This window comes from Poecile atricapillus, chromosome 17 (assembly GCF_030490865.1).
Source record: "Poecile atricapillus isolate bPoeAtr1 chromosome 17, bPoeAtr1.hap1, whole genome shotgun sequence".
Taxonomy (NCBI): Eukaryota; Metazoa; Chordata; class Aves; order Passeriformes; family Paridae; genus Poecile; species Poecile atricapillus.
This window is the reverse complement of record NC_081265.1, coordinates 9,160,184-9,227,500: the sequence shown is the minus strand read 5'-3', so window position 1 is coordinate 9,227,500 and position 67,317 is coordinate 9,160,184. Positions and strand designations below refer to the sequence as shown.

The window sequence follows — 67,317 nt, the reverse complement described above, 5'->3', positions numbered from 1 at the left end:
CCCAGCTAACACAAATATTATAAAAGCACTCGGGAAAGAAATCCAACCTGCCTGACCTCAGTTTTGGACTAATAAAAAGTACAGCATGACCAGATTTCACCCACTTATAATAAGCAGATATCTTTAAAGGAAACCAAAGCAGGGTGCTGGTTGGTGTAAAGGACTAAGGCAAGAGATAAGAGTGGACAAAGTGATCACTGAGCACACAGGGCTCTGCTCCACCCCAGCTCCCTGCCACGAGATCTGTCTCAGAAGTGCACAGCTATCACTGTAAAAGGATGTTCACCAGCCTCACACAGCCAGGCTAGGGTGGGTAATTGCCCAAATCATGTCAGAGTCCCTGATGTTCATTTCTTCCCTCCCCACAGGGAGAGTGTGAGTAATCTTGTCTCTGAAAGTTGGGCAGTAAGTGAATCCAGAAGAATCATTGCCTTTCCTTTCAGCACTCTCAGCACTACATTTCAAAAGTCTGAGGATCTGATTTTTATTTCTTTCTGCTATGAGATTCCTCTGGTCTCTCTGGAGGAGAAGAACAATCCTCAGATGTGTAGAATGCTCTTCTCCATCCATCCATCCATCCATCCATCCATCCATCCATCCATCCATCATCCATCCATCCATCCATCCATCCATCCATCCATCCATCCATCCATCCATCCATCATCCATCCATCCATCATCCATCCATCATCCATCCATCCATCCATCCATCCACCATGAAGGTGAAGGAGGATTCCCAAGTTTCCCAAAATCATGGAGATGAGTCAGGCAGATGTGGGCTGGTGGCTCCAGCCAGGCAGGGATTTTCAAACCAGACATGCTGAAATGGATCGTCCATTTCTCCAGGGAGAACTGGCTTCCATGAGCTCTTTGGGATTAGTCAGAATCCCATCTCATGGGCAGAAGGAGCTTGTCACCTTCCTGCTCCTGGAACTGGGCACCCCAAAATCTTTCTGAGCAGAGCTGGGGACCCCAGTGCTGGCTGTTCTCAGCCTCTCAGAGACCTTCTGAATAAACCACAGGCTCCAATTTCCAGCCCATCCTGCACCCGTGCACCAGCCAGTGCCACCTCAATATAACTCATCCCAGGGACTGCCCCAGCACCAAAACCAGCTCCCAGTAAAAACACATGTACCCAGCTGTCCTGTGGAGTTCACCAGGAATCTGGTTTGCTGTTAGACAGCAGCAACAGTCTAGTGAGACAGGCAGGCAACAGAAGTTACTGGAAATACATCTATGGCTCCATAAACACTCCCTTTATTGATTGGAGAGCTGTTCTTGGAGCTCGCTGCTCTTGTGGGGCACAGGCAAGATGGGGACGGAGAGGAGCAGAAGGTACCACTGGGGTTGCCCAGCTCTGGAGCTGTGTTCCAGGCAAAACAACCATCATCATCCTCATCCTCATCATCATCATCATCATCATCATCATCAAAATCAAAATCACACTCTTATACAAGCAGTTACAATAACCAGCAGTGATGGTCACCATCCAAGCACAGCTTTTGATATTAAAGATGGACTTCTTTAAGTATCATTTGTTCAGCCAAAGAGAAAATGTTATTGTGAAATTCTGTGCAGTGTTTTTTGATCACAGGGTTTTATCAAACACTTCAGTGGAAAGTGGATGATCATTTTCTCACAAAAATCACTTTTTTTTTTTTTTTAACCATTACAGATCTCCTCTTTCTATTAAAATAATCAGTGAGAGATCCTGCAGATTTTTTCAAACAATTTTTAGTTACTGAAAAAATATGCAAAGTGAAAAAATTCAAAAAGTGGACTGAATTAAAATCTTTTTTTTTTTTACATATATGGCTCCCTGTTTGGCTCACAGGTTTATGAGGGTCAACATCAGCTGATGGAAATGTCATGGCTCCAGGCACATTGCTCCAGGTTTGGAGCAACACAGGGCAGCAGCTCAGTGAGGAACATCAGCCCTGGGGGCAGGAGGACAAACAGTTACCAGGCAGGACTTCACCTTTCCTGCTCCAGTTCTTCCAGATCTCCAGTTCACCAGCCAGGTTCAGCTCCAAAACCCACAAATCCACACAAGTGCCAAGAAAACTGAAGTTTGTTCTTTGCAGTCACCATCATGAAAAGCCAGAAAAATCATGAAAAGCCAGAAAAATTATTTAGACACCTAATTTCAACTGAAATAAAGGGGATGTCCTGCTGCCCATGGAAAGGTTCCTGCCTAATCCCTCCCTGGATCACATCCCATGCTTCTCCACTGCAAAACACATTGGAAAATGCTAATGGGACTTCCCAGAGTCCTGTTGCTCCCAGGTCAGGCTGTGTGAGGGCTCAGCTACTCTAATTAACACAAAGCCCTTACTGGGAAATGAGCTCTTCCCAACCAACACAGGAGAGCAGCTGTGGGTTAAAGTGTCCCATATCCTTCTGCTGCCAGCCTCTGGATAATTTCCTGACCCAAACTCCAACCTAAAGGCAGCAGGAGCCCCTGCCTGGATTCCCTATGGATGGTACTGAGCTGTGGGATCACATCCATCAAGGCAGGAGATGGCACTCCATAGTGTAGGGTCATGTCTGGGCTTTGATGCCCCAAACCCCTCCCTTCTGTCCCTGCCAAGCCGTCCTTTCCACCCCCCAGCATCCAGGTGAGTCCTCAGGTGCAGCAGGCCTGTTCACCAGGGAGGTGACAGCCAGCACAAGAAGGGGACACAGACACCAGGCAAGAGCAGGCAGCTGTGACCAGCACTGCTCCCACCTGCAGCCCTCCAAAGGCATCTGGCTGCCAGCAGCTTCATTTTGCAACCTTAGGGTCCCTTTAATGCATCCCCCCTCTCATTTTTATGGAATAGGCAAAAAAGTCATAGTAACTGATCATAAAATTTCAAACTCATTTACCTTTCAGGAGGCAACTCAGCACAGGCTGTTACAGGGCAATTTGGTACATCATAAAGTTTCCTATTAGGACAGAAAATAGGGCTGCTTGCATGAGCTGCCAATTGGAAATAAAATAGTAGTGGGGTCATGATCATTAGCACTGCTTTTTCTATTAGGTTTGCTTTCCACCAGGGTGGGAAGAGGAGGGAGATTTGGATGCAGGTGAAAACAGATGAGGCAGGTCTGGAAGACAGGAGAGAGGAGAGGAAAGGTTATTTTTTCGGTGAATGACGAGTCTGTTCCTGCACCTATTGAATTTGTTGTGAAGAGCCCCACAGGGTGATGGTGGGTCCAGAATGAGTCCCTGGACCACACTGGGGTGTCCAATCTCCTGCAACAGCAGCTGCACGAGCAGCTCAGCAGAGTGGCAGCTCCTTTGTGGTATTTGGGAACACAGCATATGTTTTCAAAAACAAAACCAAAACTTACCTAAGCTGAGGTAAAGACAGGCCAGAGTGAGAGCAAACCTGTTGGTACTGCAGCCAGACACTGCTGTAAATAAAATATCTCATCCAAATCTACCCTCAGCCTGAAGCCTTTCCCTCTTGTCCAGTCATTGTGGTCCGTGCTCTTGAGACTGAAGTCTCAAGGACATCCTGAGTTTCCTGATGCTATCATCCCATCCACAGGACAGTGGTACAGGAGGAAGGCATTTTGCTTCAGGAAAGCAGTAACAGAGCTGAAAGCAGCATAAATAATTATTTTATTTATGTGGAGGAGAAAAAGCTTCTTCCCCCTATCAGGAGTTTCCTCCTGCTGATGCTCATGCTATGAGCATGCTGACCCAGGTGAGAGGCTCAGCTCACCTCCACACACTGACTCAGCAACAGATCCCCACCATAGAAATCAGATCCACACCACAGAAATCAGACACCATGAAAGAAACTGGTCCATAGAAATCAGAAGGCATCAGCTCAGAGTTTGGGGCACTCAGGTCACACATGGCTGTGAAGCCCAGGTCATGAAGCAATAACAACATGATCTGTTTGTTAATATTCATCCCATGGTTCCCATAAAAGCCCTCATGCCCTCTCGAGGGCTCTGTCCTCTTGCATTATTTCTCACCATTTATTAAGACAAATTGTTCCTACACCACAGTTGGAAAACAACCAAAACCAGCAGCGCTGTCTCCATCTCGTGGGGAACAGAATCCCAGCCAAGCCATCTCACTGCTCACTGAGCACATCATGGGTTTGTTACCTCCCCATCCTCCCCTTGGCTTTTGGATGGTTTCCTCCCAGTTGCAATCTCCAGCTCCTCCTGTCCTGGCATTGCAATCATCCCTGGAGCATTCCACCCCTGCCTGCCCCACTGCAGGTGCTCCTCCTTTGTGGGGATTCCAACCAAGGGCACAGGAAAGCTTCCCAAAACTGTGTGTGGGAAATAACTTTTGCCAGCAGAGCACCATCTGGACAAAGAGCCCTGCCACAGCCATACCCATGGGCCTTCTCCAGCCTTGGAAAGCACCAGCAGACACAACCACCTTGTGCCTCTTCAGCAAAGAGCCCATCACTCATGGTCTTACAGCAGAGATGGGGAGGACACAGCTCCTGGAACTCGTGGAGCTGCTGCCTGGCTTGGCTTCCATCTGCTTTCACCTCCCAAAGGAGAAGAGCCAAAAGCTGGGCTCCCTGCAAGGCAGGAGGTGTCTCCCAGGGGCACTGTCTGCTCCATCCCCTCCCAGGGACATCACCCCTTGTGACTGCTCAGCCTGGGAAACACAGCCAAGCTCTCACCCAGGCACGCACCAGGTGTTCCCAGCGAGGCACCATGGAAATAAGGGAGTTCCATGGTGGGATTTTTGGTGACTTCCCGGCAGGCTAATGTGGGGATCCACTGAAAGGATTCCTGCAGCCCTGCTCTGGGTAAAAATGCACCCATGGCACAAACCCAGCTGGCCCAAGGGCTGGAAAGGCGCAGGTTCCCACTGTGCCTGGTCTCCCTGGACTCTGCACACCCCAGCAGGTGATCACAGCAGCAACATGAGCACTCACAGCACCAGGAGCACTGAGGGGAATCGCTCATCCTGTGGCCAGGGAGCTGGGCTGGCTTCTCCTCCTGCACACACACAGCCCTGCCAGCCAAAAGCACCAGCTAGGAATGACACTCAGATGGGCTGAGCTGCTGCTTCTAAAGCCAGAGAAGTCAGCAGCGAGGCTGAGGTCAGTGTTTGGTTCCAGCAGGTGTGTGAGGGTTTTCTGGGGGTCTCTTGGGGATGGAAGTGAAAGCTTTATGGAGTGCTGGTGGGTGCTCCTGACAGCTCTGAAGACAACACAGATTTAGCACAGACTGCAGCAGTGCTATCCCCTCACCATCTGATTTCTGAGTTCCAAAGGCTTGGGGTGACAGATAAAACTTTGCTACACCATATTTTTAGGTTTATGTTCCACTGAGTGGCTCTTCACATTTATTCTGAACATTCTCCTAAAAAAATTTTGCTCCCATTAATTCACTGTGATGGATTTGATAGCCTATAGAAGAGCTATCAGCCAACAGCAGGTAGTCCATGATGCAACTTTAAGTCACAGTCATCTTTTATGACCAGGATTCATTCCTTAAACCTTTTCTTTTCCTTCTAGCTTGCTTTGATTTGGGCTTTTCTTATTAATTAAATGGCAAGTTTCAGTAGCCTAAGATTGAATTATAAGTCTTGTTTAGAGGAAGGAGAATGATCAGAGCAAAGGGTGGAAGCTATATATGTAATATATACATATACTTAAGACATGGAACTTTGCTTCCAGACGTTTGGAACAAATTAAATAGAGGATCAAATTAACTAGTGATTGAATTAAGTGGAAAGCATCTCATTACCTAAAAGATGGAAACATGTGTCATTTTATAACAGCTAAAAATAAAGCAAGAATGGGTTGAAATGAAAAGCAGGAACCTGAAAATGTCAGCCAAATTTGGGGTCTGGTGAGCCCTCCAAATGGGAAGGCTGTAAATAATGTGGGTTTTGCCACATAGTGCTGGGAAATGATGGGCTTGGAAACCAGATGTTGTGAAAAGAGAGAGCTGCACACCACATTCCACACGTGTGCAGGTGAAGAAAGGTGTGCAGGGACAAAGGGGGCTCATCCAGCTAAGTGGGGTGCCCAGGACACCCTCTCCACCCCCAGGGTTGGTATCCAAACCACCCTTGGGTTTGGTATCTGCTGCTCCGCTGGAATCCAGAGTGACGCCGCTCGCTCGGCCAGGGGGATGAACACTGTCAGTGAACGAGCTCAAACCCTGCTGCTCCCAACCCAGCTGCTCAGTCACCCTGGAGTTCGAGTGTTCCACAATGAGAAACAAGACTAGGGGGTACAAATGTATCTCTTTAACCCAAGATTAAGACATCCTTTCACTGCCTTAATTCAGCACCTTTATCGGAGGGTTCGCTCTGCTGTTTTCCAGACATTCAATTTCCTTTGAAATACATGTGAAAAGCAGAGGGAGAATTCAGATCCAGGTTTTTGTTTCACCATTAGAACAGAGACCATTTCACACGTTCCCTCCCTCCTGTGACATTGATGTTCGTCTTCCTTCCTGCTCATCTGGACCTTACAAATTCCAGTCACTTCTCTTCCTGACACCACATTTCACTTAGGGATGCATTGCATGGAAATTGCACTGAGCTGCCACAGAGAGCAGGAAATCAGTTTTTCACTCCACCAAACTCCAGCCCCAAATTCAGGATGAGGAATATGGCCTTAGCCCTTTCCTATCTAATGTCGTATTTTTTCCTTTTGTTCCACTTATATATATATATCATGTCCTGACAAATGCAAGTGGAGCTTTTCCAAGATAAATAACGTTATCTTTGCAGAACCCTACAGCACCCCATGGCAACTCATTATTTTTCAATTAAATTTACTGCTCATTGGCAGTTGCTCTGCTTTAATTTTCTGCTATTTGTTTACTGAAGACCAAAATGCATAACACAAAGCCCTATAAAAGTCAGGCTAAGTTAATTAAATGTGAAACTGGGAAACCCTAACTTTGCCTCCTGAGCAATTTTATCATGATATCTCCTTAAAAATGTCACTTTTTGCAGAAATTTATTTAGACATATGTAACCACGATTAATTAAATGTGTGGTCCCTCCACAACTCACTCCAAAAAACACTTAGCTGTATTTTGTAACCACTGATTGGAGAAACAAGAGTTCACAGGATTCACAATGCCAGAGGAAGAAAAGAGATTTCAGTCAGACCAATATTTTTAGATCCCTTACAAGTTTCTGAGTGTTTTTGCCTGAATGCAGGATGTCTGAGAGGTTTGGAAGAGATGCACCACATTATTTTCCTTCTATTGTCAAGAAAACCTGGTTTCTTTCCTTGATGGAACCATGGATTTGATGGATTGCAAAGCAGTCAAGTATTTAGGTTTATATCAGCCATTTTATTTAAAATTTTACATTTACATTTTACAAAAATACTCTGGTCAATGTCCAATACAAGCTGTTCTTCATGTGGATCAAGAAATGACAATAAATGTAAAAGACAAATGAAGGCACAAACCTTGGCTGATGATGCTCCTACACTACATCAGAAATAATTTTTTCAGTAACTCTATTCAATATTTGCATTCTCCTCTCCAGCTGAGCTAGGCAGACCATGTAAATCCCACTTTCCTACCATGTAAATCCTGCTTTCCATGTACTTTTTTCTCCACATGACTGATGGAGACCTTGAAATCATCTCAGGCATGGATGTCTATGATGCAAATCATTGTCTCTGTTCAGGTGAAGTCTGTCCTCATGGTCTCAGGGTAGGGTGTCCATCACAAACCCTCCAATCAGACACCTTTGCCAGCCATGGAAACACACACCTGCATCCAGCCCTGAGAGAGGAAGGTAAAATAGAGACCAACCACTTGAAAATTCCCATTTTCCACCACTGTTTGTAGCAACAGCCCGTAGAATTTCCTAAGACAAGTCATCAGTTGTTAGGCTGAAATCTGGAGGCAACTTATTGAAATCCAAGAGCAGAATTTAACATGTCAGAAACACTTTCCAGTGCTAAAAGACTCCCAGCTTGGAGTGGGAAACTCCAGATTTATTTCTAAACCCACCAATCATTTGTAGGAGGAGAGGAAAAGGGCAATCATTTCTGAGAGTCACAAATTAGTAACAACACAAATAATGAACAAAGGACCTGAAGATGGATAAAAGTCTCCACTTAGGTACCCACAGTTTGAAGAAAACAGAATCCAAGGTTTCAATATTTTGCTAAGATAAATTACTTCAAAAGGGAGAGGTACAAATTGCACCTCCAAAGGTTTGGCCAAGGTTCTTGTTGCAGGAATGAGCAGCTCAGAGGGAAGAAGGTTTGTCCCAGTAGGATCAAGGTACAGAGACCTGGGCAGAGCCCATCACATGCAGCAGAGCATGTGTTTGATCCTTGTTAGTGATTCCAGGAGGCAGAGCTGTGCCTGAGACAGCAGCACCTCGAGTCAAGGGAACGGTGTTGAGGTGAGCTTTGCATCTTGGCCAGGGTGAGAGAAGCACAGTGTCAGCAGCTAATAAGTTTATAACGGGATTTCTTCCTCAAGCCAAAAGCAGCCCAGATTTATAACTCTCCCATACCACTCTGAACTTTGCGACACTCCTCCTGAAACATTTCATTATTGCTCAATTACTGTCATGTTCTCTTAAAGACCTGGAGGGGTAAGGTGGTCTCCATTTGGAGGCCAGATGCCATTTCCATTTCCTCGAAAAAACTGCTCTGTGCAATAAATAACCCAGTCACCCTTCAGAAACAGGCTTTGAGGCTACGATAAGTTTTAAAAAAAAGTGAAAACTGTGACATGTTCTATGTGTAATGGAAACTAAGCAGAAACTAAGATGTTAAATTAGTGGCGGGGCACCTTTGTCTTGCGGCAGGGCCAGACTGTCTGGCTGGCTTGGAGGCAAGAGCAGCAGAAACTCTGCCCAGCTGCTGTCTCACTGAGGTACCTGGCTGGGCTTGCCTAGAAAGGGTTTGGTAGTGTGGGGGCAGCAGAAGTGGCTTCTCTGAGAAGCTTCTGGAAGCTTCCTCAGTGTCTGACTGAGCCGATCCCAGCTGGCTGCAGGACTGACCTGCTGCTGGCCAAGGCCGAGCCCACTCACCACAGCAGAAGCACTTCTAGGATAAGGGATTTATGAAGGGACAAAAAATCCTGCAAAGCTGCAGCGGGAGGGGGATGAGGAAGGTGAGAACAGCTCTGCAGGCAGCCAGGGCAGTGCAGCAGAAGGGCAGGAGCTGCTCCAGGCACTGGAGATTCCCCTGCAGCTCGTGGTGAGGAGCTGTGCTCCCACAGCCCCTGCAGCCACGGGGGAGCAGAGATGAACCTGCACCAGAGCACATCCACCAGAACAGCTCAGCAGCTCCCAGGAGAGCCCTGACGTGCTTCTGGAGTACCTGCATGGTTTTATTGACCTTGGAACGTGACCCTGGGGCAGGGAAGCAGGGGAGCAGGAGCTCCAGGAGCTCCTCGCAGAGCAGGCCCAGGTACTTTGGGCCCAGGAGGAGCCCATGCCACAGCAGGTACGTGCCCACAGAAGGCTGTGTCCCTGTGGGAAGCCCATGCTGGAGCAGGACTGGTGATCCATGCTGGAGCAGGACTGGTGATCCATGCTGGAGCAGGACTGGTGATCCATGCTGGAGCAGGACTGGTGATCCATGCTGGAGCAGGACTGGTGATCCATGCTGGAGCAGAACTGGTGATCCATGCTGGAGTGGAACTGGTGATCCATGCTGGAGCAGGACTGGTGATCCATGCTGGAGCAGAACTGGTGATCCATGCTGGAGCAGAACTGGTGATCCATGCTGGAGCAGGACTGGTGATCCATGCTGGAGTGGAACTGGTGATCCCTGCTGGAGCAGGACTGGTGATCCATGCTGGAGCAGGACTCATGATCCATGCTGGAGCAGGACTCATGATCCATGCTGGAGTGGAACTGGTGATCCATGCTGGAGCAGAACTGGTGATCCATGCTGGAGCAGGGCTGGTGATCCATGCTGGAGCAGGACTGGTGATCCATGCTGGAGCAGGACTGGTGATCCATGCTGGAGCAGGACTGGTGATCCATGCTGGAGCAGGACTGGTGATCCATGCTGGAGCAGGACTGGTGATCCATGCTGGAGCAGGCTGTTCCTGAAGGGCTGACACAAAGGAAGGGACACACGTGGAGAAGCCTGGCCCAAAAGGACAGCACCCTATGGAATGGCCCCAGACACAGCAGCCTGTCCCTGAGGGGCTGCACACCATGGAAAGGACACACGCTGCAGCAGGTCAAGGGGAACTGCAACACGCTGAAGGACTCACTCTGGAGCACTTCATGGAGAAATGTCTCCCAGGGCTGGAGCAGGGGAGACTGAGGATTTGTCACCCTCAGGAGGGAGGAGTGGCAGACACAGCATGTGATGGACTGACCACAGCCCCCATTCCCCATCCCCCTGCGCTGCTGGAGCAGGAGGAACAAAAACGAGAGAATTTGGGACTCAAGTTGAGGCCAGAAAGAAGGGAGAGGTAGGGGAAAGTCTTTTAGATTTGGGTTTATTTCTCATTATCCTACTCTGATTTGATTGGCAACAAATTAAATTAATTTCCTCCAGTTGCTGAGTAACTTTATCCTGATTCAGAAGCCTTTTGTTATGTCTGCTCTCTCTGGCCCAGCTGAGGATGGAGCAGCTTTGGTGGACACCTGATGTTCAGCCAAGGTGACTCCACCACACCCCCAAACATCAGGGCTCTCATGAGACAAGCCCAGAGCAGCCCTACAGCACCAATCACAGCAGTCTGGGACAGGGGCTGGCCTGGTGGGCTGGCCCAGGATGGGGATGATGCACCCCAAGGGAGGGTCATGCTGAGAACAAGGATCTGAGCCCTCTGTCCTGGACAAAATCATCCCCTCTGCACAAGCAGGTGCTCAGCACCCACCCAAGATGAGCTTTGGAAAACGAAAAATCAAATATTTTCCATACTGAAAAGCAATTTTGATCTCTTGTTCCTAAGGTCTGGGTGGATTTGACTTCAGACATTACATCCTACTCCAGCATGGGAGGTCTTAAATTCTGCATCCTTGCCCAGAAAATGAGAGGCCCTATGTACTCATAACCCCACCCCTGAGCTCAGTGTCTGTCACAGGGTTTGTGAATCACCTGACAGCTCTCATGCATTCACCAGGCAGACACTTCCACAGCACATTATCATCCAAAATGTCTTTTCTGCTTTGATACTGGTAACAAGTATCTGTTTGTACATATGGAAACCACATCATATATTCCAGATGGAAATTCATACTCGATTTCAGAGAAGGAAACGAGCTACTCCATGCGAGATGCATAATTTGTTGTGTGAATATGAAATACGTGACCGCCTCATGTGTTATGTTGTGAGCTAATCAACAAAAAAGGAAAAAAAAAAAGAAAATGAATGGAAAAGGTCCCATCTATCTCTAAATCCTATGATCCAACTGTTCTCAGCTAACTACAGCTCTTCCAGTACCTGGTACACATACAGCAAGGAGAGCTTCCTGTGTCAGGGAGTTGGTGAAAAACAGAGGAGCAAATATGAAGCTGCAGCTGAAGTTACATCCAAGGCAGTGAGGAAACATCTTGGAGGGAATAGAGACCTTATGACACCTCTTCAGCTGACTGAAGTCATTCCCTGACTCTTCAAATTGTTCTTGACCTGTCTTTTTATCCAGGCTCCCCTGTAATTATCTTCTTAACATAATTTCCCTGGAGTTCCCTGAAGAGCCTTAATGGGATCACTGGGAAAGATCCAGATGCACATTAGAAAGTGTGGGGGCAAAAAGATGATGGGAATATTGCCACTCACATTGGTGAGGCTGCAAGTTCAGACTGGGGCTTGCTGGCCTCAGCAGCAGCTCTGCCACACAAATTGAGTGGATCTGAGTTAGGCCTGACATGCTTTGCTCCTTCTGTCATGGTCTCATTTATCTGCACCAGGTTCCTGAGCCTGACTTTTAAGTTCTGCTCCAGTATCACCAAAGGAGCTCCCCCCCAGCATCCAAGGAACAGAATTATTCCATAGGAAATAGGAATATTTGCCTGCTCTTTTCAGTGTGTTACTGCAACTGCTTCAGCTTGTTTGCCTCAAAAAATGCAGCAGGTTTTAAACAGCAGCATGAGGTGGAGCCCAGGCCTGATAGGACATTTTCATGCAAAAGAAAAAGAAGCCCCAACTCTCAGCAAGCAGCTACCAAAGCAGTGAGACCACAGAAACCCAGGTCAACCCTGGTCATTCCTCATTCTCTCCACTGCTGAGGGCAATGATGCTCTACCTTAGATGCCATAGCTGAGACCCCAAATTTAATGGGATGAATCTTTGCCATCCTACAGGTTTAACCCACTTAGAGGATTACATAAAACTGCCTGGATTAAGATAGTTTTGTGTCTTGAATCAGTTTAACTAAGCAATGCAGATCACTTTAGCTGAATCTCTTGTCCTTGGAGATTTATCCAACCTGGATTTTACCAGCACAGATTTTAGAGGGTTTCAAATTGACAGTTCCTTCAAGACTTGATTCAGAGTCTACTGCAGTCAATTAAAGACTTAGGTACAACAGGGTTTAGATCTGCTCCTTTAGCACCCCTATTAGTTACAAACCATGTCCATGTTTTAATCAAGAGACCAGCATTAATGATTTAAGAATTACTCTGTGTTGACCAAACAAGACCTCGTGGACATCTTTCTGACAGGATCTGTCATCCATCACACCAGTGACTGGCACCCATGAATTTTCCATCTCTGTTGAGAGAGAAGCAAATTAACAAAGGAGTGAATTTACACTTCTCACAGTTCCCAGAGATTTCTCCAAGATTTCTCTTTTTTTTTTTACCTCGTGCTTCCCAAGCCTCCTCTGGTGGAAATCTTCCTGCGCTGGGATGTATCTGCTGACAGCAAAAATGGTGTTGGAAGATACCCAAAACGTGTAACATGGAGAGTAAGGTGGGAAATGTGCAGGATTGGCTCAGTGTGTCACACAGCTTTGGGAAACTGGTCAGCTCTGGTTTTCAGCTTTAGCTGAGATCTTGAGATCCACCAAGGACAGCTGCTGCCTTTTCTGGGTCCTCCAAGTCCCACCCAATGGCCACAAGTGTCCAGTTAGAGCCATTCAATACAGAATCACAGAATCACACAATGAACCAGGTTGGAGCAGGACTCTGAGATCATCAAGTCCAAACTGTGACCCAACAACTCCTCATCAACTAAACCATGGCCCTGAGTGCCACTTCCAGGCTTTTTTACATGTCCAGGGGTGGTGATTCCAGAACCTCCCTTGGGCAGAAGATTCCAGTGCCCAAACACTCTTTCAGTGAAGATTTTTTTCCTGAAAGAAAAATACCAACAGAGTGAAAGCAGCATTTGCTCTGATGGGCTTTACCTCTGGCTCTGTCACCTTTTCTCTTGACTTGGTTGTAAATCCCTCCTGGATCCTCATAATACTGAGCAGGGAGAGGGAAGAATTGCCTGGTTTAAAACAAAGCAGCTCATTCAAAAGCTGTTGTTTGCCTTGGGCGGCAAACACTGACTTTTACAAACAGCAGACATGTCCTGGGGATTTGGGGTGACTGCTGCAACATTTTCAGGCTGGATAGTAAACAGCTAGGTAAGCACTGACACTGCCCTGATGCAGAGTTCGAGGCTCCTTTCCTCTTCCCTGGGGAACATAAGCCATGATCCTGCTAGAGAAACAAATGATTAATCATAGCAGGGGTACCTCGTTAAGATTTATTACAAACCCTTGTGATAGCACAGGAAAACTGCTTCCAGGAGTCATCCAATAAAGCAGAATTAACAAGACAGCCCCTCAGATGGAACTGTGCTATCCAAATGCCTTTATGCTGACCTGCAGCCCAGAACTGCCAGGACAGCCCCAGCAGCTGCCCAGCTTTAGCAGAGCTCTGCAACTTTTAGCAGGAATCAGGCACAGAGCCCCAGCCACAAAGCTGATGAACAAAGAGAAAGGGAAAAAACACAACATTATACCACAGCTATTTGATTGTTATTTATGCCCACTCCACCTCGCCTTTTAGGAGTAAAACACCACACAATGCACAGAAATGCCTTTGGTCTCGTGCAGGCATCACATCACTGCAACCTGGGCTGCAGACTGTCCTGCCACGTGAACCCAAAGCTTGCTCCCACCAGGAAAGAACAGATACAAATCCTGGATGCTTTGAGGCTGCTCACACACCTCATGTTTCTCCACAACACAGTTTGCAACACAAATCACAGCACCAGATCCCTTGAGAGCATTGCTGCCCCAGCTGCTCTGGGAGATTCAGCAGCAGACTCCAGCTCCAGCTGGAGGAAAGAGAAGGTGAGTGACACCCAGATCTGACAACCATCATTTTGCCAGTTCTCAGAACCAGGATTTTTTGCTGTCTCGTTTCAAAGTGAAATTTTTGTTTGCCAACCATGTTTTAAAGAAAAATGGTTGAACACAGAAGACAAATAATCCCAAGACCCAAGAACAATATTGGGGTAAAATTAAACATTTCAGTTGTCCCAATATTATTTTGTATTCCAGGGAAAAAAACCTTGCAACAGGTAACCTGGTCTCCCCATTGAAGGACTGTAAACCCAGCACCCTGCATTGCCATTAAAGTAACTTAAAAGGTGCAGAGCCCAGAGCAGCTCCTTTCAAAGAAAGAACTGTTTCTGTGGTGAGCTCAGTAACACAAGAGAAAGCTGCCCAGTGAGTGAAAAGATCCAGGACAACATTTTTCAGTTTGTTTTTCCCATTGGTGTGTAATGTTATCCAGCTCATACATAGCTGAACTAGATCATGCCTTCCAGGAAGATAACCAGGTCTGAGGTGAGGCATCTGAGCTAGAATTAATTTCCCTCTTGCCCTGGTCAGTTGTTCTGGGTAATTATTGTGTTACTCCTCAATTGTCTTTCCAATCTAACCTCAACATCCATCCACCAGATCTTCTTGTGGTGCAGGGAGTTACCTACCATCACCTACCACACTGCCTCCAAACATCCTTTTCAGCAAGCCAAACAGCCTGAGCTCCTTAAGCCTGACTCTCACTCCAGACCTGAGCTCATCCCAGTACAGCTGAGTTATCCTCCAACCTGTATCCCACAGAACAAAAGCCATCATGCTGTTTGGAGGGTCAAAAACTTTGTGCTACCCACTGAAATTGCCTCAGATGCAAACACCAACCTGATAAAATTGAGGGGTGTGAGAAGGGCAGCACTGGAATGGGCTGCCCACAGAATCACCATCCCTGAAAGGGTTCCAAAAATGTGTAGATGTGGTGCTTAGGGACACAATTTAATGGTGAATCTGGCAGTAGGTTAATGGTTTGACTGGATGATCTTGGAGGGCTTTTCCAGCCTTTAATGATTTGGGGATCCCATGAAGGAAATCCCAGTCTCTGTAGCTCCTCCAAGGCTTTCACGAGCAGGCAGTTGTGAACATTCACTGTCTTCAGTTATCCATCAGCTCGTGAATGTCTGGCAATCTCCACTCTGTCAGGGAATTCTGAAGGCTCTTCTTTGCCATGAGCTGTGCAAGGTCTGTGAGTTGTGTGTGCTTTTTGAGATGGTTTCACTCAAAGTGGCACCTGTCCATGGGGAAGAGGAGAATTCTCCAAACAAATGGCTTATTATTTCAGTACTTGCATGGGAGGGCTCCTAGGAACGGTTTTCATCAACAAAACTCTCTCTGGGTACCACTGACAGCTAGAGCTTCTAGTCAAGGCATGCTGAGGTGAAAATCCAAGGAATGCCATTCCTTCTTGGAGCCAATTCCTTCGGTGTCAAATCGCCAGCCAAAGAAAACACATTAAAATCAATGCCCTTAAAAATGACAAGCTCCAGAAAATCGCCCCCTGAAAACAGAGATGGTCAATCCAAAGCTGTTCATGAGGCTGCCTCCAGCTGCCAGGCTCCCTGTCACAATATTCCCCCCCAGTTTTTCCCCAGTGAAATATGGTTCTCCTGGCTGGAGCCAGTGAGCTGCTACCCCTTTGCTCAGGCAGCACTGCAGGAGTGTGGGGCAGGCTGTGCCCCACTGTGTTTGCTCAGTCCCAAGAAAGGCAAATTTCTTCCTTGATTCCCAGAGTCCCTCTGCTAAATGTCTTTATGTTTCCCCACAGGCTGTGCTGGTGGTCTCCCAAACCAGGCTGTGGTGTCTCAGCAGCAGTTCTAATTATGGAGCCCAAGGAAGCAGATAAACAAGAAGCTGGATGACTTTGTGAGTGAATTTAGGCCTGTGATAACAAAGACAAGCCCTGCAGCCAGGCACAGCCTGGGGGAGCACCACAGTTTCTCATCTCGTTGGATTAAGGCAAGCCATTAGGAACCTGCTGAATCAGCCAAGTGAGCTGCCATCCTCTGCAGAGCTCCAGTGATTCCCAGGATCTCATCCCGCTCTGCCAGCACCCCTGAAATCCCCTGGGACAGCAGCACTGAGCCCTCAGTGAGCCACCAATAAACCCAGCACCAAGAGCTACTGCTCAAAACACGCTCAGCATCCTGTAACCTCACACTTCAAGCCTCCTGTACCTAACCTGTGTCTAACCTGACCTGCTGCAACCTGCAGTGAGCCACAGATCACATCCAACAGGAGCAGCAGGGATAATTACTGCTTCCAGACACAGGCTGCACATTAAAAGAAGCTGTTAAGGGTAATGGTGGGTCGTCCACCTCGTGGTCTCTTCAGACTGAGAGTGGAAAAGATATTTCAGGCAGAAATGGGTTAGTGGGCTCCGTGTTGAGGTTAGTGGACAGAAGTTTATGGTCTGCTGTTCACAGCAGGTCAGGCTAGATAAGGCTTTAGATGTTTCCAGCACTTGTATGTCCCTGTCTCTGAACAAATAATAACCAGGGTCCCCCAGGCCAGTCCAGTAGTCAGTTCAATTATGGGGAAATTGAGGCAAGTTGATAAAACAGCTGGGCTTTCCCCAGTGTTTGGCAGCAAGGGGAACCAGCACTTATCTCTATATTCAACACCCTGGATGACATTCCAGCACTTTCTGAAATGCATCCACGTCGCTGCAAAGATCCAAACTGCCCACCAAGCACATCCTCACTCAGGAGCAGTGGCTTGAGCCCAGGCTGTCCTCAGATGCCCAGGCTGTCCTCAGAGGTCCCAGGAAACACAGAGGGAGGAGAGGGGTGATGTTGGTGTGAGCAAATATCTGCTCCTTGAGCCAACAAAGCCCATGGGATCATGCCCTGGGCAGGCAGCAGCAGCTCCATCTGCTCAGCCCGTGCTGCCTCAGTCACAGCTCCAGCTCCTGCAGCAGAGGAATCACCATCAGGGCACCGAGAGCTCCTGCTTCAGCAATATTTCTCTGATGCCTGGGAAGTAATTACCAATAGCTCTTCCCACTGTCCTCTAATGGAAGGTGGCCTCATTAATTACATTACACTGAGTCAGCTTAGCATGCTCAGAGATAATCAAAACACTGTTAGTCATTCTTCCAAAATAAGCAGCAAATTTGCTACGACACCTCGTGTTTAAATATTTTCCACCGTGCCTTAAGCTACCTGAGCCTCATTTCCTATGAGAACCAGTTCACCCACTCCTGAACTGCCAGCACCAGACCAAGCACAAGGTGGCATTTTGGGGTACCCAGCAGAAACAGCAAAAGAGGATGGAACACCCCAGTTAGACTTCAGAGGAGCTTTGGTACTGACAGAGACGTGCAGCACCTTGAAAGCATCGTGAGCCCTCAGCAGGGTGACCATATCTCACAGCCTGACCTCTCCTGGCCCCTGCCACAGCCACTGCACGATGCTGGCTCTGAGGAGGAACCTCCTGTGCTGGCTCATCAGCTTCACCTAAATGAGTGTGGCTGTTAATATCGACTAATCTGCATATTGCTCGTGATGTTAATGCCTTTCCCTTACCCACTCCACGGTTTCCCAATGGCTCTGCTCTATGGACACTGGACATTTACACCCTAAATGTGCAAATGAGCCCCTTTAAACACTGCACAATATAAGCTGAGCTTAACAGAGCACATCTACATGCCCAGGTTTGTCCTTTCCCTTAAATATATGAAATAATATCATTTAGGTTACACTATTTATTAAATAACGTTATTTAATCCCTATGGTTATTAGAGAAAGGCAAAAGGGCTGAATCACCTTCCAGAGGAACCCTTTTCTCTGATCTTATTTTAGGGAACCTACAGGAACTAGAAATAGGAACCACCTCGTAGTAACTACTACATGGTAAGGAAGAGACCCCAGCTTCTTTAAGGGAGGAAATGTAGTCATATTTGAGAAAAGAAAAAATGTTTCTGCTTAGAATCTTGAAGATATTTTGAAATGTTTAAGTTTTTCCTTCCCATACAATTGTTTCAGAAAAATCATCAGCATTTAATTTTTAAGGAGGGATTTAAATGGTTTCAGAGCATGCAGCTGAAGCAAAATGAATCAAACAAAACGTTCAGGGTCCCCTATTTGTTCTGCTGAATAATCTTCCTCTTAGTGCTATCAGAAAGAAATTAAGAAACATTTTTTAGTTTAACAACTAAAAGTAGAAATCAATTATTCAGACTTCTAGTTCTGAGCTGTTTTGAAAAATCTACCTTCTTGATATGCCTGAGATCATTTAAAGATATTAAGAAATATGGTTGTGCGCACCAAATTAAAGGAAGCATCAAAATATCTGATACAAAATAAAAGCTTTAAAACAAATCTCCATAACCATCAGTGAAAACATTTGACAATTATTTATATTTCAAATAAAACAGGTGATTTTTCAATTAAAATGGAGATGCAATCTTTCTTAAAAGTAATGAAAATGCAAATACACAGTACTAGATAAATTAGACTGGGAAAATGCATATGTACAGAAAATAGGTCATGTTGCACCGAGTGAAAGAGGGAGGGAAAAGTAGAATATTGAAGAGAAAAAGCAAATTGAACTCAAGTTCTTATTTCTCAACAGCATCCTTTAACAAAACCCACTCTTTATGTTTTCTCTCCAAACACTGAACCAACAAGGAAAAGGTCACAGGGATCTGACCTCCCTTTAATAATACACTGACAGTTTTTCCTTTGGAGGGAAAAACATTTTGTAAGAGCAAAGACAAATAATCCCAACTAGATTAATAAATTACTTTAAAAAGAGAGCTGAAAAAGAAAGCCCCACAAATTGACTCTACTTTACAACTTTAACGAGTTGTGGAGTCTTTTCCACGTATCAGTCATGACAGACCTTCTGTTTTTATTTTAGCACCTTTTTTTTTTAGTACCTTTTCTTTAAAAAAAAAAAAAAAGGTGCATAAAACAATATTTGGAAATAATATTTGGAATACCACGGGGTGTTAGGGAAAACAGAGCCTTCCCTGAACTGCCTGGAGGAGCTGAGTCCCACTGGGCAGCCAAACAACGAAGCACTGAAGAGGCAAAAAAACACTGCATGAAGAAAACCCACTTTCCTCCTCTCCTTCTTGCTTTCACCCCTGTCTCAGAGGTCACTGGTTTATTTTGGTTATTTAATTAACCAAGTGGCATCTCCCAGGGCTGTGGGGCTCATTCCCCTCTCAGTTATCCTGCAGGAGAAGAGGGGAACCACAGGACATCAGCTCTGGGTTTCTGGGGATGAGAAAGTTAAAATTAACCACCAAGGTTTCAGGTCGTATTTTTGGAGGAGCAAAAATAACAGGGGAGGAAAAGTAGAGGTGAAAAATGGGCATTGCTGCCAGATTTGTCAGACACCCCTTGAAGCCAGCAGCCAGATTCCTCCATGTGATCAGGGCACATTGTGGCTCTGCACGATCAAATCATCAACAGGAAGGAGACAACAGCCCAGACTTCCACTGCAACACCAAAAATGCCCAAGAGGAAGCTGGGTTGTCCTGCAGAGCATTTTCACTCCTCAGGGAGGAGTTCTGCCCCAGCAATGTCCATCCTGAAGTAGCCCAGAAGCAAGAGGAGAACCAAACATTGGAGCTCAAGGGGAAAAGATTTAACCACAGACACAAACCATGACATGAACCAGCCCTTCTCTCTGACCCAGGCACAGAACTCCAAGGGACAAGTTTCACCCTGGCCCCAGAGAGCTGATCTTGCCCTGAGGTGGAGGCTGGAGCACCTTTGACATCCCCTGCTCTCTAATCTTGTGCCCTTGATATGAGTGTTTTAAAAACAAAAAAAAAAATATCCCAACAAACCAAAATGCAGAAATAAATTCTTACTAAAATTATTTTCATGATTACTGTGTAAATAATATTCCAATAAAACAAGAGATGCAAATCTCCTTTAAGACCACATTCACCAGATTCCTGCTCTTGCCTTTCAAACCTCAGCATCAGCAGCGTAGTCTTTCGTCTTCTACCCATCAATTGATACTTAAATAATGCATAAAACTGTCTTATTAAATGCATGTTGAATATTTATTTGGAAGCTCATCACAAGTTGAAAGATAACCTTCATTTTCAATTCCCTTTGGGATAATCAGCTAATTGGGTATGAGCTGAAGCTCAGCCTCCTCAGTCTGCTGACAGCCAGCATGGGAGCCCCTCCTGACAATGCCTCAGCAGCCCTTGGGGGGCTGTGGAGCTTTGGCCAAGCCGAGCTGAGCCACAAGTTCCAAATAAAAGGAAAGATAATTCAATGGTCACTGTCATCCACACCTGCAGTGCTGCCTGTGCTTTTGGATTTGGGCCAGACACGGGCAGGACAGAGCTCACAGTTTGAGAAAACTGCTTAAACCACGTCCTTAAATCAACCCTACGGGACCTCCTGGCAGGAATGAAGCGAGATCTCAGGCTGGTTTGTTCCTGATACACTTTGCATTAAAGCATCCTGTGATAAATTCAGTTTTCAGAATTTGAGATGCTTTAATACAGCCTGGACTGTTTCTGATCTGACCAGTGGAGTTTCCTGTTCATCACCACCAGGTAAATGCTAAGGAGGTCAGGTCAGCAATCATGGAGCAAAGGCAGAAACAAACATTATTTTCTGTTGAAGAATCCTCTCTCCTCTCTAAAGAGCACACTGAAGTTTGCAGGGTTGCTGCAGACCCCCTGCCTCAGCCTCACCATTGAAAGGCTGCTGGTAAATTGCCATTTATTCTGTTTCGGCTTATTTTATTTTATTTATTTTATTATTTCATTTTACTTCATTTTGTTTTAATATTTTATTTTGGTATATTTATTTTATTTTAACATTTTGTTTTATTTTGTTTATTTTATTTTAATATTTTCTTTTAAGATTTTATTTTATTTATTTTATTTTAATATTTTGTTTTATTTTGTTTATTTTATTTTAAGATTTTATTATTTTATTTTAAGATTTTATTATTTTATTTTATTATTTCATTTTATTTTGTTTCAATATTTTATTTTGTTTTATTTTGTTTATTTTATTTTAAGATTTTGTTTTATTTTGTTTATTTTATTTTAAGATTTTATTATTTTATTTTAAGATTTTATTATTTTATTTTATTATTTTATTTTATTTTTGTTTCAATATTTTATTTTGTTTTATTTTGTTTGTTTTATTTTAAGATTTTGTTTTATTTTGTTTATTTTATTTTAAGATTTTCTTTTAAGATTTTATTTTGATTTATTTATTTTATTTTAATATTTTATTTTGTTTATTTATTTTAAGATTTTATTATTTTATTTTATTATTTTATTGTATTATTTTATTTTATTTTGTTTCAATATTTTATTTTGGTTTATTTATTTTATTTTATTTAATATTTTGTTTTAATTTTTATTTTGTTTATTTTATTTTAAGATTATTTTTTTAAATTTTATTTTATTTTATTTTATTTTATTTCATTTTATTTTATTTCATTTTATTTTATTTCATTTTATTTTATTTCATTTTATTTTATTTCATTTTATTTTATGAGAAACATGACTCTATCAATGAATTAGGACAAGGGTATTACATCAGCCTGGTAAAAAGCCACGGAGAACTGCTGAGCCCAGACACACCTCATCTCAGAGTCACATTAAAATCCCCCTGAGCACAGGAGCCACCAAAGGCTCTTGCAGAGGGGCAGTTCCCAGTGTCTGACACGTTCTGTGGTGCAGGACCTGACAAAGCAGCACATGGAAGGAATTTTCCCGTGCCCAGAGCTGCCTGGGTGTCTGGCAGCTGCACAGGAAGCAAACAGAAGCTCTTGTGTGTAATTCCATCTTCAGGCTTGTCAAATTCGCTTCGAGAGCAAATTCAGTCAAACAAGGCTTGTACAGCAAACACCCACTGATTTTCATACACCTGATTATTGCCAGCTAATGTCTGCCTCCTCCTCCTCCTCCTCCTCCTCCTCCTGCTGCTGCTCACACTGAGCTGTGCTCCATCAGCAAGACATCCCATGGGATACAGGAATCCTGCTCCCACCTTTGCACTTAGCAAATCTTCTCAGTCACACCCCTTTTCCCCCTGAACACCTGCATGGCTTTCAGCTGCGTGCTTCTTGCCTGGGATCAGCAAGGAAATGCAGAAGGAGCTCCAGAAATTCCTGATAGACTCTGATTTTCACCAGCTCCTGCATAGAAAGTGACAGCACGTGGTGAAAATCCCAGCGTGCATTCCCCAGGCTCACCGAGTTCTAAAGCTCAGCGTGGATTTTCTAAGAATCAGAAGCAAAGTGACAAATTGGTTTGTGATTTAAAACCATTTGATGACCAAGTCCTGTAAGAAAGATGTAATCCTTGGCGTTTTTGTCCAAATTAAGTCTGATAACAACAAATGAGAGGCTTTAGGCACCTCTGGAATGAGACACAAGCAGCACAGAGGGCAGTGAGGACCTGCTTCAAAATCAAACCTCGTGGAGTGAGGTGTGGAGGGGAAATCAACACACAGAGTGGCTTCACAGACACAGCTTGGAAAGAAAACATGGAACAGAGGGAAGCAGACACTTTCAGGGCTTTCTTTTTGCTTCAGACAGACACCTTGTGAGGAGAGGAAGCTGAGCTCTACCCACAGCCCTTCATTCACCTGCTGGTGTCTCCATGTGGGCAGCACAGCCTGGTCTTGATGAAGAAGATCCTTCCAGCCCTCAGCAGGTAACTCCAGCTTTACCCTCCACATTCCCAGCAGTATTCCCCACCCCAAATTAAAAGGAAATTTCTTTTCCCAGTCTGCACCCATCTCTGAGGGGTGTCCAATTCCTGGGCCAGGAATTATTATCCAGACATTATTCAGGTCTCTCACTGCATCCACTGTCAGGAAAGCACAGGTTCTCTGGAATTCTTGGGACTCAGGCTGGAAAAGCTGCACACAAAGCCTTCAGTTTCCAGATATTTTGAATTTTCTATGTATATTTGGAAAAAAATGACTCTCCAGTATTAAGACTGGTTGGTAATATTGGGTTTGGAGGTTGGGGGTGACCCCCAGCTGAAATGTGTGGTGGATCTTCCACTGGTGTTTTACACATACAAAGAGAAAATGTTTAAAATGTGGCAACCGTTACTATTTAATTCCTCGAACTAATTAAAAAAAAAAACAAAAAAACAAGCTTTAGTTTTCATTCTCCTCTTCCTTTCTGTTTTATTTTGGGGGATTTTGTGTCTTCCCAATCTTCCCTTCTTTCTTAGATAAAAAAGGGAAAATGAGAAAGGAAAAGTTCAGCCTTCCTCATACTTTAACTTTTTCTAAACTGCTCTGAAGAACCATTTCTTCCAGGCAGGCCCCAGGTAGCCTTTGCCATGTTTTAAAAACTCAGTGTCTGTAGATTCCTAATTCCATATTTCCAGCACCAAAGGTGTGAGCTGGTTTTAAATAAAGCTGAGCCTGCAGCGACTCCCAATAAATTTCACATCCCTTTAAAAGCCCTGTTGTTTGGAACTGTTTTCATCCTTTCATTTGCAAGTTGCCTTCATTACTCCCCTTACACCAGGGGAAGGCTGCTGGTGACATCTCCCATGTACCAGGTGCAGAACCATAAACTCAGAGTAACTCCACTAAATTTAATGTGCTTAACGTCGCTACTCTGGATTTGCTTTGCTGCAAATGAGATCAGAGCCCTCCCAGCCCCAGGAGCCAGAAGGAGGTCAAATGTTTTCCATGCATCACCTCCCTGGCAGCGTGCTAATGCTGTGCAGCTCTCAAATGCTTTTCCCCAGACACCACAGTTCCAGGAATGGCACTAAAAGCACTCTGAGGATCCAAGGCAGAGCTCACAGCAGAGCAGGTGTATGGCTGGAGGAGCTTCCAGCCTCAACCAGCCTCATCTGTGTGAGCTGAGGGAGGAAAAGATGCTGCAGCATCCAAAAGATGGCAACAAACCCACGCTTGGTGATGCCACCACCACAAAATCACGGAATATTTGGGTTGGAAGGGACCTTAAAGATAATCTAGTAAGGCAAAAGAGGCTCAGAGGTTTGGTCAGTGCATCTCAGTCTATTTATACTGGAAGTATATATATATATATAATTATACTGGAAGTGAAGGTTGTTTGCTCCAGCTGGTCTGAAAACTGGAGCCTACACTAAAAATCATACAAAAAAGTCACAATACTCCTCTGCTCTGACTTCTTATTAGCAAACAGAGCTACAAGACACGATTGTGGGTGCTCATCATTGCATTGTAATTATGAGGTATCATTTGTACCATGGTTTTAAATTTGCCTCTCAGTAATTCGCTGAAGAAAATCTGTTCACTTCATTATTTGTGTGCTTTGTGTCAGAGAACAACAGAACTGGTTTGTTTTGACCAGTTGAGCAGACCCATTTTTGTGGGACAAAAGGATTCCAACGACTGCAAAAAAGAGCAAGAAACAATTAAGGTTTTCAAAATTCATTATGTCCAATATTAATTACACAGTTTGGATTTCTTTTTTAAATGCACAGATGGTTTAGCAGATGAAAGGTGCCTCTCACCCCTGCTATCCTGAACTTCCAGGATTTTGCCAAAACGTGCAAGAAGTTTCTTCAGGTCAGTTTTGGGACAGCTTTGCTTTTGCAGTGAATCACAGAGCTCCAGATCTCAGAGGTCCGAAACAAATACATTCTGAATTTTAGCATATATCTGGCTTATTACATTCCTGAGAAAGAGTCCCAAGATAGCACTGACAGTGAGCTGTGGAGTGTTTCTCAGAGGCAGCATAAACATCCGATTGCACATCCTTTATCCTGGCTATTCCCCTCTCACCACTTAATGCTTGACAAGATCCTGATAGGGTATTGGAAAAATAAAAAAAGATATTAAAGGCAATCATATCAACATTTACTCGAGGCACTAACTTAAATTCTGGCCTGTTCTAATCATAAATTTTCTTAATATTAGTTAAAACTTTCTATTTTGGTGTGATGTAATTGCCTGTGAATATCTGCAGTACGGTATCAAGTTTTAAAGCTGCTAAATGTTTCTTAGCCTCAGTTGTTTACACAGCTTTGCCAAACTTTAATGATTTGAGATGAGATTTTACAGGTGAACAATCTGCCTTCAGCAATATTTTCTCTTTAATTTATATCTAAAATGACCTGCCTCTTTCTTGGATGAGGATAGAAACAAAAATAACTTTTAGCTAAGTTAAAGAGTTCAAGCAAATTTTTCCTTAAAAATTCTTCCCTGCCTTTTTCAATTTGGATCAGGCCTTTTATTGGGGATGTCCTTCAAACACTATGGGCAATCTACAAGATTTTGTAAAGTCAGGGTTTGCATGACCTCAGCAAAAACTGCACTTGCAGAAACCTCAACCCATTTGGGGCATGTTCTGATGCCCTCAGTTTCAGCTGTGACATTCTCCAGGTTCTGCACTGGTACCTAACTCTGAACTCCACACAAAGTGTCAGCAAGGTCTCCTCACAGCTCAGGCACACACAACAATCCTTCTCCAGCCCCACAACCAAGGACAGCGCTGCAGCTCCAGGCCCAAAAAGTGCAACCAGCAGGGAATTGAGGAGAGCAAGCTGGGAGGATGGGACTGCATCACCTGCAGCTGCAATTGCACAATTCACCCCAAGCTGGAAATGGAGCAGAACTGATCCAAGAGTGAAACTCCTGAGCCAGGGCCCATCCTGGGTGCAGCCACGGCCGGGCTCTTGCAGTGCCCAAGGTGCATCCTTGGAAGGGCTTTTAATAAATCCCTGCTTTATTCCTTTAACCCTGCCCAGCCTCTGCTCCAGGAGCCTCTCCAGGCATCAGCCCCGAGCACAGGGATGGAGCTGGGCTGTTCCCAACTCCAGTGGCCACTGGAGGCCACACCAATTTGGGGGATGAGGATGATGTGTGGGGTTTCCTGTTAGGAGTCGTTCTGTCTGAACTCACCATCCCTCAGCAGAGCATAAAAAACTCTCTGTGTGCTGCTAACACAGAAGTTTTTGTGAGCCAGTCCTGCTCCAAAGGACACCAAGATCAGGTAAAAGAGAAATCAGCGCTGCACATCACCAGACACATGGAGGAAAAGTCCTTATGAAACCTGCATCAAATGAACCCTCCCTGCTCATGGAAATGAGAAAGCCCAGGAGATGATTTCCACTGAATGAGGAAGTGTGGAGCTTCCAGGCTCGGCACCAGGAGCACCCAAGCACGGCCAGGACCAGGAGCTCTGATATCCCTGCTCTGGAGGACCCACCTGAATCCCTCAGAGGGGATCAACAGCCTCAGGGCCAGGCAAGGCCAGGCACTTCCCACAAGTCAGCCCCCCTGGCAGCATCAGGAGCTTGGCACTAACCGAGTCAGAGCAAAGCCAAAAAGAACAGACTGACCTATTAAACCTTCTGCAAACAGCACTGCAAGAGCCTTTATATTCCCTGAATGTTTGGCAAAGCCCGAGTCAGGCTGGATTCTAGAAGCTGGCAGAAATGAGGGGCTCCTTTCTGCTTTGAGCTGACTTGTTCCCTCCAGCTCTGCACACACTCACAAGGACTTCTGCTATCTGAGACTGGGGTCACTGAAATCAAGCAGACAACAGGAGCTGATGGACTGGACAGCAGCTGGCTCTAGGTTGCAAGGGAAAGCACTGAAGCATTTTTCCTTTCTTCTTCTGCCTTCCCTCTACTTTTTCATTCCCCAATTCCCTCTTTTCTCAGCCCAAGTCCCTTAATCTCAGTGCTGATAATTGTAATCATTCTAATACCTCGCTATCTGAGCAGCTCAGAAATGTCCATCTCAGGCCAGTCCGTTTTGTGGTGAGGAAGGATGAATATGAAAAGCACATGGGCTCCTCCAGAATTTTAATTTAAAACAAATATGGAGTCAGGTTCAGATTAATGACATTTCCACCAAAGGCTGCCTTTTGTTGGGGGTTTCCAAATCCACGCTGCTCTTTAATCAAAGAAGGAAAATGATGATGGGGGGTGACAGTTGGAAAAGCTGATGGAGAAAGGCTGGATTTTCTCCAGGCTCTACTGTTCTGACCCACACCCAGAGCTGTGGTTAACAAATCAGGGACATGATTCCCCCCTTCAGCTGCTGGACTTCAGCAAAATATTCAAGGACAGTGGGTGGTCAGCACAGGAATCACTGCCCAGCCTCTTCCAAGGAGAAATGGCACACAGAAAGGCAGTTCAAAAAGTGACAGTGAGAGCAGGGCCTGCAGGGTGGGAGCTTCTTTCCCAGGGCAAAAGGAACTCGTTTCACAAGCAGCAGAGGGATGGTGGCCCTGGGAGGAGCTGATGGCCTCATTAATGCTTGAAGTGGGTGAAAACTTTGAAGTCTTTGAGGGGCAAGTCAGGGTGGGAATTAAAAAGCAGCGATTGCAATCTGGATTTGTACTACTCTACACCTCAGGTACACAGGGCATTGGCATTCCAGTCATGTACCCAGTTAGAGATTGTAATTTTTAATTAATTTCCTTAGTAGTTCTTGAAGGACAACAAATTTGTCTAACACGACAACCCACTTACTCCACAGCCCAGCATGCTTCTGACACCACAGATATTCAGGGCTGGCTCCCTTTTTCTGTCTCCACAGCAGTGATTCCACCAAATGTACAACAGGTGAGAGAGCTTTGACTAGAAACACCAGAGCCACAAGTGGGTCTGGTTGATAGTTTTCCAACTTTCAGACATTAGCTGACTTCTAATTTACCTCACACAGAGTTTTCTTCACTGAATTCTTTGCTCACTCCTACAAGATTTGGGGTGAAAATGCTCTAATTGTTCTTTAACCATCAGTAAAGCATTAGTGAGATATGATTTATCAATAAGAAGACTTAAATGGGTATAAGGCAGCTACCAGTGATGCCCCCACACTGTCCAAGCCCAGGAGTGGCTGCCATAAACTTCACCTCCCCCAGCAGCTGGGGACACGGAGCCCACAGCCCATGTGAAAGCCAGAAGCAGCAAGAGTACAAACAAATGCTCTAAGCTGAAAATCCAAAGCCTAAGAAAATCTCCAGCCCAGGATGAGAATGAGGTGACCCACTCCAGGAGCAAGGTGACCTGTTTTCACCCCATTTCTGATGCTCCTGATCCTCTGAGTCCCCATGCAGCCTCACTGTGAAATCCATTTGAAACATCACAGAGAGTTTGTGCATCAAACTAAAATGAATTCTTCTACCAGCCCAGCCCCCTTCCAGGCCAGCAAAAGGCTCCTGCTTTCTCTGCTACACCATTTCACTGCCCTCTGCCTTGTCAGCTCACGTTCTTCACGGAAATCAGGCAAGCATTTGATTCCCTTGGAAATCCAAATTGAGATGCTTGGGCTTATTTTATTCCATTTTCTTAAGCCCAAATAGAAAAATAGGTTTATACACATAAATAAAAAAATAATAACCTGCCATTTAAATCCTGTTCAGTCAATTAGCTCAGTGCCTCGCTCTGAGCTAATGCAATCGTCTTTCTTTGTTTGCTCCTATTTATACTGCTCTTTAAAGTTCATTAAAATCACTGCTGCTATCTCACACAGAACAACTGTTCAAAACATCAGTGTCATGCATTCAAGAAATTTATGCTTTGAAGTTCCCTCCTTTACTCATTTTTATTCAGCTTTTTTCCTCTCCTTTTCTTTTTTCTTTCTTTCTTTTTCTGTATTTTTCCCCCCCCCCTTAATGACTAAACCAGTTTTATGCTCTTCACAGTTATTCCAAAATCTGTTCCTCCTGACACGGAGCTGATCCATCATTCCTCGCTCATAACCCTTTTTCTCATTTTCATCATTTCTCCCCTCCCTCGCTTTGGCTCTCTGCTAAGTCCATCACAGCTTTGTTTTTATATCCTCGTGGCTGTATTTTATAGCCCAGTAAAACCTAGAAAGCTGCTTCAGACAAACACAGCCATGCCAGCCCTTTGATGTTTGTGTTTGTGTGGCAGCTTGCTGGAACGTGTCAGCACCGAGACAAAGCCCTGCCAAGCCACCAGCTCTGGGTGCATCATGGAGCAAGGGCAGGGACAGGGGACAGGAGAACAGGACTGCCATTCCCACCTGACATAAATCACCTTTTTGCCCCATTTCCCCTCTCTGCAGCCAATTGCTGCTGATTTTCCAGTGTGAGAAGCTCCATGGGACAGAGGATGTTGATTTTGCCAGGGTATCAGCCCTGGGAGATCCCTGCACGCTGTCAAATAGCAAAAGGTGACATCTCCAGACAGGGAGAGCTGCTCAGCAGTGACAAACAGCCACAGCAGAGCTTGGCAATGGCAGAGCCAGGCCCAGGAGCAGGTGGAGGATGCTTGTAAAAATAATGGGGATTTGGCTGTAAGCTGGCTGGAGCAGGACGAGAGGGCAGCTTCGCTCCCCTGCATCCTGAGAATTGTGCTTGACAGTTCTGCAGCAAATCACTTTTCTCATCCAGTCCTGCCCCTCCTACACCTGCAGGGAGCCATGGGATGAGGTTTCCAGTGGAACCTGGAGATTATCTCCACTGTGGCCAAGGACAACCTGTTCAGCTGCCATAAATCCATCCTGAAGGAGAGGAGAGCCCTCCCCAATTCCAAACCTTGCCCTGACTTGCAGCAGGGTCCCCCCGTGCCAGACCTAGGACAGGAGCTGCTGCCCCAAAAGCTTCTGTGCCTAAGCAGACAGCTCAGAGTGCCTGTTCTAGGGTGCAAAAATAGTCCAAAATTAATGAACATTAGAAAGAGAATTATCTTCAGAGCAGGGCTGTACCTGGCATGTAACACTGCCTCTGCTGGGACCTGCACAAAGGCCAGTTCACAGAGCACTGGGAGGAGAAATGTGGATTGATTCTGCATGTGTCCATCTGAGATCACAGACTGCCCTGTTTTAACCAGCAGCCTACTCTCTTCTGCTGGTCTTCAACAGATTTTCAAGGCTTATAAAGACTAAATAACCTGTATGGTTATTCAGGAACGCATCAATAGATGATTTTAGTTGCCTATACTCAAATTTTGTTTTGAATAAAACACTTAAAAACACTGTTCAAGCTGTTCATAGGTTATGTCACTCTGTAATTTTGTACCTATGCCCTTTAGAAACGGAGATTTCCCACTCCCCCAGAGGAACTGGAGAAACTTCTGTACTGAGAGTGAGCAGAAGACCTCTGTCGGGAGCCAGGATTGGTTTTCAGCCCGCAGCAATTAACAAGTGCTGTAGACCATCACTTAATATGATATAAAGAGCACTGCCAAATCTCAGGATTATATCTGGAGCTTTACTCTCAGGTCCCCTGTGTCTGGAAACATGTGATTCCAAGAAAATCTCTGCTTTAATTTTTTTTTTTTTTTTAAATGCTCTTCTGAATTTTATGTCTGCAGAGAAAATTCTGAAAATATGAACAGTAAAGGCCATCAAAAGCAGAACCAAGTGTTCTCTATTAATGTATTTATATTTTTAAACTTTTTCTTCTAAGCAGTTTCTGGAGCTGAGGACCTGTTTCATGGTGTCACAGTGACCAGTGGATGCTGTGAGTCATCCCTTAGTAGTTTTTTTTTTTTTTAAAAAAAGACTTTTTGCCCCAGCCCAAAGGGTCAGCAGGTGCCTGGGACACTTCACCACCACCATGCACAGATGAGACACCACCCCATCTTTGGCATGGCTTTTCAAAGATGAAAACCCTATTTCCACCCCTAAAACCTGGGTAACACCAGCTGGGGGATTGTGTGGTTTGGCTGAGCTGAATGCAGCAGTTAAACAGCTCCTGGTACTCAGGTTCTGTCCACAGCTCTTGCACCTCAAATCCTGTAAGAATTTGAAGGGCAAAGCTCCTTTTCTGGTGAGCTGTTGAGGCACACACATGGCAGCAATGCCACGCTCAGCTCTCCCCACGAGTCGCTGTTGTCTTCCTCTTCTGATGACAGCTTGGGAGCAGTAGAGAAATCTAATTTCTCAACATCAGATTTACAGCTGAAGTGGGCCCCTCTGACAAGGGAAGGCATTGTGCTTATTCAAGCTGATCAAGAACCTGAGAGCAATTTCTAGGGAAAAAAAAAAAAGGTCTGCTTTAATAGAAAGATATTGAAAGTGAGCTCACAAATTGCTTTGGGTTTCAGGTGAACAAAGCACATGAAGGATTTGATTTTCAGCTGCTTTCCCTTTCTTCTTTCCCCAAAACCACACTGTTCTCAACAGGAATGTGGTACACAAACAGCCACAATACACTGCCCAGACCTCTGTGCTCCTCATTTTCACACAACAGGGAAAGTTGCTGGGGTTTGATCCAGCTTGTACATCCTCCAGGAAAAAGTGTCTCCCACACCATGCCCAGCAGGAACTCAGTGCCACCTATTGCACAGGACTACTAAAGCACAGTGATACAGCAAACACATCTCCAGGAGCTCATGTGGGCTCCTCAGCAGTTTTGGAGGCCAAGGGCATCCAGAAAACCCCACAGCACAGGGAGTGATGGGGTCAGAGCTTGCCCCCCGTGCAGCACAGCAAGGGTTAACAGCAGAGGGCAATAAATGCACTATCAATTTTGGCCAGTTTTTACACATCTAACTCGTCTGCCCTCTCTGGATATTCTCCACCAGGTTCTTGACCACGAGACTGAAGTACAGGGTGGACAATGAACAAGATTTTAGGGGGTGAAGAGTCCTGAGCAGGTACCATGCCCCAAAAACCCTGGAGAGAAGTTCTGGGTGGAAATGCCTGAACCTGCAGTGGGGTGGAAAGGTTTCTGCTGTGGTTATGGTCCCTTGGGTGGGGACCTAAATGTTTACCCCTCTGGTTGGAGGCCTGGGATTCAGACTTGCTGACAGTGGAGGTGCTGATGGGCACACAGAGAATTTCCAGACACAGCACAGCCCTCCTCTGATCCACTGAGCTGGGACAGACCCCATACCTCCCTCTCCTCATATCACTGCCCCTTGCTAGCCTCCCATGATGCTGTGTCACCCAAATACCCAGACAAAACCCAAACTGAAAGGTTTGTCATCAAACATCTCCAGCTGCAGAAGCAGATTCTGATTCCCTGTCTCCTCAGATATCAATTCCCTGCTTCCCCTCACCCTCCTCTTGCCAGTGCCAGCTGAGTTCTCTTCTAGCTCCACACAGATCCTGGCAGTCACCTGGCCATGCTCAGTAACCACAGCACAAAAAACCCTTGGTGGACATTCACAGGCTGTCCCAGGCCCCTCAAACCCCTCTGAAGGTCTCCCTCAGCAGCCCTGCTCTCACACAAGCCCCTACTCCAGGACATGGAGGTTTGCACCCAGTAGCAAAACTAAAACCAGGATTTTGGGGTGTCTCAGGAGCTTCTGGTAAGGAGCCTGCACGTGAAAAGAAGCAATCAGAGCGAAACTGCAGAAATATCTCTGAGGATAATCATGTCCTGAGCTGCTGCCATGATGCTGATAAAGCCAAAGCAGGCAGCAGTCCAGCCAGAGCCGCTGGGGAACAGGAACGAGCACACACAGCCCCTCGCTTGCACAGGCAGGACATAAAACAGAAGCACAGAATTTATCCCACTCCACACTGGGCTGGACTGGACTCTTCTCCCTTTGGCTGGTGGATTAGTGGCCACTCACATTGCCTCTCACAGCTACTCTCAGTTTGTTTCCAAGGAGTTTTGCCTGTTTGCAGAGCTGCTAATCTCTCCCAGACTTCATCACTGCTGCAGGGGAAGGGCCAGGCTGAGCCCCAGGGGTTGCCAGTCTCTGTTCATCTTGTGCCCACCTCCCATCCTGCTGCTGTTCATGGAGACAGCACAGAGAAAACAGAGGGGTTTGGGTGCCCAGATTCTGTGCTTCTATCTGTGGGAAAGAAAATCAGTGGGAATGTTCAAAGCTGGAATTTTATTTGCTTGAATGCAAGTTCAGATGGCGAATCGGAGCCAGCTTGTCCAGGGGACTTGCATGTGGCTACAGCCCTGCCTTGGGCATTTCCAAGGGCCCCAACTGCTTGTCTTTGCAGCTTGAAAGACCTTTCAAAGTAATTTTTGAAACCTCATAACTGTTTCCAGAGTCCACACATTCCTTCTGCCTAGCATAAAACTCCAATAACCCTTTTAAACCATAAAACCAGCAAGGAAGCACTCAGGAGCAACCTGACAAAAACTAGAACGCCCTTGTACTCCAGCAGCCTCAGGCCAGTTTCTGGGAGGAAGGCAGGGAATGGACACAAGGCAAGGGATCCACAGCAGCTGTGAAGGAAGAGACTCCTGTTTCCAGCACAGCAAGGTGGCCACGTCTCTTTGGCCCTGCTGGTGACAATTCCCTTGGCTCCTGAGCCCTCTCTCAGTAGCCACGGTGCCCTTTCTGTACAAAACTCGTCCCAGCTCGTTCTTCAGGCTGCCCCTCTGCCACAGACACAGAGGATGAACATGGCCAGCGGTTTCTGATGGAAAAAGCTCCTCACTCTGACACAGAGAATGGACCTAGATGCTCCATGGCAGTCCAGAATAAAAAACCTCCCAAAGCAACTCATAAAAGGAACATGAAGAACTGCTTTTCAATGAGACTCTCCTATTTCCCCTCCCCTTTTCACGTTTCATTCTCTGGAGAGTGAATAACTCCAGATTCGATGGCAGAATGGAGAGAAGGACACCAGGAATGACTCACTTACTGCTGCCATTCTTTTCACTGACTTTTCCTCCCTTTTGAACATGGCCTTGGCTGGTTTCCCAAGCAAGAACTGAGCGAGCTGACTGTTCATCCATCTCTTTTTAAATTACTTTTGTACTGCATTGAATAATTGTGCCTCCATTTTACTCCAGGGGTAAAGGTGACTAACTTAAAGGTGATTATCTTTTGTTAATAGCCTGCATTACTGAGAAGGATCTCAGAATTACCTTTGTAGTCCTTCCCCACACTTTAATGTCGCTATTATTATTAATACTGCTCTTTTAAACATTTTTCTCCTGTCATGTGGAAGCAGCAAATGCTTCTCCTCAACCTGATACTATCAAGCAGAAAGAACCCAGGGCATCACACCACTTTTTTCCCTTAAAAGTGATGGGGTTCAAGTCCAGCCATGAATGAGAGCATCACTTGATCAAACTGATGCAGAATGGAAGCAGCCAGGTTTCCACAGCCAATATCCAAAATCCAGTATCCAAAATCTGAGATCTGGGAGCATAGAGGAATTATAAAATATGTTTTATCTTTTAAATAAAACCATTTTCACCCTGCTGATAGCCCTACACTGGTATCCTTTCTTCCACCTGCTCCACACTGCAATACCATCCCAAATCAAGTGTTTGCAAGCCCAGCTTCAGAGGCAGCATCAGTGACTGCAGGTTCTTCTCCTCAGGTTTCAGAGGAGCTCATCAGCATTGCTTCAGGAGGAACTTTACCCAAGCCAGGTCACACAGGACCTGAAACACCCCATCAGGAAATCCCAGCACACCATGAATAATCGCTATTAGGCTTACATTTTTCATGGCCCTGACTTTGTGCAGTGTCTGCTCTAACAAATCTCATTTGTCAAGCTTTCTCCACATTGTCTGCTGAACACTGAGCCCCAGCATTGCTTGATAAGTGTTTGTGAGCACTCAAAGGAAGGCTGTGCAAGGACTCTGTGCCCAGCACCACTGCTTGACCACAATTCAGTGAAGAAATGTAAAATCTAAACCCTGCTTGGTGCAACTTCAGGCTTTTTCTTCTTGTCGTGTCTGTTGTTCCCTGGGAGCAGAGCCTCACCCCCAGCTGGCTGCACCTTCTCTTCAGGGAGTTGTGCAGAGCCAGAAGTTCCCCCTGAGCTCCTTTTCCTGCTCCCTCAGCCTCTCCTCATCAGACTTTGTGCTTCAGCCCCTTTCCCAGCTTTGGACACATTCCAGCTTTGCCCAGGTCAGACTGGGAGAGGAGATTGTGTGGGGCTACTGAAATCTCTGGAAATCCAGTTCCACTGCCTGCTCTGACCTGGATCTGGGCTGGGAACCAAACCCACGTGTGAGAAATACAAGAGGCCAACTCCAGAATGGGAATGTTCCCCACCAGGCACACAGTGTGGTTCTGCCACCTCCCCTTCAGTCTTCCCATGCACAAGGAACCAGTGCAAATCTCTTCCCAAAAAAAATCAAATAAAGACCCTGTGAGCAGCACCCTGAAGGGAAAGGAGCTGAGGGAAAGAACCCCAGCCTGAGGAAAGCAAAGGCAGCAACACAAAATCACAGGATTTGTGGAAAGGCCACACGTCCCCAGCCCCACTCCAGGCTGGGAGCAGCTTCCCATGCCTGATGAGTTGTGCAGTTATTTAACAACTCATCGTCTGTCACTGCTCACAGCTTCACACACAACCAGAGCTCCCTCAGCCTGCTGTGCACATCGTGGCCAGCAAATAAATGTCCATGGCTGATGGCCTCGTTTCGAAGCAGAAATTCCACTCTGGGACTGACTACAGAATATTTAAGATTAATCATTGCACTTGTCAGATGATTAAATCCACTCAGCATTTGGCCTCTCATCTTGTCATTCCCATTTATATTAAAATCATCAGGGCCTGCCCTGCCCACAGCACTGGATCATTCAGCAGAGGCTGGGCTCAGGTGGATAAAGTGCTGCTATATATCTCAGGCCTGAAAATAACCTTTCAGCTTATTTCCACTCTGAAACCTGCATTTTTGTGGCTGCAGTCAGGCCAGAGAGCTCTCCAGGATGTTTGTTTAACTGCCCAAAACAGTGAGCCAGGCAACAGAGTCAGTAACACAAAACCCCATTTCTCATCCTGGTTTTCAAGTAGGGTTAAGCAAGTCAAGGGAAATGGTCTGAGAGGCAAGAGGGAAGAAAAATATATGAGAAACTACATGTAAAAATGTCTCTTTGAGAAAACAGTGCTTGGTTCTGAGAATAAAATTCTTACTAGAGTCAGAATAGTCCTTCCCTGAAGCAGAAATTTTTCCAGTGTTCCCATAAAAATGAAAGCCATAAAACAGATTTTCAATTCCAAAACATACACATTTTCAACTGAAAAGCTTTCAAATGTAAATAGTTCTGTTGAGCCATGATGTTCTGGCTTTGAGTTACTGCTAAAGCGTGGATGCTTTTTGAAAGCAGCAGATATATTCCACAGAAATTTGTATTTAATTAAAATGCTTCTTTTATTTTTTATTTTTTTTAATAAAAGAGAGTTTTGGCAGGGAATTTAGAACAGGCTTAGCTGTGGTAAGGACATTTGAGTGTGTCCAGGATTTTTTCTCCTCTGAATGATATCTTTCCTTTGGCTTCAATTGGCCATTGCCCTGCAAAAAAAGTGGTTTTAACCCACAGACACCCCCATCAGCTCCAAGTTTGACACCAATATATATTATATATATATACATAATATATTGGTATTTTATCACCAATAATACAAATATATTATTAGTGACAGGAAATCTTCAAGTAGTTCACTAATTCAGTTCAGCAGCTACATTTTGATAAGTTGTCTAAAGCTGCAAGACCCAGAAAACAAGACTGGAGAAATATTCCATATGACTTCCCCTGAAGCTTGTAGGAAAACCACAAGAAGAGCTTTTCTTCAAGGTATTTGGAAACCTCAGCTCCCAGCTGGATTGGAGAAGGGCAGAGGCAGAAGGAAATGAAAATCATCTGGGGAAATGTTCTTAGGCTGCTTAAGACCTCGTGGAAGCCTCTGTCTGGATTTGGGTGAAAAAAAGAGGCAAGGGCAGCTTCAGGAAATGAAGATCAGAGGCAAAGATGCTGTTTGCATTTCAGCAGAAAGTTCCAGCAATCTCGAGTTTCAAAATGGCTGAGAAAGGTGAAATTAGACCAAAGATTGTCCCACCAGCAGCTGTGATGGTCTGAACTGGTAAAAGCTCTAAAGCAGCTGAATTTAGATGTGGATAAAGGATCATACCCAGATCCATTCCTCAGTCCCACATCTGGTCTTTAATCCCAGCACGACAAACGTGTCCCTGTCCAAACTGAACAAATGAGCAAAATTCTCTCTGAATGGGGTGCAAAAGGAGACTTGAGTCTTTTCAGTTTAAAAAAACCCCTCTCAAATTACTGCATGCATGCAAATTACATGTAAATGGGGCCTGAGCTACATAATCACCAGGAAGTCAGATGCCCAATGTCCACATGGGGTTCCTGGGAGTTTTGGCAGCTCCCACCTACGGAACCATCACTCAGGATAGAAAAAACCTTAAGGGCATCCAGGATGTGACTGATCAGCACCAACACCACCTCCAAGCTTCCACAAGCTCGTGGCTGGCTCACCAGCAGCATGTTGGCTGAAGAGAACATGAGCTACAGGTCAGATGTACTGCAAACATTTTGATTCACAGAGTTGAACTGCAGCAAAAGTGCCTGTGCAGGTGGGAGGGAGCAAGGAGGAGTTTCCTTCCTCAGCTTCCTCCATCTGGCAAAAGAAATTATTTAACACCAGGCAGAGTGGGCTGAGGAGCGGCTGAGGGAGCTGGAGGGGCTCAGCCTGGAGAAAAGGAGGTTCAGGGGGGATTTTCTGGCTCTGCACAATCCCTGGCAGGAGGGTGGGGCCAGCTGGGGGTCAGGCTCTGCCCCCAGGGAACAGGGACAGCCATGGCTTGACCTGTTCCAGTCCCCAGCTGGAGCCACAGAGGGGCCTCACCCATCTCAGCACAGTCACTTTTCATGGGCACTGAGTGCTGAGAGCAGCTCCAGACCTGGCTGCACATCTCACACTCAACACCCCCATTTCAGGCACGACAGAGTACCAGTGTCACCCAACGATGATGGGAGGCCACAAACCATCCCCAAAAAGGCTGGCAAAGACCACCAACTCCCAAGGAACCATCCCAGTTTACTCTGGGGCAGATCTAACTTTGTTCCTGCACAAGACAGAGTAGAAAAATATGAAAGCCTTGCTCATGAATCACTGTCAGCCTGTGACGAGGGCTGTCCAAGCTACAGAGAGATTAATTGCTCCAGTCGTGATTCCCTCTCCAATCCCCTTCCTGCCCTCTCCAGAAGTTGAAGGATTTGGAAGCCATAATCCAGCAAACGTGGCTTTTCTTTTCCTTTAACCTGATGGTATTTCGTGTGGATCAGCTGCAAAAACATTTCAAGCCCCTGCACAATCTTTAAGAAACTGATGAAGGGGGCACGAGGTCTCCTGGGAAACCAGTGCCTAATTATGGAGGCCAAGATGTCCTGCAGCACCATGACCAAATAACTCTTATGTGCTGGGTACCCCTCACAAATTGCTCCTGCTGCTGATATTTTTATTTTTCTCTGTCTGATCACCACATGCAGCCTAAAACAGACCAGCATGTAAAAAAGTCAGGGCTGTGGAGGAGCACTAAGAAAGAGTCTCCTCATCAGGGCAGGAACTCACATGTGAAATGGAGAAAATACTGGAGAGTTCACCAATAGCAAAAATCACCCCACTATGATCATTTTTTGACTTTAAATTACTTATTATACACCTTAAGATTCTAAAACCACATCCAGTTGTTGGAATAAAAAGAGGAGGGCTGAGATTTCCCTTGTGCATAATATTCCAGTTCCTTTTATTGCTCTCCAGAAGAGAGGAAACCTGCCCTGAACTACATCTGTGACTGTCTTCAGTCAGTAAGAGATGAGAAATGGGAAACAACTCAAATGCATCTCAGGGAGAGAGAGAAAATCTGCTCTGGTTCAACCTGAGCCCAGGTGTATGTGACCTTTGAGTAGGAACTAAGGTGAGGATTTAAACTGAAGCTCCGTGGTTTGGTGTGCCACAATTGTTTGAAATTATTGTAGTTTCAGCCATTCCCTCCCTTCCCAAACCAAAAGAGTAACTCAGTGATTTTTGCTAGACCCCAGGAACATCTGATGACACCAAAGGGGTGAAAAGTGCAGGTACAGCCCAGGGTGATTGGCTTGAACACTCGTTTGAGCTGTGCTGGCATCATTCCCCCTTCTCCTGACAAAAGGAGGAGACAGCAGAACTTCTCTCCATGTAGGAAGGAGACAGCAGCTCCTCAGAGTCCCAGGTTTGTGAATGATGCTTCACAAGTCCCCTCCATTTTCCACAGCCACACAAAAGTGCAGCTGGCAGGCAGACCAAACACCAAACTCAACAGAAAACGTGATCCTCTCGGAGGAAAATTTTACCTTCTCAGCCAGAAAAAGAGCAAACTGTCCCAGAGTGCCTTGAATTTAATAAGGAATGTTATTTTTAGCTTTTATAGATGAAAATGTCATTAAAAGCAAACATATTTCTGGGGGGGAAAAAACCTAAATTCCTTGCAGTTTGGAGTCTTTTGAAGGCCACCTCTACTTTCAAGAGAAGATGATGGGTTATAATAATAATAATAAAGCTAAACAGATTGGGCACGTTTTTCCTTTCCACACAAAGTGCTGCAACATTGCTTCCAAACAGATAACAATGTAATTTCCTTCCATTTAAAAATCTATTTATTGCCACCATGTAACTGAGAGCCCAGCCTTCTCCTGCCAGAGGGACCATCTGAAGTCTGGCTGAAGGGGCAGCTCGTGGAATCCCATCACCAGGCAGATGGCTCTGAACCCAGCCATGCACAGCAATGATCAGCTCAAATCCACGTTCATAAACTGAGCTAAACTGAAAACTCTGCCTCAGCAAGGAGCTCAGCTCATTTTGGGGTCAGTTTTACTTGTCCTAAGGGCTGCTGGCACAGAGGGTAAAGCAGGAGGGTAACTTGGAACCAATCTTCACAGAATGCTTTCATACCTCGTGAAAACATCCATGAGCAAAGTAGTTTGAAGGAAAAAAAAGTCACCTGGTGCCTGGATTTCAGTTGTAGGAGCACAAAGCTGGGCTCTGACTCCATCTCTGGGCATTGAGCAGCACTCACAGCTCAGAGATGCAGCTCTTCTGTGCCAGTGGAAATCAGTCTTCTTTTATGACAGGACCTAAAGCTGGATTTAGGAACCGTTCTGGGAACCACATGGTGAACGTTTTTGCTCAAATCCTTGTCAATCTGAAAATCTTCCAACACTCCTCAAGAAATATATGTCAGAGGAGTAGTTTAATGACTTTATCCATGTGGATCTTGCCACCTCCTTGCTCTCCACAGCCCCCTGCACTGGTTCTCAGAACACACAAAGTGAGGAATGTGGAATTTTCTCCAGGACAAACACATCCACCTACAGGGTCAGGGGGATCTGACTGTGCTGTAACATTAACAGAGCCCCTCCTGGACAGATGGGACATAACCAGCATCCTTCCCTAGGTGTGATCAGTGCTGATCCCAGAGCCCATCCCAGCCAGATGATGGTGGTGCCCCCAGTGGGGTGCAGCTGGAGCAGGGTGAGTGTCTCTCCACTGGGAACAGCGAGAAGAACGACACGGGCTCTCGTGTGTTGAGCAGGAGAGCAAAGTTTATTATTCCTGATCTTTTATAGACGTGTTTGAGAAAGTCTGAGAGGTAAAACTCTCATTGGTCATTAAAGCAACACATCACCAGCACTGGTTAAGTGGAACATCACCCTTGACTGTTCCCCTAAAAACCACCTGCAAAGATTGCTGTCCTTCACCAAGGACTGTTTGGATTCTTCCTCATCCTTTCTCAGGCCAGAATGAGAAGCCTGTGACTCAGTTTCACACAGCCTCTCTTCCCTTCTTTTTGCATTTAGCATCCACAGGTGAGAGGCTCCAGCTCTGCCTTGCAAACCTCTCACTGCAGGAGCTGAAACCCCAGAAATCCAAAAGCTTCCAGGTACTGCTGTCCCTCAGCCCCCCACACCACTGGGGCCACAGGGGTATCATTCAGAGTCTAATTTACTGATGGAATAAAAACATCACCAGGAAAGCTTTAAACCAAGCACAGGTTGGATTCTCAGATGTTTACAGTGAGGGATCCATGATCTGTTTCCTCTTTGCAGCCAGGAATCCAAACAGGATAAAGCAAATGGGAGGGCTGGACAGAGCAGAAGCTCCAAAACTGTGCACTCAACACAGAACCTGCACATCCCTGTGCCCAGGGAGCAGGGAAGCCTCAAGATGTTTGTGGTTTTCTTCTGAAAAAGCCATGCAACACAGTCTTGCTCAGTATTAACTCAGGAAAATATCATTTCTGACAAGGGTGGGCTCTAAACCAGAGCTTTAACTCTATTAATTTTAATCTCTGCCTCTCTGGGCTGTCTTGATGAATTTATTCTTGACACCAGAATAATTTCCCAAATGGTGTCAACCAGCTTTTCTTGGAGGCCAGTGGACCTCTGCCAACCTATGGTGATCCATATTTACAAGGTTCTTTAATAGGTAAAATTCAGATACTTTGAGAGGTCCAAATAATAAAAAAGTAGCACTGAATTAAAGGGCTGAAAAAGGGGACAATGGGCAGACAGATTTCAAAAGCCCATTCATGTGCCTTTGCTTTGGAAGAAAGAAAAAAGTCAGAAAAAAATCCCATATTGTGTCCCCACAGTCTAATTCAGGGAAACCACAGTGAAGTGGGAGATTATTATGTACAGGTAGAGATATTATAAAAATAAAAGGCCTTATAAAATATGGTTTAAGCTCTGCTACTCTAGCTAAACTAGCAGCTAGCTTGAAAGATCCCATCAGAAAAAATCAGAAGAATGAGAAGCAGTTAGCACAACAACCTCTTCTGGTAAGAGAACCATCTGCACCTACAGAAACAAGGAATCTATCCCATAAAAATCAATATACAAAAATATATAAACTACCCAGAAACAGAGAGCTTTGATAGACATGTAAAATGTCATTTGCCCACCAATAAATTGAGTAGCAAGAAAGTCATGAACCAATTAGAATTATACACAAAATCTTGAAAAGTGTGTAAATATGGACCATAATGTTGAAAATTAGCTTTTTCTGCATAAGCAACTGAGTCCAGTCTGCTTATTATTGCAACAACAGACCTGATTTATCAGTGCCACAAGCAGATGGAAATCCAGAGGATGCTTCAAGATCCAAAACCCTCTGATGTTAAAACAGAAACTGCCCTCAACCTCCACCCACTATGGATCAGATAATAATTTTTAGCAGTTTTTAGAAGGGGTGAGTTAGGAGCAAGCAGGTTGTCAGGTCAAGCAGCTCCATGTCTGTAGGACTGATGGGCAGCTGTGAAAAACCCGCCTGTCCCCAGTGTGTTCCCAGAAATGGCTGAGTGAAGGTGCCCAGAGCAGGCAGCCTGTACAAACCCCTGCCTCCAGCACAGCCAGGGACACACAGCTCTGCTGCTGCACAGCCTTTTTTTGGCTATACAAATATGACACGACAAAATTTCAGGCTCTAACTTCCTTCCCAAATAGCATGAAACAAGTAGAAACAGTTCAACTCACTTGTCAGTCTGCTCTCAGTGCAAATCAACTCACAAATTCTGTCTCTGAGCATCCCAGCATGTCCCAAGCTTTACTACAGGCAGAGTGAGATCAGCATTTGCTTGATGTGGTTTTTCTGAAGTGGAAAAAAAAAAAAAAATTAAAGAGTGGCATACTATTCACAAAGGGGTCAATAATACAACAAAATAGGTCATGTCATCTTAATTGGGAAATCATAAATTTGGGGCTGTCCCCACCCCAGTAAGACAGCAAGGATCTTTGTTCCAAGCATTAGGCAAAAGCCAGCACCCTTAGCCAAAATAACTTTTCAAGCAAACTCTCATTGAATAAATCTTTCACACTGAAGGGAACATTTTTCAGTACTCTGTTTTTTAACACCATTAACTTTAACTGTCAAGCCTGACAAGTATGGAAAACTGTTTTCTTACAAAAGTTAACACAAAAAACATTTTCCACTAAAAGGACTTTTACTCACTACACATTAACTCTCCATTTTACCATTTAACTCTAATTGCTATTTTTCTCCAAATTTCTGTTCCTCTCCAAGATCTGGACTTTAAAGAGTCCAAGCAGCCAGAAATCAGCACTTGTTTATAGAAGTTCTGTGACATGGCTAGGTTGTAGTGAAGTAATTATATTATAAAAAGAAGGATCTGGGAATAAGCATGACCCATTAATCACATTCATTCACATGCTGCTATTCATTTTTCCCTACTGTTTCCAAATGTCTAGGTGAATTCTCAAAAATATTCAGGAGTTTAAAAACATTTGGGCACTTTCAGAGCTGAATCAGAACAAGAATTAACAGCCACATGAGAATAAAATCAATCAGAGGACCAGTGGGCTGCAGCCACCAGGCTCAGGGGCCATTCATCTCTCCTCACTTCACCTTCTGAACATCACATTTAGTCTTGGGTATCTCCTTAGGCAGTGGAAAGCATCAGTACCTCCTGGTGAGGGAGTGGAGCCTGTCTTTTCTGTGTGGATGTGCCTCTTGTCTCCAAAGAGGAGAGGAATCAATAAGCTGCTGAGTGAATTAATCTGTATCCTGATTAATTCTTAATTAATCTGTATCTGTGCTTTAGTAAATAACAAGGTTTTCAGAAAATTCAGTCCTGAGTTTATTGTTGGGTTTTTTTTCCTTAAAATCCTCATCTAAGCTGGTAAGAAACAAATAAAGCTCCTGAACTGCTCCTAGATCAGCCTGGTTTTGTGAGCCCTCCTGTAGTGCTGGACACAGGCAGCTGAGCTGGGAGCTCACATCGTGGCAGAGGCCCTTGGAGTAATCGATGACAAAACCAGATGAGACCACTGTGATGTTGACTTCTGACCCCTTGGATAACACAGGTCACAAGACTTCCCAGAACTGATTCTAAAACTAGAGCAGAAGTACTAGGAAAAGAAAAACCATGTAAAAATTTCCAGTGAAACAGAGAGCTTCGTATTTCTCAGTGTGCTGTTGTGAGTGGTTAATTGCTCTCACTGCTGAGTGTGGTTTATGTCTAGTCTGAGTTCCTCTACCTTTGGTTTCTCTCTGCTGGGTTTTATTGCCTTTATTTGCTGGACTGAACTCAGATTTTTCACTGTATTTATGTTTCTGCCCATCAGAGTGATCAAAACTCTCCATCACCTTCCTCTCTTTCAGATGATGCAAAGTGTCTCCTCCAGTCCCCAGTGGCTGGATGTGCTTTCCAACCATTTCACGAGTTCTTTTTCTCAAATTTCTCCAACTGTTGATGACAACATTTCCCTTGAGTTGCCAAAGTCACCACTGCAAACTGCAGGAGGAGTCCCTTCCTCCTTGTCTCTGATATATTTTATACCCCCAAATATGAGATTTTTCTTCTCTGCCACACTCTCACACAGGGGTCTGTGCTTGCTGATGGTCCCACAGCTCCACACATCCTTTTCAGTGCCAGTTCCCTGGCCATGGCTCAGCTCTGCATGGGTCCTATTAAAACCTGTTGCATGTTTTCATTTAGGTTACTAATGAGACCTGAATCATTCTGCCCTGGTGATCTGTCTGTTATTTCAGTGATCTTCAGATTACCACAGAGGCAGATCTGTGATAACCCCCAGGACTCCAGTAGAAGCATTTCCATTCACTGATGAATTTCCATTTAAAACTGGAGAGCACAGCAGTTTCTTATCTATTTCAGTGGTGCCTGAATGGTTTTCTATCACCCCAGTCTTGTATAAGGAGTTATTTGTAGCCAAAGGCAATGTCTGGAAGGGAGCACTGGGTGCTCCAGGCTGGAAAGGGCCTCAGGAGATCACCCACCCAACCTGCAGGGTCAGCCATGGGATCAGATCAGGATCCCCAGGCCTTCCCAGAGGTTCATCATATCAATACTATTACATTTATCAACACAATTTGTAATCTTCCCGGAAAAAAAAAAAATCTAATTAGACAAGAACTATATTCTATAAGCCCATGTTGATTGACACTACTTGCATTAATCCCTTTAATTCTTTACTAATTACATGCCCTATCAGCAATTCCATTATTTTGCCTAGGATTAATGTCAGGCAGAAAAATCCGTAGTTCTGTGAGCCACCTTGTTTATCCCTTAAAAAATAATGGCACACAGCTAAAGTTCTTCCACACAGATGTAACTTGCTGGTATTTATTATCTCTAATTAAGAGCTGCTATACAATCCTCATCCAGTATAAAAGGTATTTTATTGTTAAAGGACATGATCACACAGTCTCCCTTTTTCCCTTGAAAGGAACAGAAATATTTATTGAACTCTTCAAAATTCTGTTCAATATTACTAACAACACTATCATTTTCATGTGGCACTCAGCTATTGTAAACATGGTTATTCCACTCAAGAAAGAGAGCTGCATTTCTATGGGGATTTCATTTTGAAAGCCATATGTTGGAGTCTTGTGCTGCAAATACTAAAAATGTGCTCGGAATTCCTAAAATTATACTTGAAAATATCCAGACGCAAAAACAATTGCATCTAACATAGAAGAAATTCTATATTAGACCTCATTTTTGCAGATCAAGGGGAACTGATGACAGAATGTAAAAATATAGCAGCAGCTTAGGTACAAGAGACTGATTTGATTACATTTGTTATGTGCAAATAGAATAAAGTCCAAATGAGTAATGTATCTACTTGATGATTTTCAATGCCAGCTTAACAAAGCTGAAAATAATTACAAAGCAAAACAACTGAAAGAAAGAATTTGAGGGGGAATATGTGACTGATAATTGGGAACTGTTCAAGATCATTTTCCTCCCTACACAGAGGAACCACAATCCCATGGAAAAGAAAGAAGGCTGAGCTGGCAAAAAGCTGCTCTGGCTTGGAGGACAAGCAAAAGCCAAATCATGAAGTAGAAAATAAATGGGAAATTCTTCTCCTTAAAAAAACCAGAAATGGTAATGGCAATGAATAGAAGACAGCAGTAAGAAATTTCACAAAGCCAATAAAGGATGCATGGGTTGAAGGACAATAAAGACATGGGTGACAAAAGAGGAAATGAAAGTTTTTTGTCTCCTGTGTGCAGGTCACAGATTCAGGTCAGTAAAAGCAGCAAAGGTGCAAGACAATGTGCTGGCCACTCTCCTGGGATGTAGAGGCACAGAGGAGGTGACAGCCTGGCAGGGGCAGAGGCAAGGGATGAACCATCAGGATGCTCTTCCAGGTGGGTTCCTCTTGTGGTGGCCATGGCACACACTGGCTGCCCCTGCATCATTAGCAGCAGGACCCTGGGACAGGATTTTGCCCAGCCAAAGGCTGCAAGGCATCTTCTAGAATTAAAAAACAGCATTGCTGCCCTCAGCTCTTCCCAGCTAAGCTGGGACCCGTGGCTGCACAAGTTCTGGGTAGTGACACAGGTTACATCATAATGCAGGGATGTAATAACCCATAACATCATCATTGTCCTGTGCTGTTGGTCCACCCAACCCATCTCCCATAAAACAAAGGACCAGGAACAAGGGAAGTGCAGAAAATCCAAGGCTTCAGAACAACCACATGTACAGCAGGCAGAGCCATTCCCAAAGCACTGGTTCCAGGCAGTATGTGAATGCTCCAAAGCCTCCCTGACCCCCACATCTGCCAGGTTTCCCCCTACAAAAATACCCCAGGACATGATGACCACGAGAACCTGATATAAAGTGTGCTGGGTCACAGAGAAACAGCAAAGCTCCTTGAGAATGAACCCACAAACAGTCCTGGACATGCACAATGTCCAAAGATCCAAAACCTGTAACTTCATGTCTGCACTCACTGAGTGTCTCCCAGCATCACACGTGGGGTCTGAGCCAGATCCCAGCTAGGGAGGTCAGGAGAAAACTGTTTGGGGCAGGTTGTCCCACAGCTGGAGCTCTGCAGCCCCTTCTGCCTTGCTCATGGCACAGAAGACACTGGACTCACCAGCCCCAAAATTCAATCTGCAATGACACAATCCAACAAAAAAACGAGGACCCACTGAACCACAGTTGGACTAGATGATCTCAGAGGTCTTTTCCAACCTAAACAGTTCCGTGATTCTCGTGGAGATCCAAATGTTCTGTCAGTCTTCTGACAGATGCTGCCCCAAATCCAAGGTGCTTCTGAGCACTTCACTAAGAGGATACACAACAAAAAGCCATTAAGGTGGCTCAGGTTCACATGGCTGAGCCTAGAGAGAACAAAGAGTTCACTGTGTGCTCTTCCCCCAAGCCAGCATACACAGGATGATCTGCTTTAACACAGTGCAACAGGACAGGCACAACCAGATGTCCCACAAGCACCAGCTGCTCTCTGTGCACACAGCAAACCCTTCCTCACGAGGGAGGAGATGCTTCCATGGCAAAGATTTCTTTGCAAAGAAAGGTTGTTGAGGAAAGTCCTTAAGGGTTAAATTCCCTCGCTGCCTCCTCTTCTTCTTCACTCACTTCCCTCCTCCCCTCTCCAGCAAAGGATCCTTGTGAAAGATCTGTGTTCTGTACTCGATATGCACCAAGAGAGACTCTGGTCTGGCCTTTCTAATAAAGGGCAATTCCTTTGCATTCTCAGAAGTCCCTTAAAAATCAAACTCGGATATTTCTGCCATATTATTACCCTGGTCTGTAGATGTCTTCAGACTGAGGAAACCCATTTGCTCTGCAGGTGTGACCTGCTCCTGCACTGCTGAACCGTTTCTCTCCAGTAAGAAAAGCCCCTCTAGAGAAACTGGAGCTTGGAGCCAATTAACAGAGCTCTTCCACCTTCTGTTTTGCCAGTTTTTGTTGGCAGCTGTGTCCAGTCCCCGTGGCTGTGACGCCAGTCCTTACAACGTGCCCCATAAAAGCCAAGCGGGGGAAACAGCGTGTGGAGCCTCAGGAAAAAGGAGGTGCCTGGAACACTGCTGGCATGACTTTTTTCCTAACCTGTGTGCCATTCTTAATGATTCACTTGATGATTCAGCTTTCACAGCACCGCTAATTAACTCTGGAGAGCGTAAGAGCTGTGTGGCACCGAGATAAATTTAACTCTGGAGGTGAGCAGAATCCCCAAAACAAGAAGCAGAGGAGAAGGATTGTGGGAGTCAGCCTGACTGAGACACAGGGTCAGCTGGATTTCACCCCTGATAAACTGAGCCTAAGTTTTAAGCCCTGGGAAATATTTGTTCAAGTCAGGATGAGCCCACATTCTCCTCCCAGGATCCTTTGAGGTTGTTAAGTGGTCCAGGTTCTGTTCTCCTACTGGTTATTTGTGTTTTGTTTCCAGAATGTTCCTCCCCTAAGGTTATATATTGTTGTACCCTCCTTTGTTCCTGTCTTGGGTTGGTTGCCCCCCCTCCCACCCCCAGGGTTCCCTGGGTTACTTTGTTCATTTTTTGGGCATCATCCCTATTTTCTTTTATTCCTTATTAAATTATTCTATTCCTGGTGCCAACCATCATTCCCACTCCTGATTATCTTCTCACCACCCCTTGGCCCTGAAGTCTGGGGACCTAAAAGGTTTGTCATGGCCACCCTTGCTGTGACAAAGGGTGTTCCTGGAACAGGGGGAAGTGGGGAGTGAGTACCTGGCTCCCCAAGATGCTTCTGACCACAGGGCCAGCTCTATTTAACCACAGAGAACCACCTGGGATGGGCAAGGGCCGTTCTGTAGAGCCCAAAGGGAAAGCTCAAGCTCTTCAGCATCTTGGCCAAAATCCCCACAGATGAAAAGACTGCATTAAACTCCTCAAACTACTGCCTTAGAAAGCCCTTCTTGCTTTTCCAAGCAGACAGAATGAAGCAGGGAGGGAATTTAGGTCCACATTAAGTTTAAATAAAGGGCTTGGAATCAAGGGACTTGTTTGGGTTTAGATTCACAGATTCTTATCTCTTCAGATGTGGTAGCCTGACGTCCTGCATCATCCAGGTCATGCAATTACATTTTAAAAAAATCTGTATTGAGCCCCTTAAGTTCTGCTTGAGCTCTGGAGTATTTCTGAGGAAGACATGCATTCTTGATTTGAAGAGATCAAACCATGGAGAATCCCTCACATACCCTGATAAACTGTTCCAGAGTTTAATTAGTCTCACTGTTAAAAATTTGTGCCTTCTTTTCAATTCGAATTTTTCTGGCTTCAGTTTCCAGCCATTGGACCTTGTCAGCGCCTTTGAGAGCTCAATTCAAGAGCACTAAAGCATCAGATACCATTTCCATCTGTCAGTGCTTAAACACAGAAACCTCAGTAGCTGATTCTCATGAGGTTTTGGGCAGGATCTGAACTACCAGCAGTAACTTTTCTGTCTGTCTTCAGAACTGACTTGGAAGCCAAGTAAAAATGGTGAATAAAATTGGTTTTTTCGTAATTAGTGATTCTTGAGAAAGCTGGGAAATACATAGATCTGATAAGAAAATCTCAAATGAATCCTGATTTTATCAGAATTCACTCTTTTCTCCACTGAAATGTTTTTTCTGGAAGAGCTCAGCTCAAAGGATGGCATTGGCACCCTGGGAGCTGAGGGTGTCACAGACCCCCGTGGCATTCACCTTGGAATGGGAGAGAGCCGGACACGTGGAGTGGCTGAAACTGCACAGAGTGATGGAAAAATGAAACTGCAGCTGCACTGGGGGCTGGATCACAACTGAAACAACCTTCCCTGCTGTGACTGCAGTGGAAATGAACCCAGAATCCCAGAATGGTTTGAGTTGGAAGGGACCTTAAAGATCAGCTCATTCCACCCCAACACCTCCCACTACCCCAGGCTGCTCCAAGCTCTGTCCAGCCTGGCCTTGGACACTTCCAGGGATCCAGGGGCAGCCCCACCCTCACAGGGAAGGATTTCTGTCTAGCATCTAATCCAAATCTCTCCTTTTTTCATTTAAAACTGTTCCTCCTTGTGCTATCACTATGTGCCTATCACTAGCGGCTCTCTTCCATCCCCAGCAGCTCTGGAAATTAACTCAAACTCATCCTGCAAGAGTGTTGAAGGGTTTTCCTTCTCCCACCTCCCTCCTTCCTCTCCCATGGAGCAAGTTTTTGACAAGCAACTGGCAAAAATAATCCACAAGTTCAAACAGACATTGAAATGCCATCATCAGCAATGCGATGGGACAGGCACTGCTTGGCAGCTGTCCCTCAGCAAATGGTGATGTTTTCTCTCTCTAAAGAACCACAAACAACTTTTAGACAACAAAAGCAAGCGTGGAGCGAGAGCCAGACATGACTCATGCATCCAGGCTGCCTGAATTTGAAGGCATGACAGGGTCAGTGCCTGCTGCTGGGTGAACTTTTGGTTGGGAAAGTGGGGACTTGTGATGGAACCAGAGTCACAATCTCATTTCTGGAGCCACCACCACAACTCCTGCATGGGAGATGTTTCCTCTGTGCTGCTCACGAGGCAGATGTTGGGATGGGCTCTGCTTCCTGCAGAATGGCACTTACCTGCTTGAGGCAATGCTACCATATTCTGCCACTGAATTAATCTGAATTAATAGGACAGGCAGACAGAGTACTTGAATATGCCCAGAGCCCAGTGCATTTGGCTCTCTATGACCAGAGACATTCCCCTCTATGCAGGCAGCCTCCATCATGATCAGGGAAAAAAGGAACCAAGTTTATATGCTAAAAAAACTATATTTTCCAGCCTGTCAGCAGATTATTACTTCACCCTGAGATATTACTTTCCCCACTGCTTTTCTTACTTAGCCTGGAAGCAGAAGGTAAAATCACAAAGAACAGCACTCTCAGGTGAGACTGTATGCAAGATTTCCCAGCTGCATGGACTTGGATAAATATTGCAGTAAACACTCAAGGTGTGTTCAATTCAGCTACAGACACTTTCTGTCATGGTAAGTGTTCAGAAAATTCAAACAGGTTACAAAGGTCTATTCTTTCCTACAAAACACTAAATGCTCACCTGAGGGAGAGTGATTCCTGCACCTGACATTCACTTCTATAAGGCCAGATCCAAAATGCTGCAGGGAAGAGACTCAGGCAGGAACTCAGAGGCATTTTTTGGAGGATGATAATTCATTAAGAATCTGCTGCAAAATCAGAGATGAATCTGGAAATGGAAAAGACATCACAAGCTCCCCCACCTTTCCCCTGGCCAGCACAGGATTGATCCCAAACCTTTATCTGTCCACAGAAGGGAAACCCTGCAAAAGGGATGTCTGTGAACCAAGGGAACCCAAATGTTCTCTGACCTCTGGGCCAGCCCAGCCCACCTTTGCCTGCTGCAAGCCTGGTACCTCTCTCAGAGTCAGATTTTCCAAGCCCATGGACAAGAAATCAGTCAGCAGGAGGTGAGGCTCTTTCCCCACATTCTTCAGGTCCCACAGATTCCTGTTATGAGCCTATTTTTGACCCTGTAACCTTGGCCAACTTAATCATTCTATTATAAGGAGGAAATGGTGATGGCTTTTATTATATCTACCTGTCTTAGATTTCTTGTACCCAGAAGGATGACTGTGTTTTCTATTAAGAAGTATCTTTATTTTACCATATCACTCAGGAGGTATGCAGGTCCTGAAAGCTGTTCAGCCCAACCACCTCACACTTAATATTTTAATTTGCTAAAAAAATGTCAGGAGTTACTAAGGCCCTAAATTAGCAAAACTCCTAAGTATAAATGTAGCTTAAAAATACATGCTTAATTTCCATTTAGATCATGGGAAATTACAGCCCAATCCCAGCAGGCACCTCCAGTTTTTTATATCTACATTTATAGATATATAATTACAGGTTAGCGGAATAAGTACGCCTCAAAGCACGTGCCTGAATGAGTTGCTGAATCAAAGCTCCAGCACCCTCCATACCAACCCTGCAGCAAAACACGACAGCATTATTGGAAACACCATTAGCAGCAAGCAGGTCCCAGTAAAATGCAATTTTAATGCTAGGAAACCTCCTGTGTTATCTAACCCAACAAAGCACCAGTGGCTGCTGCATGACACGACCTGCATTTGATCTTGCCTTTGCACAGAACACAGGAACACCAGCTCATAAACAAGTTAGGAAACACATTTAACCAACAACCCACAACTTACTTTCAACAAGCTCACCGATGTCAGCACACACGATAAAATTAGCCGGTTGGAGTCTGCGATTTTGGCATGATTATCTGCTAATTGCGCTCTGTAAGCTGAGAGGGGTGGGCTTAGCAGCTCGCCGGGGGCTGCTGGCTGCCTGTCTTCCCACAAAATTTGCTCACAAGGCATCTAAAAATAACTTTATAGACAAATCTTCCTCTGGAGGGAGAGGCAGGGCAAAACAAAAGAGCGTAGACAGATTAACCTCTTCGTGGCCAAATATCCACACGTGTGGTGAGGTAACCACTACCCACGTTGGCAGAATGGAATCCTTTGTGGCTTCACATGGAGGACCCAAGGCCTAAACCGTGCTGGTTTTCTCATTTCCTCCAAATTCAGTTTCCTATACCCTCACATCTGTATGCTGCCCTGTCCCTATAGCACGTGGGCATTGCCTCTGTTCCATGAGCTGGACGCTTTCAGCCCCACCTGGAGCTCTGGGGCTCTGCCACAACGTACCTGAGTCCCCTGGTTTTGTGCCCAGAGGTGACAGGGTGTCCTGTCCTGATGGCAGCAGGCTCTGTGCTCACACAGGGAATGTGAGCAGAGGTTTGCCCAGCAGCTTTCCCCTTTCCAGCCCTCTCTGCCCTGCTTCTACTCACCCAGCAGCAGCTGCTGACTCCCACCCAACTCTTATCTTATGCACATCCATCCCAATTCTTCTCAAAGGCTGAGAGTTGTCTCTGTCCTGGAGTACACAGGGGAAATATGATGATGTTTATTGTCAGGGGCATAAGGCAGGCATGGGATCATTTTCACTGGCTCTCCTGGTGGAGCAAATCTACCAGAAGACTGAAACAAGCTAAGTGGATGAAACACAAGCAAAATTTTATCCACTAAGCAATTCTATTAGGTTACAGACCAAAGGAGGTTATTGATTCAAAGAGCACAGCATGAGGGACTAAACACTTATGAGCATCAAAGCCCCACTGCAGTCAATTACTGCTCACAGCCAGTGACTGGAGCTGCAGGTTAGGAAAGGATGTGTTGTTCCAACAGCAGTGATTTGGTGGAAAATGTGCTGTTAGTGCTAAATGTGATAGAGCAAACACAAGGACTAGAGACAAATGATTGTGCAGGGGATGTTTAAGCTCCTCAGCAGTGCTGCTGGTGAAAAGCAAGCCAGGAAGAAGTGCAGACACTCAAATACAGGCTGCACACAGCACTGGCCTCTATTGGAAGGTCAAATTCCCACTTTGTAACACAAAATTCATAAGAGAACAAGCTCATCCACTTCTTGGTCATGGTTTTCATGGGAAGGTCATCCTCATATTCAGTCTGATAAATGTTTGTGTTAGTCGAATGGCAGCCAGCAAAATTAACAACTTCTAGGGCTGAAGTCTCCCTGACACAGCAGGTGGGTGACATCCACAAATAATACACAGGTAAAAGGAGAATTACAAGGAGCAAAATACTCCTTCAGAGCTTCAAAAAAATAAGAGCATCTCCAGAGAAGCAGTGTTAGAGGCAAATGCTGGAGCTAAACCTCAACAGGGATCCTAAACTTAAAAAGTTCCTTCATACTGCCACACAGAGAAGATGTATTTCTTTATAGGCTTAATTTTTAGAGGCTGCTGGAAAGGAAATGAAGACATTTGCACATCCTGTTCCCCTCTTTGTCTTTTAAGCCAGAATGAAGACATGATCCAGGCCTATTTTGTATTAAACCAAAAAAACACACTTGCAAGTCTCCTGATATTTGTCCATCATTATGTTTCCACTCCTAGATAAGGCTAAGCCCCAAAAGAACCTCAGTTCTGCTGAGGGAAATGCACAATATTGCTGGCAGAATTGAAGGACCGCTTCCCTTTTTCCTCAGTAATCCCCCCTCTCTGTACAGCTCCTCTGTGGAAAGATTAAATTATTTTTTAAAGCTAGTTTTTCTTCCAATAGCCACACCACTGTTTTCCAGTAGAAACAAATGCACATAAACACGAGTTCCATGAGTTCAAGCTGGTTTAACAAATCCCCCTGTTCTCCAATCCCATTATTCCTCAGCCAGGCTGGCTAACATCAGCTTTCAGGAGTCACAAGGAGTTGCCCCCTCCCCACAGTGTGGGACCCACCGGGAGCTTTGCTTTCAAAGTGTGTGGTTTGTATTCTTTTTAATCCTCAGATGCTAAAAATGAATTGAGGAACAGGACAGCTGCTGGAGGCTGTGCTGAGGTGGTAATTTAGAAGGGTTTAGGAAGCCAGGCACCCTGCCTTTTACAGAAGACACTGTATTCCACAGAGACATTTTAAAATAATAGGCTAAGATAGGATACAGCTCTAATATTTTCTCATGTAAATTGCTTTCCTTCACACTTTCTTTACTCTTGGCTGATGCCAAGGATTAAATAAAGTGTTGGCATGTGGAAATCATGCAAAGAAACCCTTGAGAAAGATTTTCACCCAACCTGTAGATCATCAGGCCTTAGTCTGTGAGCTGAGAGACAGAAACCAGTGGGTGCCCTGTGACCTGAGCCGTTTGCAACACAAAATATCACCAAAAAAAGAGCCAATTTCTCTGACTGGTATGGGATTGATATTGGGATGATTGGTTTGGAGCAGGGTGAGGGCTGCTGTGTGTGGACAGCCCAGTGTGGACACTCAGAGCCACACAAAGCCAGCCCATGTCCTCCTGGACACTTTCCTGCCCAGTTCCAGGCTGTGGGGATGCATTTCCATCTCCAGAGAGGCGAGCAGGGACACAATTCATGCTATCACTTACCCACGGCTGGACATAACACAAATCTGCCCCAGGAGCCTGAGCAGGAGTTGATTTTCTGTGCAAATGTCCTACTGGAAAAGGAAAACCCCTGGTGCACACACAGTGGAGCTGCACTTTCACCTCCAGCTCCCCCAGCCCTGCTGAGCTTCCTCTTCCCACCCAGCAGAATTCCAGCAGACACAATTTCTGTGCCATGCCCAAGAGAGGAGAGGACAAGGCACCATCACCTCCCTGCTCTCTTGTTTGCAGATTTTGCAGTGGCCATCAATTCTCTTTTTAAAAATTAAATTAAATTAAATTAAATTTTAAAAAAGGCTCAAAAGCCAGGGTTGTAAAGGTTGTGGCTTATTGGGGTACAAAACCCATCAGGTCACGAGTTTTTGGAAAATATCCATTTTGTGCCCAGTGGAGGGGTGTGAGTGCTGAATCACAGGCACAGCAAGTTAGAAAAACAACTTGTTTTGTTGAGAGCAAAATGTTTAATCTGAATGCTTGATCAGAACCAGCCCAGGTTTGACTGAAGGGTTGCCATGATCTAGGCAGGATTCCCACACTCTTCACGAAGCTTTAGGCTTAGACCAAAGCTATCCTGCACGGGCTGGATGCTCTTACCACCCACAGGATAAAATATCCTGAGGTCTAAGACCCTCCAAGGACTTGCTGAAGTCCAGGACACCACCAGCCATGCCTGAGGCTGCCCATGAAGCCCATGCCCAAACCCAAAACTGCCAGGCAGACACTGAAATATGAATTTATCACAGCCACTGATGTTATTACCAGACAGGTCACTCCCCCCGAGAACCTCCAAGGTTCAAGATTAATTCTGCATCATAAATACCTTGTTCACATGTTCAGAACAGATCAAATTAAATAGAAACTGAATATTTCAGGAACTCTAAAAAAATGTTCCCCATGGGAGAGGGGGAGGTCAGGATAAAGGAGACAACTTGTACAGTCCTTCATTAACCCCCTGAGACGGTCCTGGGTCCCAGCTGGTTTGATACCAGCCCTTTCCACACAAGCACATGTTTCCTGCCACAGCCTGACTGAGCACAACATGCCTGACACATCCTGTCATCACCAAAGCATTCCTCCTCCTCCACATGGCATTTCAGGAGTCTGCAGTGTGCCCAGTCAATTGTCCTCCTGCTGGTGATTTCACAGCGTCTAGACCATGGACTGCGCTGGATTTTCTCCACTATTTCACTCACCCACCAATATCTAAAGTCCCTCTCCCCTCAAAACAAGTGTTTTGTTTTATTTAAAAAGACAAAATCAACCTACTGATGGTTTGGTACCAATTCCACAGAGCAATCCGCTACATGTATAAATTAATTCTTCCATTAATCAATACTTATAGACAAAATGAAGGAGCAGCTGTCTGGGCACATATGTTTAGCATCAGTTCATGACTATAAGCTAAATATACCTCCCATGGCTCCCAAAACCTCAAACAAAGAGCTGCTGTTCGCTTGAGATTCACAGCCAGGGTCAGGTAAAGGTTATGAGTTATCCCTATCTCAAGGTTACTTACACAGAACATAAACTCCAGGATCAAGTTGCAGAGTCAGCAGCAATTGCTCACTCAAAGTCAATCACCTTCAGCAGAGACCAAGCAAAAGCAGAGGCCTTTGGGTCTGCCCAGCTTCCAGGAGTGAACTTTGCTGTTATCAGCTTTCCTTCTCCAGGGAGCCTCCTTAGATGTCAGGGCTCCTACTGCCAGCCCTGTGCAGATTCCAAACAGCATCACTCTTAACACTTGGCATATTTTGGAGTGACTTCAAGTTGAGCAGAGCAGGAGGAGCGAGGTGAGGTCGGGATGAGAGGTGTCAGAGGGCTGTGGGAGGCTCTGGCTGCCCAAGGGAGCTGTGGGGCACAAGGAGCACAGCTGGTCCTGTGCTCTTTTAAAACTCATTTCAAACCAGCATGCCACAGGGTGTGCCCAGCTCATCCTTCACCCCAAAGGTTTGGTAATGAAGAACAATGTTGTCTTTCTGAAGGACAGCCAGGAAACCCAACAGACCAAACTGCCCATGATCTTCACATGTATTTAAGAGAATACATAGCCTAATAATATCAGGTAGGATAAAAGGATAAAAGACATGAACCACTGTTATGCCTTAAATCTGTGCACTCAATGAGGCAAATACTGAGAGTTCAACTTGCAAGTCCATTTGTCAAACATAAGCCTTTCCCTTAGGAAAACCCACCAAGATCTTGCTTGCTTTAAAGGCATTTCTTCTGAAGTACAGGCTTGGATGCACTGTCCAGATTCACAGTTCAAGCATCTGATGGGCTGCTCAGTATTTTGATGATAATCCATCTTAAAAGGGAAGAGCCAAACTGCTCACACCCTCACAAGAGAGCAAAGCACACATTTGGAAGAGGCCCCATTCCCATCTGCCTGCAGCCTGCTCTGAGCAGCATGAAGTCCTGATGAGCTCCTGTCTCACAGGAGAATTGCAAAGATCAGGTCTGCACTGTCTGCAAAGGGCTTTGAAACTCTTCTATCCAAGCTTGAAATAAATACCAGTACTGTTGTTGTATGACTGGCACAGATTCCCCAGAGAGGCTGTGGGTGTCCTGGGAACAGCCAAGACCAGGCTGGACAAGAAGACTCTGAGCAAGTGGAAGATGTCCCTGCTCAAGGAGCTAGATGACCTTTAAGGTCTCTTCCCACACAGACTGTTCTGTGATTCCATGGTTCTTTCCCTCTGCTTTCAGCCAGGCTGTGGGACTCTCCACATCCCACATTTTCTGTGTCAAAGGGAGGAACCTTTCCTCCCTTACTAGATTACTCTAACTTCTTTGCTTAAATAAACACTCATCAGCTTTCATGTGCTTGTAGGACCTGCTCAACAACACCCCAGGCAGCCTGGAGCACCCCCAGCTGTCCCTGGCTCCCTCCCAGTGTCAAGAGCAGAGAAGGGGAGCAGCTCCTGCCAATGCAGAGTTTCATCCTGCATGGAAAACAAAATCTTGGAGCCTCTGCACCCAATCCTGCACCTGCCAAAGGCTTTGTGCCCCTGGCCTGAGGAGCACATCCCTGCAAAGGCTGGAGGAGCCTTCACCTGCCCCATGGATTGCATTTCCCTTTTGTTGTGTCCCCCTTTTTTTACAGTGGTAGGTGGGAAAACAGAAGAACAATCTCACATTGACATCAGAAGCCATCAATCATCTGCTAAAAACAGATGAATAATAGAACAAAAAGGAGAAAGAGAGGAGAGAAGGGTCAAGGCTGGTCCTTCAGTATGAAAATGCCTGTCCTGGTGAAATATACTGTAAATTAGTCTGAGACAAGGGAATTTGGAGCCAGCAGGATCTCCAAGGCTCGCTTAATATCAACTCCAGAAACATTACACTAATGGATTTTTAAATATGATTTACAGGATTCTCTATCTGGGAGCATCAAGTGGATGGAGGAAAAGGAAGAGCTGATGTGCTTTGGGAGGGCAGGTGCTGCCTCCCTGCTGCAGGAGGAAGAGTTGGGTGGCAAAGAAAGAGAAGCATTTTGAGGGCAGCACAGCTCGAGGGTGGATGGCCACACCTGCACTTTGGAAATGCCACTCAAAGTACCCAGTTTGCAAATCAGAGCAGTGGGGATTTAGGCACACACTTCCCATCCACAAACACAGTTTGAATATTTGGAAACCTGCACCCCATGGAGTTTTATTGACCTGGAACCCACACACAGCCTAACTTCAAGGGAAGAACTTCTTTTGGGGTGTGTGAGATTGACCCACAGACACCTCTATGCAGGGATGCCATTGTGCATGTGCTTCTGTGCTCCCTGAAAGAAAAGCCCAGATTTTCTCCAGGACAAAACCTCCTAAATGCATTAAACTTCTCTATCAGGATCAGTCTCATGTGGTTCAAAGGCAGAAGATGAAGCCCATCCACAGAGCCCTTTGAAAATGCCTCTGCATAGGCTGAATCCCCTCCCAGGGATGCAGGAAAATCCCCTCCCAGGGATGCAGGAAAATCCCCTCCCAGGGATGCAGGAAAATCCCCTCCCAGGGATGCAGGAAAATCCCCTCCCAGGGATGCAGGAAAATCCCCTCCCAGGGATGCAGGAAAATCCCCTCCCAGCAGCACAGGGTGCTCCCTCATCAGCACTGGCAGAGATGTTGGCATGGGGAGCAAACAAGCTGCTCCCCACAAGAGCAGAGCAGTGCAGGCTGAGGGTGTCCATGGCAAGGACAAACCAGTGGCTCTGACTGGGGACAGCAGAGCCAGTGAAGCACTGGGGCAGACATTTCAGTTTCAGTGTGCTGGGAACTGCCCCCTGGCCAGAAAAGCACTTACACCTGGGAGGAAGAGGAGACTGGCAAGGCTTTGGAATTAAACACTGATGAACATGGCCAGGATGCTGTCATTCCAGAAATTTTCACCTGCCCAGACTTCTTTTTTTTTAATAGTTCATTTTTGAATTAAAATGTCATCCTAGAGAGAAAATAAATACTTGCTCAGCTTCATGCTCTGTTTCTAATCTGGGTCGATTAAGAGGGTAACCAAATAAAACAAACACGAATAACACCTCTATAACAATCTCCTATCACATCATCGTGTGATTCTGACAATGTATTTCAAATTATTAACAACTCTTAGCAGCTCTATTCATCATCATCTTCAGTGTCAAGATACTTCAAGAGTCAAGTGAGCTTTTAATGAGCTCTCAGACTGAAAGAGGAAAGGAAAGACATATATCCAGTGCATAGTGCTTTAATGATCACCTAATTCCTTTTATTGTATCTCCTGTTATGATTTATGAATTAGGCAGAAAGAGCAGAAACATTTGAAAAACACTCGTGTACACAATATCCAGAATAAGACAAACTTGCATTTATGGAGATTGACAAAATATGGCTGGATTTTATCCACAACATTGGAGATTGGTGCTGACGTTTGTTTTTCCTTATAAGCCCAAGTTGTTCTCACTGCACAGGTCGCTTTGTAATTATGGATTTGTCATATTGATTTAAACTCCTACAGCCCATGGGCCCGCCTGCTCGCCTTTGTGTTTTATACCAACACAAAGAAAACAGCTCAGAAAGGTGATTCTTTGGCTCTGGGGGTATTAATGAGCTGTTCCTTCCAGGCTCTGCCTCTCTCCCTCACTGACCTCAGCTCACACCCCCCCAGTGAAATGATTTCCATCTGTTGGCAGCACAGGGGACAGGAGGCGCTGGACGTTTCACAAATGCAGGCGACCCCTCTGACCCTCTCGGTGTAAGCACTTAAAACTTGCTCTCACTTTTTATTTACCCTGCAGTCATAGCCCAAGAATAAAGGGGAAGCGTTTCCTTTCTGAGGCAGTGGCTACCCTTGGTGAGGTGGATATTCCCTGCCTGTTGCAGGGTTTCAGGAGTGATTGGTGATTTCTCAGTGTCCTTCTGGAGACCCTGCAAAGAGCCTGGAGCTGCAGTGCAGCACCACACTGGGCTCTGAGTAACGCCACAGCTCAGGAATCCATCACAGGGAATGAAACAAAGAGCCTTAGCTCAACACACATCTGAAATAAAACCTTCCCTTTGTAAAGAATAACAGAGACTGAAGCTTGGTGGGCACGCTGGAATACAGGGAAGAGGTGTTGTACCTGGCAGGGCAGGAGCTGGGTGGAGGAGCCCAGGGGTGTGGGTGCTGCGGGCTGCACTTGGCCACAAAGCTGATCCCTTGGCCAGGAAATCTGTCCCTGGTGTCCTCATGACTTGGGGAGACCAAAAGCAGAGGAATGGACACTCCCAAGATGTCTCTGGAGAGACCTTCCCCAATAAACTGTGCTTCCAAAACCTCCCAAAACGAGCCCAGCACCTGCAGAAGCTCCCTCAGCCACTCACATCCAGTGCCACCCCAGCCTTCACATGGGGACAGGGTGTCATCGCTGCCCAGCACTAGCAGAGGTGACACACAACACCTGTGGCTTCTTTTGAATGTTCCCTCTCCTGGTCTGGCAGGGGCCAGTGCTCACAAGGGAAGAGGAACAGGGATCCTGAGCCCACGGCCACCCCGTGCCAGGTCCAGCAGCAGCTGCTGAGGGAGCACACAAGGAGAAACCCTGGAATTGCACACACCAAAGCTCCCTCCCCTGCCTTTGAGCCCTTGCTTCTGGGTCCTGTCCCCTCCTGGCACACCTCCTTCCCTCCTGGCTACTTCCACAGCCATTCCAGCCATCCTGGTGCAGCCCAAAGCTGAGAAATGACCACGTGAAATGCAGGGACACTTTCCTTTTGGAGCATGGTGACGAGCACACCCAGCTCTGGGCAGTGTGGCAGCAGCACAGCCCTTGGGCAGTGGCCCTTGCCTTCTGAGCTGCCTCTTTTGGGGCTGAAATCATCAACACCACAACCTGAAATCTGGAAAGACTTTGCTCACCAAACTTTTGGTCTCCAGAGGACAGTCAGCTCAGTTTGCTCAGATGTGGCCTAATAACAAAATGGAAAAAACCCAGGTAATGGAATTACAGTGGAAAGATAAAAAAAGCAATTCTTCAGTGAAATCTTTCAGGTGCATGAGGCACAGCGTTGCACACACATGACACAGCATTTCTATAATCTTTATAAGGTTAATTAATTAGTATGTCTAGGTGGTACATCCAATAGGAAATCAGTTATCACAGTAACCCTTGGAGCTGGTCCAGAGGCTTCTTTGCCCTATTTATTTGTTATGTCTTGGGTTCTGGTGAAAAATAAGATGTCCTTGTCAGGAATTCTCTTCTTAAGAATAAGACTAAACAGAATTTCAAGAATGTGTTAGTAAGTGTTTGTTAAACTGTGAGAGAGGGCAGGAAAAAACCTAGAAGCTACACAGATATATATTAAAAATCTACTAGGCTACAAATACATGAAAAATACAAAAAAAGCTAAAAAATCTTTGGTCATGACAGTCCTTTGTAATAAGATCAGATGCTACAGACCTGATATTGAGAGGGAGCAGGTGGGCACGGCAGCCAAGAAAACCAACAAAACCCATTTCTACAACAGAATCCCAGAATTTGGGTTGGGTTGGAAGAGACCTTAAAGCTCATCTCATTCCAGCCCGCTGCCATGGGCAGGGACACCTTCCACCAAACCATTTTATGAAGGCTACTATTTGCCATTATCTTTTTAAGAGAGTTTATCCTTTCAGTTCCAGTATTAATTTCCCAGTTGGAAAAGCTGCTGGACAGTTTCACTAATAAACACTTCTTCATGTCACTGAAGCACTTGTTGACCACCTGCCACCAGCTGCTGGCAAAGGGACATAAAACCTTCATGGTGACCACGGGGACTGGGATCCCTCCAGGGCAGATTGTGGTGATCTCCCCAAGTGATGAAATTTCCTCTCATCCCAAATATCCAGCAAATTGAACCCAATTTTTACCTTACTCTGTAAGCATTGTATCTGTCATGTTTTTCTGATGGCCTGGACATAACAGCAAATGTTCTTTTATTTTTACCTTTCGAATGCCACCTCCAGCAAAACTGGAGAATGGTTTGTTCCTTTCCCACCGAGCACCATAATTCCTCCAAAATTCAGCCCAGCACCTTCATAACTGCAGTTGTATTCTTCTTATCAGGAAGAACCTGCCCAGCACTAAAATTTGTCATAGCTTCAAGCCTAAAGGAACACTTTGATGTGCTTTATGTGGGTCATTTCTATCTCTGCCCTGCTCTGGTTCCTGGCAATGATGGAGATGTTTCTCATTGCTTCCCATTCCTTCTGTTTTACCAGGTGTTTTCTCACAGCTCTCAGACACCTCATTGCAAATATTCTCTGAAAGCAGTAAAATATAAATAAAAATATGGACTTTGCTGGTTTTGCAGGAATCAAACATCACCTGAAACACCCCTGAAATAACAGGTGCATCTAGAAAACCCACCCCAAAATGGAGCTCCCTGAGACAGACAGCTGGATGGAGTTTGGACATGATCCCTTGGAAAGCACCAAGGAAAATCAGGACTGTTCAAAGTGATCAGTTATCCTGGCATTGCTCTCACGTGAAAAATCTGGGAAGATATATTGATGCCTGGTAATCAGCCAATTCAATGAAATTCTGCTCAGGAGAAGAGGCACACGAAGTATTGTGACTCTCACAGCATCCCTCTGATGGTCAAGCATAATTCAAGACGTGAAGTAAATGATAGAGGGAAAATTAATGCCACCATCAGCTGGTTCCTGAGATGAAAAAGACACCTATGGGGAAATTAAAACCATCCTTCACATCACTGACAAAACAGAGTTCCAGCAGCCATTGGTTGTGCTTTTTACAGGCTGCTCGAAACATCCAGTACAACCCTCTCTGTCATTAGATAAAGGAATTCAGAGCATCTCACCAAATTCACTGTGATTTTATCACAGACAGAACCCATCCCCAGCAAGAGCAGCAGGGAACAAGTTTGTACTGGGTAGAAGTGACACACACATTCTGCCACCAAGCCTCTGCAGCCTGTACAGCAAATTTATCCTACAACAACCCTGGCTAAAGTGGAAGCAGCTGGTGATTGCCCTGGCAGACACCCATTAACCTACATCATACACAGCAATGACAGCCATAGCTCATTGCTACAACCCTCAGGAATACCAGTGTCAGTGTCCAGAAAAAGAGGGGAAAAAAAAGGCTATGGATGAATATGTGCTGTCCTCAAGCATGGTGAAAACAGGAGTGTGCAAGCCATTAATATATTAAATATAATATATTAAAGGAACTGATGACTTTGATTATATGAGACCACAGGCATCAGACCAAAGAGGCAGTTCCCCAAAAATCCAGGGATCTTTGGCAAGGCTTCCATAGCTGTGGCCTCCCTCCTGAAAATGTGAAATAACTGTGGAGTCTCAAAATATTTAAGGGTTCGATGAAAAGTTTAATTTTTCCCTTAGCAATTTACAGATATGAATCATGGGGAAAGAATGCTGCTGACGGGGAGAAAAAACTGAAGCCTCAGTGATGTGGTCCTGACATATCTTTAGGATTGAAAGGAAGATGAATGCTGATGCTAGAAATATTACTGGAGAACAAGCAGACTCTGCTGTCAGAAATCAATAGATCCAGACTTATTTACTTTGGTCTCATCAGACACTGAGATGAAAATAAACCTCAAGAAAATAATTACAGGGGGGAAAGCAGAGGATCTGTGCAGTAGAAAATGAGCAATGGGAAGATGGAGAGGACAGCACTGCAAGGGATGTCCACACATGGAGAAAAGAACTGTGCCTTGCTCAGGTCCCAGAGAGCAGCAATGAGAACCAGGAAAAGAGACAGCAGTGCCTGGGAGGGGTAGGAAGGCAGAGCAGAGAGAGCAAGCAAGGTGAGGAAAGGAAAGGTTGCAATACAATTTGTGTCCACTTAAAACAAGATTTTGGGGCTTTATGCCGTGTAAATTTTTTTCTTTAACCCTTTCCAGAGGACCATCATAAGCCTTTCCTTTCCAGAACTTTGCAAGAAAGGTGAGCAGAAAAACCAAAATATTTAATTTTGTGTGAGTAGCCCTTTCCCATACCCCTCCTACCCTACTCCACACACAAAAGGTGACCAGCAGCACAAGGTCTGTGTGCTGCAGAACTGATCAAACTCTGGGGGATGTCCAGACCTGGACTGGCCTTCAAAGAAATTCTTCAAGAGTCTCTACCCCATGCACAGGCAGGGAGCAACCACACACAGCTACACCCCTGGAGCTTTGCACCCCAAAACCTGAAAGGAAAAAGCCAGAACAAGTCTTTGTCTTGCTACAGAGAGCAGGTTTGATGTTGTGTCTGTGTGCCTCTGTGTGTGCACAGACCCACCTGAGACCCTGTGGTGGTTTTAGCACTGGCTGAAAATCACCAGAGGATTTACTCACCTTTTGCTGTGAGATATGGATTAGGAGAAGGGTAAAACAGGCTTAAAACTTAAAAGGAATAATTCACTTTTCAGTGGTCCAAAATGCTGTCAGTCCTCAAAACTGGCTAGGCTAATTGGCCTAATCCCAAGCAGAGAAGAAACTCCCAGCATCTTCTCTCAGAGCCATCACTTCCCTGGGTGTTTTCCCCTTTTTTCTCCTAAATGCCAAACTACCACAGACACACGGCTTGTGCACACTTGGAGTGACACATGCCACCCAAAGCTGCCACCGAGGCAAGCCAGTTCCTCCTGCTTTTCCCCCCATCCCTTCCCCTGCCCACTGGCAGGTCTCTTCACCTTCCTTTGAATCTTTCCTTCCAACCCAGCCCTGATTTTTTTCCCCAGCAGTCTCCCACAGCACGCACGGCTGTGGGGATGGAGCAGATCACACCGCTGTGCAGGGCTGCCACAAAACCTGCACAACAGGCAGCAGCTCCTCATATATTCTCAGAGATGAAATCCCTGACACAGGCTCTTAAAACTCTGATTTAAAAGCCTGGTCAACAGCACAAGTGGCAGAGAGGGGAATGTAATCCATCTGAGGTGACTGCCACTTTCGGGGCTGCTGCTTGGAAAGGAAAAGGGGACCATGAACCCAAACTGCATTTCCAGACCCCTGCAGCTTCCAGACCCCTGCTAGGACCAGCTTTGTGGGAAACATCAAGTACACACTTGTCTAAAATCCTCCCTCTGCTGGGAAGCTCTGAAGCACCAAAATATTTTGACAAGAATCCAAATCCTTTTCATGCTAAAAGGAAAACAAGAAGCAATCTGCAAGGCTGAGAGTGTGGAATGAGAAGATGCACGCACAGAACACACACCTCAGCTTGACTGAGCTGGTGTAGCTTGTGCAGAAGGTGATTTCTGGAGCTCCCATGGGAAGATGGAGATTATTGATAAGACACTTTATCTGAACCACATTTTTTTACTTCCAGACAAGTCTGAAGAAGTTAACTCTGAAATTCGTGGAGTCAAGGTTTATTTTGCTCTTTCCAAATACTTAGGGATGAGCTTTGCAAGCACCAAGAATAGCTCTAAGCACTGATAATTTCTCCAAGGCACACAGCTGAGCCCTAGCACTCCTCCTCTGCACAGAACCCAAACAGAATCATCTCCCTGGGCTGCTGTTGAGTTCTGCACGCTGTTTCACACATGAAAACCATCCTAAAGTAGTACTCACAATCTAATCAAACAGCAGCTAATGCCTCAGACTTCGCTGGGATTAACTCTGATTTCTCCTGGCTAGAGGGTGTGCAAATAACACCGGTTTCTCAAATGGAGAAAATCATTCGAGGTAAGACTGAGGCGAGTCCGGAGCCAGCAGGTCAGGGAGGGGATGCCTGTTTCCACAGGGCCTTGGATCTTTGCTGCTTGACCTCACTTTTGGCAGCCTTGGGAGGTCAGGGACATTGTCTGGGGAGCCCCACTGATTTCTGCACAAGGGGCAGGCCATGGGCATTGTCATGGTAATGGCAGAGCCCCCAGGCTTGAGAGGTGTTCCAGCCCTCTGAGATGTGCACAGGCAAGGGCACGCCGGCCTCTTTGGAGGCCAACAATCTGCCAGTCAGTTCCACCCCATGAAAACTAAGGTGAATGTGAGGAGACCTCGCCACCTGTATTATAATCTGCAGCTGTATTGAAATTTTCCTGGCAGAGCTGAAATTTTAATGTTTAATTTACTTGAACTAATGTGTCACAAAATTCCCATCTACGCTGGAAATTCTAATGAACCTTTGGGTGGACAAAGAGACCTCCAAACTTTGATCCTTTCCATCACTGTATTTTAAAACAAGCAGCTCCTTAAGAAGGTTAAGGAAGCAATAATAAAGACTTTTTAGTGTGCATACATGATCATTCCATACTGATGCACTTCAGCTTTAATAATATTGTATTAAATTTTATTGTAACCTCGCTGACATTTACTGCAAGGGAAAGTGCATAAGCTTAACAGCCTTATAAAATACAGCCCAGTAATGTACCTATAAAGCATAATATTTCTATACCAATGATGAGCTATTGCAATTGCATCCAATTTAGTGGCTCATTATTAACGAGAGCAATCACCTTCTCAGTCACAGGCTCTGAAACACAGCCCGGTGTGTCGGTGCCATTTCACATTTTACAAGGCAGCTGCTCCAATTTCACTCAGCAGTACAATGATCTGACAGTGGAAATTCTCTTCTGGTTATGAATTAGCTGCAAAACACACCTGATGATGAAGAGGTGAGTTCCTCATGCACATCAGCGTGGCTCGAGTTTATTCAAGGGAGGGAAACTGGTTTGCACCACCTGAGATCGGGGTCATCTAAGCTGATGTGACTCCCTCCACCCCCAAAGATAGCCTGTCACTAAAAACCTCTTCTGCTACCAAATACTGGACTTTGGTGGAATTTAATTTGCATTTTGGTGGAATTTAAGTTGGACTTTGGTGGAATTTAGCACCTCCTTTCACAAAAGCACGTCTGAAAGTCCCTGCATCCACAACCACTTGTTCCTACAAGACATTAAAACTTTCCAGTGAACTCTCTGTGGCCCATTCCTTTTCTAACAGAAGTTCCCAGGCATTCCCAGACCATTGTGATGGGCCAAGGACCTGCTGGGATCCAGAAACCTGGCAAAAAAATAGCTCAACTGTCCTTAGAACCCCAAAAGAGGTCTCCTAAGCAAGTCCTCTGGATCTTTCCCAAAGGCACTGGGGACAAGGTGATGTCTGAAGTCAGAACAGTTGTTCTTATTAAAGAAAAGATGGACAAGGGTACAAATCTCAGCACAAGCAACAGGCTCAGTTGCCACCTCCAACAATCATAACTTGTCTGTCCTTCAACAGCCCTTTCAAAGCTGAGCAAAACTTGATGC

At 45.4% G+C, this 67,317-nt stretch overlaps 1 long non-coding RNA gene across 1 annotated transcript; it reads right to left on the bottom strand.

The window, feature by feature from the left end:
• Positions 1 to 9,914: 9,914 nt before the first annotated feature.
• Positions 9,915 to 51,987, bottom strand: LOC131585882 (uncharacterized). Its single transcript, XR_009279058.1, has 5 exons — positions 51,848 to 51,987; positions 42,374 to 42,488; positions 12,739 to 13,230; positions 12,556 to 12,647; positions 9,915 to 10,033 (listed from the first exon to the last, which is right to left on the bottom strand). It is a non-coding gene; the product is annotated as an uncharacterized LOC131585882 (long non-coding RNA).
• Between the last annotated feature and the right edge of the window lie 15,330 nt (positions 51,988 to 67,317).